Genomic DNA, 72,089 nt, shown 5'->3' with positions numbered 1-72,089 from the left:
ACCGATCAGAAGACAAGAAGAGGAAAGTGGCACTCTGTCTCAAAGTGTGCCAGCATGCGTGGTAGATCTTTCCATACCACGATGACACAATCATTCTCTAGGACAAATGGTATGCTGACAATGAGTCGAGGGCAATAAGAAGAGAGAATGGTGATCTCACCTATCTACACCATACTGAGCTACATACTCTATCTCAACTTGATATGAACTTTTTCAGAAGAACATCTGGTGAAGATTTTGGTGAAAAGAATCTCGGGGGATGGCTAAAGCGTTATTTTCATTGGGAATAGAAGCTAGACTACCCCAACTTCAAAGTCAACAAGGGTAGGTCTTATTTGCATCCAACCAAGGTAGATCCAGTCACATGGAAGGGGCGTAAAGAATGGAGATACAAGATGCTGAAAGAAGTAAAGGAGGGACGGGCAATTTATCATGGTGAACCATTCCAGCCCAACTTGGATTAGGACTCTCTTTGCTGGGACTTTATTAATGAGACCGATTAAGATATTATTTGGTGTCCTAGCAGGCATCCTCTGCATTTGTTTGATGAGCACGAGCTAATGAGTCTCGGCAAGGATGATTTGTTGAAGCTGTATATTCATCCTTTACATATGATCGAAGACATCAGCAAGCCCAACACTAACAAAATAGTTGAGAAGTTCAATAACTTTGTTCGTTACATTGTTGACAATCAACTATTTGACATCACGGATGACTTCGAGTACAAGACCGGCTGAAGACAAAGCTGCAACAAATATGACAAGACCACAGGGAGATTATAGAGCCCATATTTTCTTGTTTAAGTGTTATGTATTTTGTTATATTGTTCACAACGTATTCACTTAGCTTTCAGTGATGTAATAATGTTTTTGGCTTGACCCATATGTAAACAAAGCCCATTTGGACCCATGTAATGAAAGAAGTGCACGACATGCTCTCACCTATATAAGGTGCAGCATACTCATGCACAAACTAACTTTTGGCAAAACCTTATCCACTTTCTACCAACTCTCTCTCTCTCTCTCTACACACACACACACACACACACACATATATATATGGTTTTGGTTAGAATAAAAACCCACTTGAGTTGTGAAAACTCTAGAAGCTCATTCTCAACCACATGTTTTTAATTAAAGATTAAATCTTGTCGTCCACAATTAAAGTTAATAAAAAAATATAAAAGGTAATTTATATTTTCTCTCTCATGAAAACATATATAAAAATTAGTAATAAAATGTAAAAAATAGCAAAACATTTTTTTATGTTTTCGATGTTTTGTATTAAATGTAACAACATATATTACATGTAATAAAAAAACGATATTATATAGGGTTTTCACTATGGGGTGAGATCCAGTGAAAACTTCTCTTAAAAAGAAAATTAAAAACTCCTAAAAACCCTTAAAAAACTATTTTTAACTTTTTTTAAAAAAATTTTTGAAGTTTCATTTTTTTTCCATTATTCTTATATGTTGTTATTGGTTCAAAAAAAAAGAAAAAAATATATTGTCAATAACCTCGTCGGTGTAGTGCACATGTTTAATAGTATGCATTACATATATTCAAAAGTCTTTGTATTGCATAGAATACAATACTATTGCGCATATTTGATACGCACTATTGTATATATGCAATATAAGATTAATACGCACATCGAATACACATTAGTACGTATGTGTAATACAACATTAAGGCACATGTGCACTACATCGACTTTTATTTTATTATTATTATTTTTTTTCCATATAATACAACACTACTAGACATATACAATACATAAATATTGAATATATGCAATTAAACACTATTAAACTTAAAAATACATAGTAATACACATGTGTAATACCACGGTATTGAACAGTAATACGTATCTGCATTACAGCGGGTTTTTTTATTATTATTTTTTATTTTTTTCGAGCAATGGGTAAGGAAATATAAGAATAATGGCAAAAACAAAAATTTGAAAATAATTTTTTATTTTTAATTAAAAATAATTATTTATGAGTTTTTAAGTTTTCTCTTTAAAAATAAGTTTTCTCTTGATCCTCTCCCATAAATATATATATATATATATATTCCATAACCTGAAATAAACAAGCATCAAAGATCCAAGATTTCGGTTACCTACTAGTGATTTTTACTAGCTAGTAGTTGATATTGATTCAAGAATACGTTGTTAGATCCAATCTAGGGACCTACACACATGGTTGATACTTCATGTATATGGTTTTATTATTGATATCAAATATTGTGTAGCCATTGGCACCTCAAGTACGCGATGGATATGGATACTGTGTATGTTCGTGTCACATGTCTATTGCATTTTGTGATATGATAGTGGTTTGTTGACAAAAGAGCACTACCTTACGTACGACATGAATTTTAGCCCGAATGAATGAAAATAAAGTCTATTATTGTGGGAGGAAAACAAGACAACAAAATCACATGTTTGTAATAGTTTATGAAATAACGGAGAAAGTTAACATACAAATGAAATTAGCGTGTTAATTTTGAGAATTAAGTAGAGTAATTATATATATAAGCAGAGTAATTATGTATTATATAATTACGGGGAGGGATATATTGAGAACCATGTTGAGTTTTAAAAACTTAAGAACTCAATTCTAGGCCACATATTTAATTAAATGGATTGGAATATGTGGTTGAGATTAAATCTGGCAAAAAAGTAAAAGTAAGAGAGAGAATAAATATGTAAGTGGTTACACTAACTTTTACGTCCGTTATACATGTGTAAAAAGTTGACTCGGTGCGTAAAAAATTCTGTAATTTTTTTATTTTTTTACGTGCATGTAACTTACATATATTACGCATATGTAAAAAAAATTCGAAAAAAAAAATCGTTACACTGAGTTCTTTCGAGTTTTTAAAACTCAAAGGGGTTCTTAATTGAAATATCCCCATATATTACTTTGCTTATATATATAATTACTAAACTTAATTCACACAATTAGCATGTTAATTTCATTTGTATTTGATCTAAACCCATGAAATAACTATAGCGCCATATCCGTAAAATAGCTACTTTTTGATTTTCTAGGATAACTTTATGCTACGATAATTAACTAGATACAAAAGGTCACTTGACTAAGCCTCAAAACTTTTGTGCTTATTTTCTACGTTGTAAATAAGACCTCCATGAACACAAATACCTGATTTTATTCTTTATACAAAAATATTAGAATGTACTATTGATCATTAATTTCAAATGGGTCGTGTATGATCATCCCACATGCATTAAAATATACACCTGTTAATAAAGTGGCTGCATTAAAGTGGTGTACCATGTGCCTCGTGGATCATGAAGGTGATCTGCAGTGTTTGCAAGAATCTTGATACCAGTATTTAGTAATAATCCATGCATGTTCTAAAACCAGAAATTAGAGAAATTGAATGAAAACCTAGTGTTGTTAAATTACATGCATAACTCATAATTTCTACAGCTCAAAACCAAAAAAAAAAAAAATCTAAAAGAAAAACTTAAAACTCAAATCATCAACTTTTTTTTTTGTTGCTTCTGATCTTGATCTGTTATAATATATTTACTACCATGGTCCTCCTCCTAGCTCTCCAGTACCCCAATAGCCAGTTGAAGATTCTCCTTGCCCTTTATTAGTTGCCTCAAACAATTGATCACTATTTGAGGTTGGAATAGGCTTCAAATCTTGAAAAGGGAATAAAATCCTTGCATTTGCATTAGCATTTGCACTTGTACCAGCAGTTGTAGTTATAGTACTCATAGTGCTTTGATGATTGGCTGCTACCCCACCTCCAACTTGTATTGGATGATAACCATTTTCAAACCCATCAAGAGAAAAATTCAAACCTGGAGCTGCAGAATTATTCATGATCATGGTGTTGGTGGTGTTTGGATTGTAGGGCAAGTTACCTAATCCACTTTTCAAGAACTCCATGGCTGAGAACTGCAGCGATGAACTGGTGGTGGTGGTTGTGGTGTTTGGATTGTAGGGCAAGCTACCAGACTGAAGAGAGATGTTTGTGTAACCTAGGTTTAGGTCTTGACCCTGAACTTGACCTTGACCTTGAATGATTGTCTTGTTAGGGTTTTGTGTGATCAAGCTTGCTAATTGTGGAGCCATCATCTGGTACTGATTCTTGGATACGGCAGCTGCGGCTGCGGCTGCTGCTGGTACTGATGATGATGAAGAAGATGATGATCGTTTGTTCCGCCTCGAACCACCACCAACGGGAACATTTCGGAGAGAGCCGCCGTCGGTCCAATACCTTCTACAAGTCTTGCAGAAGTACCTTGGCTGAGAGAGGCTGTAGTTGTTGTAATAACAGAACTTTGTGTGAGCAGAATTGCATCTTGGACAGTTCAAAGCTTGTGGCTTTTGTGGTCTAATATTTTTCTTTTCTTCCATGGATTTCACTACTCCCAATCCCTGAAGAGTTGAAAAAGAAAAAGAGAGTTACATGACTCCATGCCATCAAATCCAACTCAGTTTGTCTAAAAAAGAAAGCTTTATTAGGTCAACTTTGTATCAGATGGTGGGAATTTAAAAGGGAAAGTAAAGAAAGTGAGATTACTACTTTCAAGAACAATATTATGAGACAAACTAAACAACTCAAAAGATTTGGGATTAGTGGTTATTAACAACATCATCATCATCATCTGTTTAAAAAGTGCAAAATTCTAAGCCTACCCATCATCAAAAACAAGAAACAAAACCCTAGAAAGAAAGTTAGAAAATCAAGAAAGACATGCATGGGATGGGCTTTATATATATAAATGAATTGAGATAAGGATTAGGTTACCTTCGACCACTGACCAGCATCCATTAGATTAGATGATCTCAAGAAAAGAAATAAAGGGAAAGTTTGTGGAGATGGTGAGAGAGAATGTGAAAAAGATGACTACATACACCCACCCACCCACTTTTGGAAGACTGGAGGTGGTCATAAAGCAAGAAAAACACTGGAGAAGGTGCGCTTTGGCTCACTCAACTCACTTATTATAATTTTATTATGTGGAATGGGCATCTTTGTTTTCGTGCCCACTGTTATATTATAAATAATATATCCATCCATATTTGCATAAATTAACTAAGTTAATGGGGGCATGATTTATGCTCCTAAATCAAGACTGAAATAGAAGTTTTCTACTTTCTTTAATAAAATATACAAACAAGTTTTAACACTAAAAAGTATTTGAACGACGTTGTCTAGATAACTTTTAGAGAAGTGTAAAGTTAGGAGACCAAAAACATGCATGTGACATGTTTTTAAATAAATATACCCTACTAAAAAGAAATTTTTGCTTCAAAAGTGTAAACAGAAATTAACACGTATATATGGTGTCTTAAATTATTAGGCATTACATTATACGGTAATATCATGTGAAAAAAAAAATCTAAAAAAAAAAAAGGTTTTAATTAGCACCATGCCTAAAAATTTGAAGACATCATATCCATTATGCATAATGTCGATGTTAATACGAGCATGTATATGTTGGCAGTTTATGTAGGAAGGGTGAAAAAAGCGTGAAGTGTAAGAAGCAACCTTAGCATGCAACACCACATCAGCATAAATGTCCATATATAATCACGTATCAGGTTATATAATCACGTAGACACGAATCTCATATATATATATAGGGGATATTTCAAATGAGAACCCTTTTGAGTTTTAAGAACTAGAAAGAACTCAGTGTAACGATTTTTTTTTCGAATTTTTTTTGACACATGCGTAATATATGTAAGTTACATACACGTAAAAAAATTACAGAATTTTTTACGCACCGAGTCGACTTTTTACACATGTGTAACAGACGTAAAAGTTAGCGTAACCACTTACATATTTATTCTCTCTCCTACTTTGACTTTTTTGTCATATTTAATCTCAACCACATATTCCAATCCATTTAATAACTGTGTGGCCTAGAATGAAGTTCTTAAGTTCTTACAATTCAACATGGTTCTTAAAAAATCTCTCCCCTATATATATATATTTATATATATATATGCTTTGTAATTAAGTATCACGTCCAATAATTTATAGGCATGAAATGTCCATATATAATTAATCATGTACCGGGTTATAATGTAATCACCTATCATTTACATAAGCACGTATCAAGTTATATAATCGCGTGCCACACTTGTATAACTATGTATTATTAAAAAAACTATAGCAATACTATACTTCTTTTATATATATATATAGAGAGAGAGAGAGTTAGGTTAGAATAAAAACTCATTTAAGTTGAGAAAACTCTAGAAACTCATTCTTAACCATATGTTTTTAATTAAAGATTAAATCTTATGGTCCACAATTAAAGTTAATAAAAAATATAGAAGCTTATTTATATTTTCTCTCTCATGAAAACATATATAAAAATTACTAAAAAATGTAAAAAAAAATAGCAAAACATTTTTTTTATGTTTTCGATGTTTTGTATTAAATGTAAAAAAAAAACGATGTTACATAAGATTTTCTCAACTCAAGAAAGTTTTCAAACTATATTTCTCCTATACATACAAACATACATATATAAATATATATATATATATACAAACATACATATATATATAATATATATATATACACACAACAGCTAACTTTTTTATCTATTTCGCCACATGTCTTAAGTGAGACTAAAGTCTGTAAGGCCAAAAATGTGACTTGCGATATCAAAGTACGAAACCCGTTATATATTCACGGTCAAGATAATAATTAATGTCGGCGAAAAATACGGACACGAGACGAGAGCTTCGACACGCATTTAACTTCAACGGGGAGAATGCTTCTAGATGAAATGATTTTAGCTATAAATATGTCATGTGTATTTTCATTTGTTTGTGTGTGTTTTGTATGGTGTTTTCACCCACCCAATGGAAGCTCAACTTGGGTGGGGTCAGTTCGTTTATTAATATATGTTTCATCTTTCAAAACCAACAACGGAGTCGTTCACTATTTATATTATCGTTATATTATTTTGTTCAGTCGTTTGTTTATATCGCACCCGTCTCGAGCACTTATTAAGAACAAAGCTGCTCGTTGTCGGATCCGGTTTCGAGACCTACAATTAGTATCAGAGCGGGTCGAATCTTATGATTCAACTTTGTTCTTGATATTCAGGTTCTGTTTCCGCGATTACCCGAACCGAGACGTTAAAGTTTTGGAAATAACTTAAGTTTGGTGTTTGGAAATAAAGTTTGAAGATATGAGAAAATAAAGGTGTTTGAAGCTCGTCTTGTTCGCAGTTCTAGATTCACCGTCACTTTTCGAGGTTCGTCTTAGGGTGGTGGTGCTAAACACGAAAGAGTCGATATTGGAAAAAGTCAAATCTGTTGGTTATCATTAAATTGGAAATCGGCTCATGTTTAGCAGTGTTTGTTATTCTTTAAATCGACAAGAAAAGGTATATTAGATGATGTTGGTTATTGGTGGCTGTGAATGGCTGAGGTTGGCCGGTGACCTCGTTAGTGAACGAGTTGGTCTCACCAGAACTGCTGAAATAAAGTTAGGAAATTAAGTGAGTGTGGTGGTGAAAGGATAAAGAAGGTGGAGGTTATGGTTGTGATTCTTGCTGGCCGGAGATGGTTCACCTGAATGGCGGCGCCAGAAGTGGTGCCGGAACCCTAATCAGTGACCGGAATTTTGAAAAAGAAAACTTCCCGATGAATTTTTGGATTCCAACCAGTAGCGTTTGGAGTTTGAAATGGCGCAGGTGACCAAAGAAATCACGATGATGTTGGGGTCACCGGTGACTGTTGACAGCAGTTCATGGTGGTGAATGGCATGGATTCCCACGTTGATGATGGCAACTTGTGAACTACCAAGATTGCTGGAGCAAATTCTTGTTGGCGGCTGTTGTGTTACACTTTCTGGGATCATGACCTAATTCCGTCTGCTGGTACACTTCACTCAATTTTAGCAAAGATTGGGCTATTTAAAAATAAAAGATATGGGCTGAATTTTTTTGTTGTCTAATGGGTATTTATATGGGCTGCTGGATTTTTTTTTTTGGGCCTGCTACATGTTCCCGATTTACTTTGGGATGTCATACAAAAACGAATTCGTTTATTTGTGCCGATTATGCGGAATTATTTCTAGTCAAGTAAGTCGTTTATTTTTCAAGTTGACCAAACTGAAGAAAGTCAAACTTGCTCGGTGTTTTGTCTTGTTTAACCGTGTTCAAAGCTTGTTATTTCTAAGGCGTTCAAAAGTTGGATCCGAAAGGCGAACTTCGAACGAAATAATAAGTTTTGTTCATTTGATCGTTGAATCTGGTAATTTGTTGATATTCGAGCTCATCTCATGCCTATATACAACTTAAGATCCGAGAGAGCGGACAAAGAAGCGAGAACTACTTCAACATTAAATATAAATGGGTCATACCTTAAGGGGGTGAATTGAAACAAAGATATAAGGCTTCAGTTTATCGGGTGATTTGTGAAGATGCGAGACACGGTTCGACAAAGTTTTGATATCGTAAGTCAAGGGGGTGATTATAAGGCCAAAAATGTGACTTGCGAAATCAAAGTACGAAACCCGTTATATATTCACGGTCAAGATAATAATTAATGTCAGCGAGAAATACAGACACGAGACGAGAGCTTCGACACGCGTTTAACTTCAACGGGGAGAATGCTTCTAGATGAAATGATTTTAGTTATAAATATGTCATGTGTATTTTCATTTGTTTGTGTGTGTTTTGTATGGTGTTTTCACCCTCCCAAGGGGAGCTCACCTTGGGTGGGGTCGGTTCGTTTATTAATATCTGTTTCATCTTTCGAAACCGACAATGGAGTTGTTCACTATTTATATTATCATTATATTATTTTGTTCGGTCGTTTGTTTATACCACATCCGTCTCGAGCATTTTTCAAGAACAAAGTCGTTCGTTGTCGGATCCGGTTTCAGGACCTACAAAGTCTACAATCATTTGGTTGTAAGTCATGCATCTTTGTAGTAGACTAAGCTATTGGTTGTAGTAATACTATGCTCAAGTTAAAGATAATAAAGCTGTATATTTTATGTTATAAAACTTTTTTAAATAAAAAAAACATATAAAAGTTATTTGATTTTTAAAAAAGTAGTGAAACTAAAGTTAATCACCAAAAGTCAATAATAATGGTTATTCTATTTCACCCTTACAGATTGCATAACTATAATTTAGATCAAATGGTTCAAAAACGCTAGACATCTCACGAAAAAAACAATGAAAAACACTTTCTTTAGATCATCTCTATTTTTGTTAAAAATATGAGATGGTTCTATGTAAGAAAAAAAAAATTCGAGACAGAAAGAACAAAGTGAATAAGTAAACTATAATACAATTTAAAATATGAGAAAAGGGTTAAAATCAATTTAATTCTCTTTTTAACATTTTAATTAAATAAGTAAACAGATTTTTTTTTAGATTTAAGTGCAGTTATAGTTCCTATACTAAAACTCAAAACGTAGCTTTCAGCACCTTGGTGGCACTTTCACAGATAAGGCCCCTGTGATGGTTCTTTTTTTACAATTTGGTCTACCATCAAGTCACAACGTTAGTTTTTCTGTGAAAAGACACTAATACCCTTGCAATTTGCAACCCTGTGATTTTTAAATAAATGCAATTTGGAACCTCGTTATGTTAAACGATTTTCCTCCAAAAATAATAACAAAACTATGCACTATGGGTTTCGAACCTGGGTCTAGCTAGACCAAGCACAATTCGCAACCAACTGGACTAAAATGATTATTGTTAAAAGTTTGATTATGTTTATTGAAATGAACACGTAACCACTACATCTGCTCTCTCCCATTTACAGTGTTGACTCAAAGATGATTTGTCACATATCTACAAACCAAAAGTTCATCTTAAGCGTTTGAAGTTCCAGGTAAAATATGCCCGGTGTCGCCTCTAACTTCATCAACAAAATCATCTTCATTTAAATCTTCTCTATCTCTTTTTACAAGCCACTTTGAAACTGAAGCCATAAATCTCAACAATTTACCGCGTATAGCATCAACTCTATCCAAATTCCCAACCCAAAAATCATAACAGAACCCAAAAGTAGAACAATGTTCAGTCGAACCCGAATCAGACATTTCATCAAACACCTAGCGGGTGTCAAAAAAAGTTCATCCTCACTATAACTACCCATCTTCAATTACTAAAAACTCAACAAAAACCTAACCCCCAATTATAATATCATAAGCTCAAATAACCAAAAGACGAGCAAGAGGAGCGGTGCAAGTTTTTCTAACGGCACCGATGACACCACCGGCGATGAGTTGACAAACCGCTCCGATTTGCGATCAGTGGTTTTGCAACGGCCGTTGGTGGTGCGCCACCAGCTATGAGCCGATTTCATCGATTAGCGTCGATTTCCTCTTCATGTTCTTCAATCTCATCATTAGCACCGATTTCGTTCCGCCTAATCTCATTATCGATATCCTAATTTCAATACACTCATCATGATCTTCAATAACCCGCATTGGCCCGTAACTTATAAAAACCCAAGATTCTTTAATTCAACCATCACACCTTCATCTTCCAATCTTCGTATCATCAATATCAAATAGATCCGTGAGACGATTACAAACCCTAACATCACATGACTTTCATCGCAGTTCATTTAGAATCTCACATTTCTCAACGGCGACGGATTCATTTGCTTAGTCGGAGCTCCGGTAGGGTAAAGGCATTGGCGTGGTGTATGGTTCTGTGACTTAACGGGAACGAGACAATGGTTTCATTTTTGGTTTGGATGTGATTTATGGAACGAGACAATGGTTGGATTATATTACTATGTTTATGTGTGAAAAGGAGATTTTGCCCTTTGTTTTAATGGTCAAACAAACGGAAAACCCAAATGGCAAAAAAAGAAAAAAAAAAAAAATAAGGACCACCACAGGGACCTTATCTGCGAAAGTGCCACCACAGGATTAAAAGCTGCGTTTTGGGTTTAACTCCAGATGAACGAAAACTGCAATTAAGTCCTTTCTTTTATTTGATAAAGCCAACACATGTATAGCTTATGTATATCATGTGCAGTTATATTGCGTACATATAACGAAAAATATTCACACATATGTAAGTAAACCTTTAAAAGTGTAAAAAGTGTACAGATAAGTTCATTTAATTAATTTTTTATATAAGTAAAGGCATTTATATGTAAGAACTAAAAGTTTGAAAATATATAAACTATTGGTGGAAAATATTATACGATTTAGATTTGTTTTTTTGTTTTCGCAATAGTTTAGTCTTCTATAATTAACTTTTCCTACAAGAAAATCGTGGGGCGGTTATGTAGTGACTAGAAGTAATATAACAAGGTGACTTCCATTTTTAAATTAGTACATAGAGATAGTTTATATTCCCCATCGTACTAATTTATATATTTTTAACACAATTTTTTGGTTTGTGTGCTATAAGCACTTGTAAGCCTATAATATAGGTTGCATTTGCTACGTGAATGTTTGTTGTAACATCCGACTTTTAAAATAATAAATAAAGAAACTTTTATTATTTAATTATGTGTTGTTATTTATTTATCATAATAATAATAGTAAAAATAAGTTGGGTGCTACGCTTAAATATAAAATATGGACCTACAAAATATGAATTAAGGAGTGTTATGGGCCTAAGGTCCAAGAGCTTAGGGTATTTAAACCCCTTAAGCATTTCCTAACCCTAGATCTCACACAATCAATATTTGCAAGGCACACTCAAAAGAACACACATCCTAGTTTCGGCTCCAAAATTTACAAGAACGAAACTCGTTTATGCTCTAAAAAATCCAAGAAACAAGAAAAACATTCAAGATCTAATCCAGTTCAATATCGTATTCAAGGTACGGTTTAAGATATAAAGCTCGTTTATTTATGCTTGGTTCGTTGGAGATCTTATGGTAGCTAAGATGGTTTTATAAATCGATAAAGGTTCAAACTTTCGTTTAAACGAGTTGAAAATCTTGATTGATAATACCTATTAATCTTCAACATAATTTTTAATTGTGTTTTAGGTATTGGGTACAGGGTTAATGTGTCAAACCCACAAGCTATATTTGTTCTACTTGATGCATCACTAATTTAACTCGTTTGTTGCAGTCATGGCTGATCAAGCGCCTTTAAAGTTGATTGACTCTCATAATGTTTTTGGATGCTCGGTTGATCCTCCTCCTAGTCACAAGGAGTTTAAATCCATGATTGTTGGACTGAACACCTGCAGGATTTCTCATGCCATACGAGAAAATCCTGTCATATGTAAGAAGATGGTGAATGATTTCTAGAAGCATGCCTCTATCAATCCAAGAGGTGCCGAAGGAATAACTGTAATTGAGTCAAATATTCAGAAAAGGCCAGTCATTGTTTCTGAATCCATCATTCGTGATGTGCTACTATTTGGGGATCAACCTCATTATCCCACAGAGTTTCCTATTGATGATGTTGTTGTGATTGTGAGAAGAATGAACTATGAGGGATTTTACCCCCTGCCATCAAGAAGCTCTTTCACCCGTACATGAGATTCTTGATTCACATGTTCTTTGCGTGTGTCTCAGGATGTAAAGGGGGTACTGACGAGATAAGCCATACTCAGATGTCAGTTGTTGTTGCTCTGATCATGGACTGGGACTACAACTATTCCAAGTTTTTGTTTAATGAAATGATGAGCAATCTTCAGGGGAAGAAGAAAGAGATGTTTCTGATGTACCTGAGGTTTCTACATATGATCTTTGATTCTCACTATCCTGATCTAATCAAATCTGTGGAGACGCTCGAGATGAAGGCGTTGGGACCAAACACTTTTGGCTTAATGAAACAATCAAGGAAATGAGCTAAACTGGTATATCAAGGCCTTCATCCGTTGGTTAAATACGGAAAATTTGCTGAGACTGAGATGAATGTAGGTATTTTTGGTGCAGCTGTTGCTGAGGAACACGTGGTTCCTGTTCAAAGGCATGTTACCGCCTTTGAGGTGCTATCTGATGATGATGATTTTGATAATTCTCTATCACAACCTATAGAGAATGAACACCAAGTACAGAAATCAATACCTACTGCCGAACAGGTTAAAGAGTTTGAAGCATTCAAGGAAAAACTCCAGTCGACTGCATTGAAACCTCGTTAATCAGTCACTACGACACGTGTTGAATATGATATTGAAGAAGAGCCAACCACCGATCTCATTCCACGTAAACAACGAAAGAAAGATCTGAGACCGGGTGTGCAGGCTAGTGATGTGATACCAACTACCCAACCAACTGTTGCTGAGCCCGTTACTGTTGAGGCTCAGACTGCTCAAGGCCCATCTACTGTTGCTCAGAAAACTCACGAACAGATTTTTGAAGATATTACACATGGGTTTGATTCTGAGACATATATTTAGTTTACCACTGAACCATCGGGATTGTCTGACCTGATTAGTCACGAAAGTTCAAGTACAGCTGATGTGTTGTAAAACACACTTATTCTCGCACCTTTTATCTAAGTTTTTATATTATAGTTAATGTATTTTGATTTATTTTATCTTGGTTTTACATAGTTATATTTATCTTGTAGGTTATGGGTTAAAGAAAGAAAAACCGGACTTCGTGAGAAGCTTAAAGGCCTTGTATGCATATGATTTCAAGAAGAAACACAAAGCCCGGCCCATTTTCATCTTCAACAAGCCCATGCCTTGCACTTATATTATTATATAAAAAAAATAAAACCCTAGCCCCCCCCCCATATACCTGTTCTGATCGGTAGAAAGAGGAGAGAAAGAAAGAGTTTTTTCGGCTAGGGTTTGGGTCTTGTGGCGGCTAAGGAAGAAGAAGGAGGTCAAGAACAAGCCTCGGGACATTTTTCATCAATTATATCAGCCAAGAGTAGCCCCAATTCATCCCATATCCTTTCTTTTAAAACTTTGTTCATCAATTCATTTTTTCTTGATCAATTGTTAAGTAGTTTTGCAATTGCTTTAAAGATTGAATTGTTCTTGATTATTGTTGATTGTTGAATGATTTTATGATGTTTGGAATGAGTTATTTGGTATGTTTATTGAGTAATAGCTGCTGTCCAAACATTATGTTCGGCTAATCTTGTCGGTTCTACCTAGGAATTATGATAATTGTTAGTGTTTGATGAGTTTTATGGATTGTTTGATTGATAAACTTGAATTGTTATTGATATAATGTTAAATATATATAAATCCCTTGTATATTTTAATTAATATTTTATTAGTTTTTGTTTGATTTTTATTAGAATTTGTATATTACTAACATATTTGAATAATGTAGATTCCGAGACTTATTCATGGTTAAAAAGGGCAAAAAAAAGAGCTAAAACAAGCCAAACCGGTGAACCGGAGCATCAGAATTGAACCGGACCGCATCAGAATTGAACCGGACCGCATCAGAAAATGAATCGGACTGGTCAGCCCCCCTTCACCCGGAGCGCCGCGCGACCGGGAGGCAAAATCCCGCCGCACGGTGCGACAGGGACCCGGATTCTCGAATTTTCTTCGTTTTTTATCAGTTTTGTGCCCAAGAAACCTATATAAACACCCCTAAACTTAATCCTGAGCATACCCTGCGAACCAGAGCCGAATTTGGAGTTTCCTGGAGCTTAGGATTGCAATATTTGGTGGGTTTGAAGGCTAGGAATCAGCCGGCGAAGTGCTTATCATCCAATAATGAAGACCACGGGTTTTATCGCCTTTAATCTTCCGTTCTTATTTATTTTCGCCATGATTTCCTTTATTATCGTTTTGTTTGCTTTTATGATGTTAGGCTAAACTTTATAGACTGCCTAGGCTTATGATGAACATTTGTTGACATTTGATTTTGACTTGGGATTTATTTATCGTTATGATTTTTATGAATTAGTTAAAAGGTTTAATTGTATTAAATTGATGCATATGTGTGCTTAGGATTGTTTAATTAAGTTTTATTATTCCATAGTTGTCTTGATTATTGTTTGTCATTTTGATAAGTTTCTATTAGGTCATCTACTTTATGTTTTTGACTATTTTATGATTGATTTCGCGATAAGATCATAGGAATAATATTAGTTAATCAAATAAACCTAAGTGTGCTGCTAATCTAAATAGCTGTAAGGTGCTAGGTTATTGATAGGTCTTTGTTGATCAGGATTGCTAGATTTAGTTCTTCATAAGGAGTCCGTCTAAGTTTGATTGATTAAATTTATCTATCGAGTCAATTGAATATATTAGACTGCCTTTGATTTCTGTGATGTAAGGTAGGATTTCGTATAAAGGAACTAGTTTGTAAGTGACCATAAGGAAACTTGATTTTTAATACTGGTGTGCATTAAAACTTATTAGAAATCCATAGGTGTCTCTTGAGAAGGGTCAGGGGTCCTGTTCAGGTTTTCTCTTAAGCGTCTATTTTACGATCCTAGTTCCATAACTAAATAGTCTCCCGGTTAATTGATAACTGAAACTTAGGGGATTCTAGCCTTGGTGGTTGTTCATCATCATCTGAATTAAGTCTTAGTTATAAGTTTAGTCGTCTTTAGTTTTCTTAATTAGTTAAAATTAGTTTATTAGTAAAACCCCCCTTAGGCAAATAATAAATAAATAGTCGTGTCTGTAGTTGAGTCTAATTTAGCTGGTTTACGTAATTTAAAGAGTCTCGTGGGTTCGATACCCGGACTTACTTAGCTGTACTAGAGTCGATTGATTCACTTGCCGGTTATTAGTTTAGTTAAGTTTAAGAGTCTAGAATTTATTACTTAGTGTCTAGATTAGCGTTTATTTAGTTATGTTAGGTTGTATTTTTGGTTTACGCTTGTAGTTGTTGGTTTTGGGCTGTTTTGGGCTCCTAAATGTAAACCGAGATCTGTTGTTCTCGATGGACTATTAGTTGGTTTGGGCTTAGTTGGTAGAATATATATAGAATATATGTGAACGATTTAGTGAGTTCGTTCATTATTATTATTTCTATCCGTGTAAGGTGTTAATGGCTTAAGCACCCAAGGTGTAATATACATGTGTTTTGAAGCTTCTTTATTGTGTTTGGTGTGTTCTTGATTGTTTTCACAGAATCAACTTAGTGGTTAGTTTCCGCCTAACTGTTAAGTATATTGATATCACATTGGAAGATACGTCACAGGACTTAAAATTGGTATCAGAGCCTATAGACCTATTCTAGGCTCAATTATTGGTGATATCAAGGATTCTGTCGTTGATCTAAGAAGGTTTGTTGTGTTGAAGGTTTCTGGATCTCGAAAAAGGGTGTTCTTCGTGTTCTTCGGCTGGTGAGAGCTGTGTTTGGAGTAGATTTTGGTATATCTCATATTTAATTTAAATCCCATCATTCTCGGGATTTAGTTAAATAGTCAAGATTTACCATATCTTGAACTATCTCTGGTTGATTTCGAAGTTCTCGGGAAGATTTCAAGATTCACAGTAGACATTCAAGGTTTTTGGGAAGATTTACAAGTTTTCGGGGTGATTTCATTGTTCTCGAGCAACTTCGTGTGTCTTCGGATACTGTTGATAGTTCTCGGTCAACATTCTGTGTTCTCGGACGAAATTTGTAGTTTTTGGTCCTTCCATTAAGTTTTCGGTCAAGGATACTATGGATCAATCAGGTGTCAGTACGTCCTCAAATGCAACGCTCCATCAAGAGCTTGATTCCATCTTGGTAACTACTATTCGTGTGCCTCGTTTACTAACATTAGACAGGTTTGCTGAGTGGAAATTTAGGTTTGAGAAGTATGTGAAAGCGATGGATTCGAAAATGTGGAGAAGCATAATCAGAGGTCCTCAGCTTATTACCTATCAAAGAGAAGGCTCCGAAGAAGTTGAGACAAAGCCAGTTGAGTTGTATACAAATGCTGACTTTGACCTTGTTGAGGAAGATGAGAAGGCTTTAGCTACCTTGACCATGGCAATTTCACCTGAAATTGCCTTGGGATTTAGAGAGTTGAATTCTGCCAAAGGACTTTGGGAGGCTCTCATTGAAGTGTTTGAGGGTAATGAGGACATGACGAGAAGTAGGCAAGAACTCCTAAGACAACAGTTTAACATGTTCAATAATGTGTTAGGAGATTCTTTGGAGAAACAGCTTCACCGGTTCATCTCGTTGATCACGGAGATTAGATCTGCAAATATAAATCTCACTTCTGCCGAGATCAACAACAAGCCGGTTAACTCACTGCCTTAGAGCCGGGACTTGAATGTGGCTGTCATTAAGAAGACCAAGGATCTGTCCAAATTGACTCTGTTGGAGGTTATGGCTATCATCAAGGCTTATGACATGGATGACAAGCAACGTGCCATTAATCATGCTAGTACTTACAACGCTGCAGGTTATGGCACTCCAGCAAATAATGCACTGGTCTCTCAAGAGAACTTCTCTCTATTCAAGAGTCAGCCACCTCAACCACAGCAGCCTCAACAGACCTTCTCCATGTTTAGATCTTCACAAAGTCAACCCACTCCTCATTCTACACCAGCTACTCCAATTTTCTTTCTGCAACAAACTACTACACCGAAATCACAAGCCTCTATGGCCACCTCCAGCCAGTCAACACTCAAACTCCCATTACTTCAAAGGAGACTCAAGAGAACATAGCCCTAGTGGCAGGTTTTATGAATTGCTATAATGCTTTTCTTGCTGGAGACTTGGTGCAACCAGTGGTAGCTGCTGAGCTGGATCAGATACATCCTGATGATGTGGAGGAGATGGATATTTCATGGCAAATAGCCATGGCTGTTTTCAGGCCAAGAAATTCACCAAAAAAACAAGCAGGAACAATTGGAATGTGCCTGCAAATCAGAAAGTGGGTTTCAACAAGAATTCTCTAAGGTGCTACAACTGTCATGAGCTAGGTTATTTTGCTCGTGAATGCACAAACCCGGCAAAAGAAGGAAATAGAGAAAGAGAAATGGTCCCCGTGAATGGTTAGAGAGAAGAGAATGTGACTAGTTCGAGTACGGGTGAGCGGGGTCTGGTGGTTCAGAACTTCTCCTGGGAGGATCAGATGGCAGCACTGAGATTGAGTAATGAAGTTGCAAATTTCATTGAGATGGATGCTGATGAAGAGGAGAATGAAGCTGAAGAGCGGGTGATGGAACTTCAGCATGCATTCATGGCCTTCACCTCCACCAAACCTACTGAGGTAAGTACTGTACTCTGTTCTCATTCTTGCAATGATAAGGAAGGCCTGTACAAAATACATAATAGTAATCTAATAAGAGAAATTGAAAATACCAAACATGAAAACTAAACACTAAAGAAACTAGAAAAAACTTTAAATGATAAACTAGAGGCACAAAAACAAGAATTTTCTAAACTTCAATCAGATTTTAGCATAAAGTGCTGTCACCATCTAGATGCCAAAAATAAAATAGCTAAACTAACCACCGAGTTAGAAGCATCTAGACTGGAGATGGTCAACTTGACAAATAAATTCGAAAATGCTGAATTCAATTTTAGAAAATTTGATGTCTTTAGTGTTGTTGTTGAGTCGATGATAGAGAAGCAGTTAAAATGGAAAGAACATAAAGGTGTAGGTCTAGGCTATAACATGGTACCAGCCCCGTAAAATAATAACTACTCAAGTCTTCCCCTTACCAAGGAAGAGGAAGAAAAGGAGAAATGTATGTAGTAGGGTAAGCCAACTGCAACTGGTAAGGTTGATACAGATTCCGCAACTGAATCAACCTCAAGGGTGAACGATTCTAATGTGTCTAGTTCGTGTGCAGATGAAGTCATAATTGAGGACTGGATTGAGGAAGATGATGAAGTCTTTTTGAATTTGCCTGTTTTGAATAACAATGCCACTAATGTGTGTGTGGGCTCTGTTTTCAAGAGCAAAAAAAATCGTTTGGTTTCTTTTTCTAGAACTTCAGAAGGCAGTGATCTGTCCTTAAATAAAAGTGGTGAAATTAAAAACAAAAATAAACATTTGTCACCAAAATTTGGGAAGGAAAAAGGGTCTTGTGATGTTAAATGTGAAGTTCTTAATGATAAATCCAGAAATGGAAAAACAAGCTCACACAACAGAGCGAGACCAGGAATCGGCCACAATGATTTTTATGTTAAGAAACAAACTTGTTTCAACTGTGCATTCCCGGTCACATTGCTAGAAATTGCTCTCGTCTCCCGTACATTCCATATTATAAAAGCAATCAGAGAACCATGTCTCATAATGCTTACAAAAGTTTCCATTCAAATAATTCAAGGCATTATGAGACAAGGGACTCTGAAGGTAATGGGAGAAGAGTCAAGGCTGACAGGTCAAGCCTTCATCAGACCAAACCCATTGTGACCCAGAAGCGGAAAGAAAACACGGTCTCGGTTCCTAGACCAAAATGGGTGTATGAGCCGAGAAAATCAAACAGGGTAAAGTCAAATGTGTCTTCTATCCGCAAACCAGAGACCAAGTCAACCACCCGCATAAATCAAAAAGTTTTAAAGCCAAAACAAATATGGTTGCCAAAGTCCCCGGTAATAAAGTCCGTATCATCACACAACTCCATGTTTGATAACAATTAGGACTGTTCAAAGGGTAAGACCCTACCCTTTTACCTAATACCCTACCCGGACCTTTACCCTTTTAGGAAGAAAAATGGACCCGAGACCCTACCCTCTAAACAATAAAAGGGTTGGGTATAAATAAGGGTTTCAAGGGTCCAACCCTTTACCCTTTAAAGCAGTAACCGCAGCTCATCTTCTGCATTTACTAGTTGCATATATCATATATGACTTTAATATATAAATCCTAGAACCATTATACCTTCATTTAATAACACAGTAAATTCTAACTTCGAAAGTTTATCAACCATTTGAACCGATGCAAATAATATTCACATTCACAAATTTCATGTAGAGAACAATTCAGTGATTTTCAAATATACATTATATGTTACCAATCAGTAGTATGGCCTTTTATTTTTAGTAGTTGGAAAATTTATGATGAATCATAAATAAAATATAAACCTCTCATACATTTCAGATTAATCACGAATCTGATGTATATAGAAACTAGTAAACGGGTAAAAGGTCTGAAAAAGGGTCGGACCCTTGAAACCCTTTTACCCTTTAAGGAGAAATTTAAATACCCTTTACCCGACCCTTATTATATATTCGGGTCTAATTAAGGGTTTTACGAGTCGGGTAGTCGGGTAAAAGGGTTTCAAGGGTCTGACCCTTATCTTGCTCACCCCTAATAACAATGATGATATGACATGGCAGCCCATAACACGTCTAACTAATTCAAGCTTACCCAGAATTATTATGGACTGGGTACCCAAAACTAACTGATCTCGCACTTTGTGCAGGAACAGCTATGGAAGAATATTATCAAACCATGGTTTGTTGATAGTGGCTGTTCCAGGCACATGACAGGAGACATATCTCAGCTGAGTGACATTCAAATCTTTAATGGCGGATATGTTTCTTTTGCGGGAGGGGAAAGGGAAAGAGTACTCAAAAGGGTACCATGAGTAATGGTGTTCTGAAGTTCTAAAACGTTAACTATGTTCCAGAGTTAAAGCACAGTCTGCTCAGTGTGTCGCAGATTTGTGATAAGGGATTTTCCACTCATTTCATCAACAAGGAATGCTTAATTCTAAAGCCTGGTATTGTCATACCAGAGGAGTGGATACTGGTCAGATCTCAGAGGAAAGATAATGCCTACTTGATTGATATAAACAACAACATTCCTGAAGAAATTACATGCCTATTCTCTAAAGTGTCGGAACATAATGCCATGTTGTGGCATCGTCGTCTTGGCCATGCAAATGTGAAAAACCTGAACCGTCTTGCGAAGAACAACATTGTGCGAGGGTTACCTATTAAAGACTTCGTGACTATAGAGAAGTTTGTGGCTTGCACGTTAGGAAAGCATCATCGGAAATCACACAAGCCAAAACCGATAAACTCCATTTCCAGTGTCTTTCAGTTGCTTCACATGGATATGTTCGGTCCAGTTCATCTATCCTGTAGTAATCATTGTCTGGTCATTACCGATGACTATTCCTGCTTCACTTGGGTATTTTTCTTATCAAATAAGGGTGAGACAGCTGACTTGATCAAGAAGTTCGTTGTGCTTATGGAAAATCAATTAAACTTAAAGCTCAAGGGAATTCGCTTGACAATGGCACGGAATTCAAGAATTCCACACTGAACTATTTTTGTGCCGAAAAGGGAATTCTTCGTTAGTACAGTTCTGCTCGCACTCCTCAGCAAAATGGTGTCGCTGAAAGACGAAATTGCACTCTGATCGAAGCAGCTAGAACAATGTTGTGTGACTCAAAGTTACCACTCTTCTTCTGGGCTGAAGCGATCAACACCGCCTGTTACGTGCAAAATCAGGTGTTGATCAACAAATCTCAAATGAAAACTCCCTATGAAATAGTTTATGGTCACAAGCCCACCGTCGCACGCTTTCGAGCTTTTGGGTGTCCGTGTACTTTCCTGAATCTTGAAACAGCTCCAAAATTCGAAGCCAAGGCTGATGATTGTTACTTTGTTGGGTATGCCAGTAGGACCGCCTATAGAGTTTACAACAAGGCATCTAAACAAATTGTCGAGTCGTATGATGTTCGTTGGTTAAAAGAAAATGTAACAGATGCCCGCGTGGGGCCTGATTGATTATTTGACTACAACAAGCTCTTCAAGCCATTCAATTTGTTTCCGGTGACTGATTTAGATGACTCAAGAGAAGGAAATACTACTGTGATCGATGATGAACAGGATTCTTTCTCCAATGTTCAAGAGTTCCTATGTTGAGTGTGGAACCGTATGAACCCTCGGAAACCACTCAGTCGTCATCAGAAAACTTAGAAGAAAACGTGATTGATACTATGTCGCCACAAGAATCCTCTACTGAAGAGACCTTACCGGTTGAGGGGGAAAGTGCCATTCGACAGATTTTTGGTAGCACTCTATTCCCCGATGTCATTCCAAATGAGTACATCGCCAGTACTACGTACTCACACAGCACCACTGCATCGGGATGGAGAAACCCTCTCACTAAGGCTTTAGAATAACCAACTAATTTTCCAGCAGACTGCTCTATTCCTGATCATTCTGTTCCCTCAAGAATCCAACGGGATCACCCAATTGACAGTATCATTGGTCCTCTTGAGGCTGGCGTCACATCCAAAAGTCAGACTGGAACAATAACAACTGCTTGTATTCTTGCTTCATTTCACAAATTGAGCCTAATTTGATCAACATGGCTCTACAAGAACCAAGATGGGTTGAAGCCTTGCACGAGAACTCAATCAGTTTGAAAAACTGGAGGTATGGAAGTTGGTCGAACTACCTCAAGGAAAGAATTCACTCGAAACCAGATGGGTCTATCAAAACAAATAGGATGACACTGGGGTTATTGTTAGAAATAAAGCAAGGCTTGTGGTTCGTGGATTTAAGCAAATTAAGGGTCTGGATTATACTGAAGTGTATGCTCCGGTGGCTCGTCTTGAGGCCATTCGAATCTTTTTGGCATATGCTTTGTACATGGGCTTCACAGTTTATCAGATGGATGTCAAGACAACATTTTTATACGGGGAGGTCAAGGAAGAAATCTATGTGGATCAACCACCGGCTTTTGTGGATCCAATACGTCCGTCATATGTCTACAAGCTGGACAAGACTCTGTACGGTCTTCATCAGGCTCCTCGAGCCTGGTATGCAACATTGACAGCACATCTTCTGGAGCACGGGTATAAACGTGGAACCATCGATCAGACACTGTTCATAAAGATCATTGGATAGGATTTGATCCTGGTTCAGATTTATGTGGATGACATCATCTTCGGTTCTACGAGCACTGCTCTCTGTTCTGAGTTTGAGGAGGTGATGAAGAAAAGGTTTGAGATGAGCTCACTGGGGGAGATGACAATGTTTCTGGGTTTGCAGGTTCGTCAAAGCTCGACAAGCATTCTACTACATCAAGGGAAATACATGGAGGATATGTAGGCAAAGTTTGAGTTTCAGGACTCCAAAAGTGCGGCAAATCATATGGCCGAAATACCTCTTCTTTCTTCAGATCCTGATAGGAAACCCGTAAATCAAACATACTATCAATCGATGATCGAGTCCCTAATATATCTTACTGCCAGTCGCCCTGACATTATGTTCGCAGTGTGTCAGTGTGCTTGTTTCCAGGCTAATCCTAAACTTTCTCATCTAGTTGCTGTTAAACAAATTTTTAGATATCTGAAGGGGCAACCAAAGCTTAGTCTTTGGTATCCCAAGAATTTAGAATTTGATTTTTATGCTTTTTCTAACAACAATTATGGAGGTGATGACATTGACAGGAAATCGACATCTGCGGGGTGTCAATTTTTGGGGGATCGGCTTATTTCGTGGAAATGCAAGAAACAACAAACAGTGTCCACAAGTACTGCTAAAGCTGAATATGTTGCTGCTTCCGCCAGCTGGTCTCAGGTCATATGTATGCAACATCAATTGCTGGACTACGGTTTGGACTTTCTTGATACTCCTATTTTTTGTGATAATGACGCTACAATTGCCATTGTTAAAAACCCGGTCCAACACTCTAAAACCAAGCACATAGATATCAAAATTCATTTTATTCGTGACTGTTACGACCGGAAGCTAATTCATCTTTAACAGGTCCACACTGACAATAATGTGGCGGACCTATTTACGAAACCGGTCGGAACAGCCAGATTCAATGTGCTTGTGGGGTTTCTTAAGATGTTACGTATTGAAGACCGAGTATTTTTGAGGTTAAATTTGTACATAAATATTTTTTTAGGATAAGTTTGTACAAATTTAGGGGGAGAAAAACACAAAAATACAAGTGTGTGTGTGCGTGCTTAATTAAAAAAATGCTTTGTTTTGTTTCCTAAAATTACGTCGATTACTCAAGTTCAACGGACATATCTCATATGTTTGGTCCCGTAATCTACTTTTGAATCACGGGATAGCCATTAACCTTAGAACTAAAAATGACCGGGGCAACTGAACTTAAAAAAATTTTCTATTTTGATTCATTCACTGAATATTATTGTTGGGCTATATTTTGTGGTTTATGCTTGTATTTTTGGGCTTAGGTTAGGTGTATTAAGTAAACTGAGAATCTTATGGTTCTTGGTGGGCTTTGGGCTTTTGTTGGGCTGGTATGTTGGCTACCCTATTTATAGATATCTTGTATAGGGTTTAAGGTGGTTGACGTGTGTGATTTTGGCCGTCTAGTATCATAGATACATTAGACGAGTATTGAAAACATTGTGCTTAAGCACCCGACGTTAATCATAACGTGTGTTTTGAAGCAATCTTTTGACTTCTTTATACTTATTCTTGTATAATCTTGTGTTGGATTTCCGCACCAACATTAAGATTAGTTGATTATGTCGGTCACCAAGGTTTGAGGGACATATACTCCTATATGTTTGGTCCTATCGTCTACTTGTAGACACATGGGATAGCCATTTACCTGAAAACCTATGGAGATTGGGGTGATTGAATTTAAATTTTCTTTCAGTGTTATAATCTGGGAAGTGATATTACTATTCAGCAAATGCTTACTAGAAGCTTAAAAAATATTTTCAAATGAAAATTGATCCAACCTTTGAGAAATGATAGATAAATTGATTATGTGTGCCTAACATGTGAAGTTATTAAGCTAAAAAGGCTTTTGATTAGTCATTGATTTGTATGGTAGTTTTCCATGATAAGTAAAAGTTTAAAGTGATATAAACTAAATCTGCTAAACTTATTGTGGAGATTCATCTTGAAGATGTCTGCATGTCCCTAGATATATCTCTCCAAATGATAGGCAGAAAAGTAATTACTCAGTCATACACGAGCCCGCTAGTGTCTTGATCGCAAAAAAATAAAAATAAAAAATAAAAAAATTGTGCATTTATAAATGTAAACTACTTTAAAGTAATTTTATTTTAAAAAGCTTAAAGGGGTACCCGGGTACTACAGGGTGGGGCATACAAATAAGTCCTAAACACCCTGAATGTAAGGCAAGTAAGTCCGGATGGCATGTAAGTCCAACGTTCAACCTTAAAGCTTAAAATTTTTTGTTCATAAAGAAATTATTTTGATCAAGCATTAGGGGGTTGGACTCAAATTGGGGTGATCTGGGGAAAGCCAAATAAGCTTTGAGAAGAGAAGGGGGCGTTAGAGGTCCATAAGTGATGTCCATGTAAGTCTTATGCCTAATTGAACCTAAGCATATCACTGGCGCGATGGAAATCATGCTAAGTTCTAATTACCTGCCATCAACCTTTTCACTATGTCATAATAATGCTGAAAATGAATCATTGTGAAAGTATCCTAATCAATATGATCTCATGTTCGGATTTTTTCTTAGAAAGACCGTTTGTTTTTTTTAAACTACAGAAATTTGATCCCAAATATATGCAAATCTTCTGAAGGTTATTTACTTTATTTTATTTTATTTTCACTTTAATTTTTTTTACCTCATATTAAAACAAGTGTCTTCAAGAAATCGATTTTTGATCGGGGTTATTTTTCTGAATGAGTGGGTCCGTTTTTTTCTTTTGTTCAACTGGTGTTTTGGTTCTCGGGATGGTTAGTTTGGTCCAATGGATTTTCTAGTTCTCTGCCAGATCATATTGGCCCAGCGAATTCAGTCTTGTGAATTCTCGGCTTTCAGTAAATAGTTCTCGGCCAGGTGTTCTCGGTCAGTAAATGTTTTCGGCCAAGTTTGATGTGACCAGGTAGCTTAAAAGGCACTCATTACCACTTATTGATCATTCTTGAAACTCACAACTTCCATTATCTTCCAAAATCTTCTCTCATTACAACCATCAAATCCTTCATCGACTCCCCGCCATACATCCATTCTTGTCTCCTTTGTACTCTCAAGTAGATTTCTTGGAAGGTAAAGAAATCTTACATGATTGAAGGGTTTTCGGTGATCATTGGATTTACTTGATTCATTATTCGGAAGGTTTGTTTATTTTCTATTGAAGTTACTGATTATCGGTTTAGTTATTGATTGTAGTTACAGGTTTGGTCATCAATGTGATTGTTGGTGTGATGATTATGATGAATAGTGCTCTGAGTTTCTCGGCGATGGACTGACCAGATTCTTTTGATCAATCAGAGAGATCTTCGTTTTGAAGATGTTTTAAAGCATTCTCGGTCTTACCTTGACCGAGGACTTATTGGTTCTACCAAAGATACATCGTGTTTGACTTTTCTGAGTCAATCAAGCCTAACACTTGCTGTTGTTCATGATAACAGAGGTCATGTTCATCTACTTCTTTTAGGGAGTAGCATGACCTGTGCTGGATTACTATCCAGGTTTAATATTATCGGAATAAAGGCACTAAATAAGACACTCAACTTCCAAGTGTCTCTTTAAACGCCACAGTATATACACCGAAAGGTCTTGATGACAATATAGAGGCACGCCCAATGTCTACGGCTGAAACGTTTATAAGTAAGCAATAAACAAGGGGGAGAATGTTAGGCTGTATTTTTGGTTTATGCTTGTAGTTTTTGGTTTTGGGCTGTTTTGGGCTTCTACATGTAAACCGAGATCAAGGTGAGCTTTTAGTTGGTTTGGGCTTAGTTGGTAGAATATATATAGAATATATGTTAACGGTTTAGCGAGTTCGATCATTATTATTATTTCTATCCGTGTAAGTTGTTAAGGGCTTAAGCACCCAACGTGTAATATACGTGTGTTTTGAAGCTTCTTTATTGTGTTTGGTGTGTTCTTGGTTGTTTTCACAGAATCAACTTAGTGGTTAGTTTCCGCCTAACTGTTAAGTATATTGATATCACATTGGAAGATCCGTCAAGGGACTTACAAGTTAATAAATTAATAACTACTTTTAGCACATCAGTTATTGTAAAGATTGATTTAGACATGAAATAGGTTGTGTTTGATGGCTGGAAATTTTAATAATTTATTGCTTAAACACCTTACGTTGGTTAATTAATTTTGTATTGATTGATCGATGCTTGTTTGATTCTAGACTTTGTGTTTAGGGTTTGTTTGCGGTAGGTACAACTGTAGTGTTTTGTTGCATGAATTATTGGTTAAAGTACAGCGGTTAAACACCTTCTTAGACACCGAGAGGTGATAAGAAGTTAGGGTTATCTCATTACCTTTGCATGCTAGAATTAGAATTGCGCGAGAGCGACTAGTTGATCTATTTTGGTTTAAATTAAATTGTTCCTCTATCCTTGGTTGTATAGTATTCATTACCATTAGGGTCGAGTGTTAGTGAGACCGAGAGGTGAGTCAACTTTAGAACACGTTAACATTTGTTTTCCGGTTTGGTTGTTTTAGCTGATTAAGAGTAGTTAAGGTTTGTTGAGTGACACCGAGAGGTGATCCAGTGAGCCTGAGCGATCCTTAGTCATGTCATTTTTAGCAACCGGTGTCTTGATATCATCCAGTCCATTTGCTTGTTATACTTAAAATTTGATTCATGCCTATGTAGACGTTTTTCTCCATCCGAAGTCAACATAGTTAATTTTCATTAAGTTTTCTATTTTTGGTAACTTTTGTCAGTTAGTATAGTTAGTCCAGTTAAATTATTTTATAAAAAGAAAAACTAAAATCAAAAATCAATTAAATATTATTCTTGGGTAGGTCTTGTCTAGGGTTAGTGATCATTAGCGTTTATACGTGTCCTCATATTCGATACTCGGACTTCCTAGGTCAATACTACTTGCGATCGATACACTTGCCAGTTGTGTGTGGTCTTGTTAGGATTTTCGTTTTAAATTTAAAGCTTAGTTGTGAGGGTCATTCATTGTTATAGACATATCATCCGAAGCACACCAGCAGCTGACAAGATTGCTCATATTCTGGCCATGCAAGATAAATTCTTACAAGACAAGGGCAAGGGGATTGCTCTAGAAGCGAACCTGTTGATGTTCAGGCATTGCAACGCTGAGTCTTTGAGCTTGAACAAGACTCGGTAGTGAAGGACGAACGTATTAAAGAGCTTGAAGATAGCAACACTGACAAAGACTCAAAGATTTAAGAGCTTCAAGCTAGCATGGGTGGCCTTACTGCAATGTATTTAGACCTCAAACAAAAGCTTATTCAGAAGTTTGGAGAAGAATTTAAGAGTGGTGATGACAGTGATCCCGATATGCGCCCTGCTTTGAATATTAATACTTCTGTAGCAATGGAGAAATATATGGCCACTCCACCAAAGTCGGATGAGAATGAGTGGTTGATGAGGAAGATGCTGATCAGAAAAAACTCATATCAGAATGTTGTATCCTCTGATCATCTCGAGAAATTCGTTATGAAACTGAAAAAGAGCTTCTCTGATAAATATGTTGATCGTTCTGGGTTGTCTCGTGGGAATACGATGTGGATAAGGAGTATACTACAATGGTGGGATCAATCATCCGAACAGGGTTGTGGGCCAGTGCATACAAGGAAGCAGATGATGACACACTAGAGCATGAGTGATGATGAATCAATAAACCAAGGGGGAGAATGTTGGGCTATATTTTATCGTTTTTGCTTCTTGTTTGGGCTTGGTGATTGGGCTACACTATGTAAACCGAAATCAAGGGATTTCGGTGGGCTTTGTATGTACTTGGGCTTAGGTATTACATGTAACTATATACATGATGTATGTAGCTCATGCTAGGGTTGACCGTCATTGGTTGTGGGTTGGTTGTTCGTCTGAGTTGGTTGATCACCCATGTAAGTTTGTAAAGGGCTTAAGCACCCGACGTATCAATATACGTGTGTTTTTAAGTTTGTTCATCGTGTTTTATTGTTATTGTGTTGGTGTTCGGGAATCGGCTTATTGATTAGTTTCCACCTAATCGTTGAGTTATTTGATATCACACTGAAAGATCCTTTCTCGGGACTTACAAGTCGGGCATTGACTACTATGACTAGCATATACAAATGTGGGTGTTAGTTGACCATCACCATGTGAATCGGGCTTTGGCTACTAAGACGGCATATGATCATACTTTATGTGATTATGATGGACCTCTCCGAATGCGATAAAGTAAACAGTTAAGCAAATAACAATTAGCATTTAATTGATAGCACACAAGATTTACGTTTGCAAGTTGAATATCTATAATATAAAATTATGAGATAATACGCATACGCCCCCAAAGTCATTGAAAAATAGTAAAATATGAGGAGAATGATCTCTCACCTTATTATTTAGGTGAGTTTGTGATATAACAAGAATAAAATGTGATTAAACGAGTGAACCGTCCTTTAACGCACTGATTGATAAATCCAAAAAAACCTGAAACTTAGTGACAATAAACTATGATTAAAACCAAGAATATAGCTGCTGGAATCGATCCAAACGGATGTCTAGAACTCCTTTAATGAGATATTTAACGAATAAGCGAGCCGGTACTAACCAGAATCCGGACAGCGAATCAGAAATCGGGTTTTGGTCAGTACACTCAAAATATCGAGATAAAACTAAAATTCTTGTAGCCCAAATGCTAATTTTGACCAGAGGATAGAGATATCGGGTAGTCAAATATTTTGACTATTTTGACCTATAACGGGCCGGGGAGCAATTGACCGACAAAACCTCATCAATCAGTAAAATTGATTGAGTTTTTTTGTGAGCTAGATAAAAATAAATGTTTTTCATGAAGATAACTTACCCTAGAAGATAAAGGAGAGATGGGAAAAGACTAGTCAACGAGTCTTGAACACCAAAGTCAAACCGTAGATAAAAGAACTTGAACAATCTTTATGAAATTGATAAAGGATAAAGGGGATTTCATGGGATATGGGGAGGATGGATGGAAATCAGTAGTTTTTAGGGTTTAGAGATGTGTTTTGAAAAAGTATAATAGGTTATAACTTGTTTATGAAGTAATCCGCTCGATTAGGAAACGAATTAAGCTATTAATGAGAAAATCGGGTATCGTAACTAACAAAATTCGGCTTGGACAACAAGAAAATGAGTTTGGTCCTGCAATAATATTTCTTGGAGTTTATGTTTCGTTAATTTAATCGAAAAGAGGAAAGAATTGGCAAAATTAGTCAGTATACTTCCATAAACGCGATTTTTGTTCGTTTTAAGCGATTTTAGTGGTTTCTAAGGACTATCTAGCATGATTATGATTAAACCAAGTTAAATACCAATAAATACAAGATTTAAATAATTCGAAAGATCCGAATTACATTCCCAAATCGGTTTAAACATAAACGAATGCAAATACGAAAAATTCGAGATGTTACAATTTTGTTATTTGCGAATCACAAAATTTCACGGTCATCCACTCTATGCACATAAGTTTGACCAAACTACATTATCTAATAGATATAAATGACAAGTTATGTGCCGCTAAGCCACCACTGGACCACTTGGTGGCACCTAACTTATCCATAGTATTTTGTTTTTTTCTTTTGGTTTTTTTTTCCGTTTTGTATTGACGTGTGCGAATATATATATATAAAAATTTAAAGGAAAGTTTCACACAAATTGGGTTTAAAAATTGGGTTTTACCAACAACCAAACCACACACGAAAGGCAAGTGTACCTATCGTTTGTAGCAAAGTATCGGTAAGAACCGAGTGTCAATCCATGAACACGGCTAACTTTTGATACTAAAGCTTTGTAATTAATTAAACCAAACAAACAATCTAATTGGGTTTTTAAACTAACAAACTAACATATAACAATAACAAAGCAAGTAAAATATGACTAACAATCAATCCAAACAAGGCTACTTAGACTATGCATCCACTCAAACTTAGTGACAAAATAACAATGATAATGACAAACATCGTGTATTAAGCACCAATATCAAATTCCAATCAAGACAACCTAATACTAGCAACAAAACATCATGATGGGTTTTCAACAAGTTAATAACAATAGATTAGTAAGTTTGTCAAAACTACCTAATCTCATAATCAAAGAAAAGCTATCATGAAAACAACAAACTAACCACCTAAAATCAAGTAAAATAGACAACTTCAAGAACACTAGTTAAACACATGAGTCTTTTAAATTAGCAAAATATAAACTAAGGATTATGACCTTAATCTCTAGCAAACATCAACCAACTCAAAGAATCATGTTATCACCATACAATTTTCCAATATCAAGTGATAGGTTTCATGCTTGTTAAAATTCATAACCAAGTTAGTTTCCACTAGTCATTCCTAACTTAATGATATAAACAAAGTATGCATACACAAACTAAGTTCATAAACAAATGCTCAACACGTAGTTTTCCAACATATTATGGTTAAACATCTATCAAACTAACAAGACTAGGAATTAAAACAAGCATTCAACCATCAAACTCTATTCAAGAACATGTCATAAACTTGAAGAACACCAACTTGTCAAAATCATGCATAGATAAATATCACATAAGCAAAAGCTTCAACATAATCTAAGTAACAAGAGTATTTAGCCCATAAGGCTTAATACAACAACCAAAATCAAAGTAATCTTACAAAACATTTTCAAGAACAAAGGATTTCAAACTAAGATGAATGATGATTGCTACTTGAAAGGATGATCACACAAGATGGAAGCCTTGAATTCTCTCTAGCAAACACACAATAAATTTCCAGCAATTTCAGAGAATTCCCCTAAGGCTCCACACTTGAAATGGAGGTAATGGAGGTGTATTTATGCATTCTGGATGTCTGGCATGGACAGGTGCACGGGCATGCACGGTCTTGCCCTGATGTGGAAAGTCAACCCATTGCTTTAGTCTAACCAAAAAGTCATATTTCTCTATTCGGTCACGGGCGTGCACGGGCTGATTATTTTGACTTTTCTCAGCATTATATCATGCACTGGCACATTTCTAGGTTGACACGGTCAGGTGCACGGGTTGGCATGGGCGTGCACGTCTGGCAGATTGTTGCATTTTTCTTCCGAAACGCCCTCTTTTCATGTTTTCTTTAACGGGCGGGCGCCCGGACCTGCAAATTCACAATAACTCAAATAAGTACCAAAAATAAAGAATTTGCATGGTGTTCGGCATAAATATGAGGATAATTCGACGCAATAAGATGTACACTTTCTGTTACATCAAACATCCCCACACTTGAACTTGCTTGTCCTCAAGCAAATAAAACAAACTCCATAATAGCAATAATAACCCGCAAGCAATAATCATTTGAATCTTTAATAGATCAAGCAAGCATTGTATATATATCCAAACGAGCCTAATAAGAATTAAGACATAGTCTAGAGAACATCACAAGTTGTTATCACATTCCCACCTTGAAAACCTCACAATGTTCACTCATACACTCGGCTATATTTAGTAATCATGCGTGTAATGGTGCATGTTGAGAACACTCGATGCCAAGACAATGACTAAGCAAGGCATAGGCTTGTTTAAGGGTCAAATCAAACCGACAAATATATGGCATAAAACACGAGTACTTGAGGGTTGTAACTTGACTTAGGGTTAGGGTGAGGAATTTTTGGGAAAAGTGGCTAAACGGCTAGAAAATCCGGAACTAAATTAGCTATAAAACAAAATCTAACTAACGAAACCAAATGGTTTAAACGGGCCGACAGCTAACAAACCAAAAATTGCTCTTTGAAATCAAGTTTCACCTAATATGTGATGAACTAACTTCTTATTTTTTTTCTCTTCTTGTCTTATAAGGAGTTTTTTTTTTTTTTTTTTTTGCCAACTTATAAACTTTACATACAAACTTAGAAGATAGCATTGTGCTTTTCCAAGTGAACAAAATATAACATGAAATAAACACAAAAATAAACTAACTAACTTAGCCGAACCGGATTTCTAACCAAAAATGGGTGAAAATATAAAAGGCTATATGGCTAAGTGGTGATAAAAATAGGGTGAAATAGAAAAAACACGGGAAAAGGCTAAACATGGGCTACTAAGTAGATAATGTGTGTAAGGAAAATATAAGTGGAAAAATGGCTTGACAAAGGGTTTATCCTAAATTCCTCAATGGTTTATGCCATGTATACGTATATGGTTTTAAAATGCAATCCCAAAAAAAGTTCTACACTACAATAATCACCCGGCTCACTCAATTGCCCGCAAAAACATGAGCAAAAATAACTGACGAGGCAAACTCAAGGAAACAGGCGAAATGAGTAACTTTTGCAAGGTAAGAATGTGAATCTTTTGTTTGTCATGTTTAAAGGTATGTCTTTTTAAGGATTTTCGGCTTGAATGTCTTAAAGATTTGTGCTTTGACAAAACAATTAAATTTGAATTAAAATTGCTTAGTGGTTATTATTTGTTACAAAAAAATTTTAGGAGTTTTGCAAAAAATCTAAGTTTGGACAAACAAAGTTCATAAAATTCCCTCCCCACACTTGAATTGTGCAACGCCCTTGTTGCACAACAAAAAACTATAAAAGTAAATGCAAAAGAGAGAACAGAAAAATCCCCTGAAAAATCGCGAGGCTACCAGACGAGAGACCTGGAAGGGGTCAAAAAAGACCCGGCAACGCCAACTGCGCAAATAAACATCCACAACATCCACCAGCAAGGATAAAGCGATACAAAACAAACCACGCGAAACAACATAATACACAAACACAATCCGTACCATCAACCCAAATGACATCCATAAAAAAAACAAAGTCATCAAACAACAGTTTACACAAATCAAGCATAAATAAAATCAAAAAAGTCTAACACGAAGATCACTGAAATAACATGCTAATTACCCTCCGGATTATCAAATGCTGAACCAGACGACTCCGGGTCCCGGTTCACGAACCGGTCGGAGCCATACGGATCCACCATGGTAAAGGGGTCGCGAATAACAAACTAGCCTGGCTACACTAGGGGGCTCGGAGGGTGGTCAAAGAACGGTCCAGAGGAAGGACCAGGAGGGGAGAACTGCACTAGGGGGCTCGGAGGGTGGTCAAAGAACGGTCGAAGGGGGGCGGCTGCATGCCCGAAGGGTGACTCGATGAAACGCCGTAGGACCATGAAGGTGCATCGGGAACCGTTGTGTAGCATGGGCCTGACCGTATGCGTACATCCACTCGAAGCCTCGCGTGTGTAATCGCCGGTATAGTCAATCAAGCCCTGCTGATCGATCTGCTCGGCCCGGATCTGCTCCTGAATGACCCAAAACTACTCCTGATTGAGGCTGAACTAATCAAACCTCTCCCATAAACACTCGTAGTCAAGCGGCTCCGGGTCCTCGGCCAGTGGTGGCTGGTCCGACATGTGCTTGTAGTGGATCCCAAACGCGACCCCGCCTATCAATCAGTCAAGACTAGTTCCTGACTTGCCTCACGATCCTCATCGAACGCAGCTGATCAATACCCACTACAAGTCCCTCACCCATCAGTGTCATTCAGCGCGCAACCGGCATATCCATCACTCCTATCTGGTGGGCCAGCTCAGTGATGAGCATACCCGCGCAGATAGAGCTCCCCAGAGTCGAACGACCAGCCCACTTGAGACACTCTGCCACACTATACCCTAGGTTACAATCGTGATCATCGATGATACAGTAAAAATGAAAAAGGTCTCGGGTCACGACGTTACCTACGCTATCACCGTGCCCTCCTATGCAGTATAATATGTAGTGGTGTAGGAGGCGGTGAAGCAGGTCTAGTAGGAGGGTAGCCTTCGAGGACCGACCGTCGTGCTGCCAGCCAGTAACCTGTCTCCAGAATGCATGCCTAACCTCAGAACTCGGGAAATCCCGTAAACCATCAAATAGCTCTGTCTCAATCTCCTCATCCGTATACAACCCAGAGTGCTGGCGAGGGTGGCGAGGGACCAGTTATACCACTTACCCCTAGCCTCAAACGAACCCCGCAGCTTCTGTCGGGTGGGTCGCGAATCAACGGATACATGAAAAAGGAAGCTAGAAACTCGAGGGTGATCTCGAGGTAGACTGGCCGGTGGATGGCGAAAAGACGCCGCCACGGCTCCGTGAGTAAAGCCTGGAAACGCTCGCGCTGATTGATGTGCGCGAGGGTTTCATAGCAAGGAACACGGCCCAAAGTGAACTTGTCTCTTCTGGGCCACAACTCACCGACCTTGCGATGAGCATCGCGGCTCTTGCCGCTGCTGCCGGTGAACTGAAGAAACGTGTGACCGCGACCTGTCGACATCTGACAAAAAGGAGAACAATCAACACAACAACTAAATGAAAAACAGGTCGATTGACTATTTGGCATAGCCATGCTGGAAACAGTGCAAGGCAGTGCGGACCGACAGGACCATGCAGGGGCTTCAGAAAACAATCGACCAAAATCAACGTAATCAAGCCCAAAATAGTCAAATGCAACCCTACAACTAACCAATACAACAAGAAATTGGGGAAAATCCGACCCAAAAGTGATAGGATTGAAAAAGCCCCAAATTCCTTAAGAACAAACCCCAAAATCTATAAAAACAAGGAAAAGGAAGATGGAAAGGAAGATTAAACATACCTTTGGTGTGAAAATCCGGTAAAGAACAAGAGATTCGTGGGTTAGGGGGTCGGAATCGGCTGTTTGGGGGAGTGAATGGATGAGAATGGTGGTAGGTATGCACAAGATAAGTTTAAAAACCCGTCTACACGGTTTCCAAGGTGGTTCGCACGGTCGTGCGGGCCAGTGCAGTTGACCGTGCAAGGTCGATTTGACCTACCAGTTCTCATTCTGCCAATTTGGTAGCATTCCACTCAATTCCAAATAAAAATGGTTCCCGATTCTGACCATTATGAGCCCTAACCCATAATCTCTAGCTCAAAGAACGAAACCGGAAAGAAACAAAGGTAGCTTAACTCTTCGAAAACAAACACGCAAAAATCTACAAAGTTCCTAAACATGTAAAATTTTAACGGAGTCGATAGCTAGAATCATATTCCCCACACTTAAGTCATGGGGTGGAGGTCAACAACCTCCAACACAGTCTCGACCGGCTCACCCAAATAGTGTTTCAAAAGGTGACCGTTCACCTTGAAGATGCGTCCATCCTCATGGCCAATCTCAACGGTACCGTACTCGAACACTTGTCTCACACTAAAGGGGCCGGACCATCGGGATTTCAACTTCCCGGGGAATAAACGAATGCGAGAATTGTAAAGCAAAACACGATCGCTCGCTTGGAATTGTTTGTGGTCCTTCAACAGGGCGTCATGAAGCTTCTGGATCCTCTCCTTGTAAATCCGTGAATTCTCATAAGCTTGGCCTCTCAACTCCTCAAGCTTATGCAACTGACCCATCCTGTTTTTACCCGCGCATGCAAGATCAAGATTCGCACCTTTCAATGCCCAATATGCCTTATGCTCGAGCTCAACAGGGAGATGATACCCTTTCCTGTACACCAATTAGAACGGTGTCGTACCAATCGGTGTCTTGTAGGCTATACAGAAAGCCCACAGTGCGTCATCTAATTTTTCGGACCAATCTTTACGGTTCTGACTAACTGTCTTCTCCAAAATCCTCTTGATGCCCCGATTCGTGACCTCAACCTGCCCACTAGTCTGCAGGTGATATGGTGTAGAGAAGCGATGATGGACACCATACCGGGAAAATTCTTTTTCCAACTGGGCATTACAAAAATGTGTCCCTCGGTCACTAATCAGTGCTTTGGGGGCACCAAAGCGGGAGAACAACTTCTTCAAGAATTTCACCACCAACCTAGCATCATTTGTGGGCAAGGCTTGCGCCTCGGCCCATTTCGAAATGTAATCAACGGCTACTAGGATGTAACGAAGGCTAAAAGAAGTCGGGAAAGGTCCCACGAAGTTGATGCCCAAGACATCAAAAACCTCGCAGACCTGAATCGGTCACTGGGGCATCTCATCTCGTGATGAGATGTTGCTCACCCTCTGGCAAGCATCACAAGACTGCACCATGTCATGAGCATCACGGAAGATGGTTGGCCAGAAGAAACTGCGGTCAAAGACCTTCTTCGCCATGGATGTGGCTCCATGGTATCCTCCGGTCGGGCCCTCGTGGCAGTGTTTCAAGATCTTTCGAACCTCATCACCATACACACACCTACGAACGAGTTGATCGGCACCAACACGACACAAGTAAGGATCCTCCCAAAAATAATGCTTAACATCAGAAAAGAATTTCTTCTTATTCTGGTGAGTAAGACCCTTAAGCACGATCCCACTATCAAGAAAATTCTCAATATCAGCGAACCAAGGGTGATCCTCATCCCGTGCCTCGATATGCATAAGGAACTCGTGGGGGAAATTGTCATTTATGTGAACCCCCACTTGTTCCGATGAAGCTGAGCACTCAAGACGGGAGAGATGGTCGGCCGCAACATTTTCAGCACCCTTTTTGTCACGAATCTCAATGTCAAACTCCTGCAGCAGTAAAATCCAACGAATAAGTCTCGGCTTCGCATCTTGTTTGCTGAAAAGATAGCGAAGGCCTGAATGATCCGTGAACACAATGGTCTTAGAAAGGACAAGATAAGACCGAAATTTATCGAATGCGAAGACAACAGCAAGGAGCTCCTTTTCAGTGGTCGTGTAGTGCTCCTGCACATCATTCAGTGTCCTACTCGCATAATAAATCGGGTGAAAGTGCTTATCCCGCCTTTCACCTAAGACCGCCCCGACTGCAAAGTCACTCGCATCACAGATCAACTCGAAAGGTAAGGACCAGTCGGGGGCAACCATGATAGGGGCATTCACCAATTTCTCCTTCAAGAACCCGAACGCCCGAAGACATTCGGAGGAGAAAACAAATGGGGCATCTTTCTCAAGGAGTTTCGTTATCGGGCGGCCGATTTGGGAAAAGTCCTTTATGAATCGCCGATTGAATCCCATGTGACCAAGAAAACTCCTAATAGACTTCACCGAATTGGGAGGTGGAAACTTCGAAATGGTATCAATTTTGGCTCGATCAACCTCAAGCCCAGCCTGTGAAATCTTATGCCCTAACACAATGCCCTCCTCACCATGAAGTGGCATTTCTCCCAATTAAGAACAAGGTTGGCCTTCTCACAACGGGCAACATTCTCTCTAAATTTCTCAAACAACGATCAAAAGAACTCCCGAAAACAGAAAAATCATCCATGAAAACCTCCATGGAGTCCTCGATCATATCATGAAAAATCGCCACCATACATCTCTGAAACATGGCTGGGGCATTACACAGTCCAAAGGGCATCCGCCGGTAGGCGAATGTGCCATAGGGACATGTGAATGTCGTCTTCTCCTGATCCTCATGAGAGATGGGGATCTGAAAGTATATTGAGAAACCGTCAAGAAAGCAATAGTACATCTTTCCCGACAGTTGCTCCAACATCTGGTCAATGAAGGGGAGTGGAAAATGGTCTTTCCTCGTGGCATCGTTGAGTTTGCGGTAGTTAATGCAAACTCTCCATCCCGTGACGGTACGCGTAGGAATCAACTCGTTTTTCTCATTCACAACAACCGTCACACCGCCCTTTTTTGGGACGACCTACACCAGGCTCACCCATGGGGAATCAGAGATTGGATAAATCAATCCAGCATCGAGAAGCTTGATGACCTCTTTCTTCACAACGTCTTGCATATTAGGGTTGAGACGCCGTTGGTGCTGCACCGCGGGTTTGTACTCCTCCTCCATCAAGATCTTATGGGTACAAAAGGATGGACTGATCCCTTTTATATCCATGATCTTCCAGGCGATCGCATGCTTATGCCTCTTCAGAACCGTGAGCAACTTCACCTTCTCCTCACTCGACAAACTAGCATAAATGATAACAGGCAAGTGGGACCCATCCTCCAAAAAGACCTACTCCAAATGGGACGGGAGTTCCTTTAGCTCGATAGATGGTGGGTCCACAACAGAAGGTTTTGCCTTAGGCTCGGCAACGCGATCAACATCCTCAATCCTCTCTAAACACTCAGGAGGCTCGTGGTCCACACCACAGACTAACTCCTCAATCAGAGGCCCACTGACCAAGTCAGAAACCTCTCTAAAACACAACTGAGTATCCAAAGAGTACTCCTCACACGTGTCCTGTATGTGCTCACAAACGCAAGAATCGTTGGTGTCAATGTAGAGCACGTCATCATGATCATGTGGGTGGCGCATGGATCTCCTAATATCGAAGGTCACCTCCTCGTCTCCAACTCTAAGAGTGATTCTGCCGGTGCAGACATCGATGAGAGCTCTAGCAGTGGCTAGGAAAGGATGACGTAAGATGAATGGTACATTTTTATCCTCATCCATGTCCAAAATCACAAAGTCAACAGGAAACACAAATTTGTCGATTTTCACAAGCATATTCTCAACTATACCTCTCGGGTATTTCACCAAGCGGTCGGCAAGCTAGATGCTCATGCGAGTAGGCTTAGGCTCACCCAGGTCTAGCTTTGCAAAAACAGAATAAGGCATCAAGTTAATGCTAGCACCTAGGTCGGCTAAAGCGTTACTATCCGACAAACTACCGATCAAACATGGAATGGTAAACCTGCCCGGATCGGTCATTTTTTTGGGCAGTTTATTCTGAAGAACCGCTGAACACTCCTCATTCAAAGTCACACAAGAAAGCTCCTCTAATTTCTTCTTGTTCGAGAGGACCTCTTTCAGAAACTTAGCATACTTAGGCATTTCTTTCAATGCATCGAGAAAAGGAAGATTAATGTGAAGCTGCTTAAAAAGCTCTAAGAATTTCCCGTACTGTTCTTCCATCTTCTGCTTCTTCAAACGGCATGGGTATGGAATGGGAGAAACATAAGTCCTGACTGGCTCACTGGTTTGTGCGGTACTTTCAGGGGTTACCCTCGGGTGCACCTTACCAGGAGTCTCAGTCTCGATCTCATCGGCAATCGGTTTTGGTGTGGAAACCGATGCATCAATAGGAATGGTGGATCTACCACTCCTCAGGGTAATTGCCTTAGCCTCGGCATTCGGATTAATCTCAGTGTTACTCGGAAGGCTACCCTGTGGTCTCGCAGAGAGGAGCTGAGCGATCTGTCCAACCTGATTCTCGATGGTCTGAATGGACGCTTTCTGATTCCTTAACTCGAGATTGTGTCTCTGGAGAGTCTCATCAATCTTCAGGTTTCTCTATTCAGCCAGTTTGTTTGAGGTCTCGGTTTTAGCCTAAAGCTGAGTCAAAAGATTTTCAACACTAGACTAACCACTACTACTGGAACCTTGAAATTGAGGCTTTTGCTGGTAAGACTAGTTCTAGGGTTGATTATGGTAATTTGGATTTCAGTCAAACCCCGGTGGCTTTTGATTCTGATTTTGACTGCCACCACCATCTTTCCAGCTGAAATTTGGGTGGTTTCTCCATCCCAGGTTATGGGAGTTACTATAGGCATTGTTTTGGCGGCCCACAAAGTCAACATCCTCCACCACCATGGCCTGCTGGCACTGACTGGGCTGGTGTTTCCCGTCACACACCCCACAATGAGAGCTAGACTTAGCCAGATCGGATTGCATCTGGTCAAATCTTTTGGTCAAGGCTTCCAACTGAGCAGAAGCAAGGGTATTAGAATCGACATGAAGAACACCCTTAGTGGAAGGAATACTACGAGGCGGATTATATGCAAAACTCTTCTTAGCAGCTCGCTCCAAGACATCCAACACCTCATTAGGAGTACACCTACCGAAATCTCCTCCCGCAACCTAATCAACGGCCTGCTTCTGTACTCCGGATAAAGCATCAAAGAACGTACGACACTGAAGACCGCGACTCAAACCGTGATGAGGGCATTTTCTTAACAAGCCCTTAAACCTCTCCCATGCAGCATGCAGTGACTCATCATCTTCCACACGGAAACTAGTGATTTTTGACCGATATCTTGCAGTTTTATCAGGTGGAAAGTACTGAAGAAGAAACTGATCAACCAATTTATCCCAAGTGGTGATGGAACCGGAAGGGAGTACCTCTAACCACTCCAAGGCAGCCCTACGAAGTGAGAACGGAAAAAGTCGGAGACTCAGGGCATCGTCCGTACACCCCTGAATTTTGAATGTCGCACATAATTGAAGGAAATGCGCAACATGAGAATGAGGTCCTTGTTCGAGAGGCCATGGAAAGAAACGGAATTTTCGACCATATGAATAATACTCGACTTGATCTCGTAACTCACGGGTAATCTCGGGCTCCCTAACACCGCTGCCATAGCCATTGAGAGACGGCTTGGCGAAGTCGTCCATGTGACCTTGATTGTTCGGGTCCGCCATTTCTTCAACCTCAGGATTCGCGTCGTCCTCCACAACTTTGTTTTCAATGACCTCGGCAATCTCGCGTGCTCTCCTCCTCAAAGCTTCTCGAAGATGTCGCTTGGGTTCAGAAAGGGGGGAAACAAGATCAGGACCGGGTGTGGTGTACATGCATCACCCGAAAGAAACGCGAAAGGGAAACAAACAAGACACGGAAAACTACCTAAAAATATAACTAATAAAATAAAATAAAACAAGATGAATAAAAATGAAATAGACTAAAATAACATAGAGCAAAAATATCAACAAGGAAAATCAATTACTCGTATCGTTTTAAAAAGTAAAACACCGTGTCCTCGGCAACGGCGCTAAAAACTTGACGTGTGCGAATATATATATATATATATATATATATATAAATTTAAAGGAAAGTTTCACACAAATCAGGTTTTAAAATTGGTTTTTACCAACAACCAAACCACACACGAAAGGCAAGTGTACCTATCGTTTGTAGCAAAGTATCGGTAAGAACCGAGTGTCAATCCATGGACACGGCTAACTTTTGATACCAAATCTTTGTAATTAATTAAACCGAATGAACAATCTATTTGGCTTTTTAAACTAACATATAACAATAACAAAGCAAGTAAAATATGACTAACAATCAATCCAAACAAGGCTACTTAGACTATGCATCCACTCAAACTTAGTGACAAACTAACAATGATAATGACAAACATCATGTATTAAGCACCAATATCAAATTCCAATCAAGGCAACCTAATACTAGCAACAAAACATCATGATGGGTTTTCAACAAGTTAATAACCATAGATTAGTAAGTTTGTCAAAACTACCTAATCTCATAATCAAAGGAAAGCTATCATGAAAACAACAAACTAACCACCTAAAATCATGTAAAATAGACAAGTTCAAGAACACTAGTTAAAAACATGAGTCTTTTAAATTAGCAAAATATAAACTAAGGATTATGGCCTTAATCTCTAGCAAACATCAACCAACTCAAAGAATCATGTTATCACCATACAATTTTCCAATATCAAGTGATAGGTTTCATGCATGTTAAAATTCATAACCAAGTTAGTTTCCACTAGTCATTCCTATCTTAATGATATAAACAAAGTATGCATACACAAACTAAGTTCATAAACAAATGTTCAACACGTAGTTTTCCAACATATTATGGTTAAACATCTATCAAACTAACAAGACAAGGAATTAAAACAAGCATTCAACCATCAAACTCTATTCAAGAACATGTCATAAACTTGAAGAACACCAACTTGTCAAAATCATGCATAGATAAATATCACATAAGCAAAAGCTTCAACATAATCTAAGTAACAAGAGTATTTAGCCCATAAGGCTTAATACAACAACCAAAATCAAAGTAATCTTACAAAACATTTTCAAGAACAAAGGAATTCAAACTAAGATGAATGATGATTGCTACTTGAAAGGATGATCACACAAGATGGAAGCCTTGAATTCTCTCTAGCAAACACACAATAATTTTCCAGCAATTTCAGAGAATTCCCCTAAGGCTCCACACTTGAAATGGAGGTAATGAAGTGTATTTATGCATTCTGGACGTCTGGCACAGGCAAGTGCACGAGCATGCATGGTCGTGCCCTGATGTGAAAAGTCAACCCATTGCTTTAGTCTGACCAAAAAGTCGGATTTCTCTATTCGTGCACGGGCTAGTTATTTTGACTTTTCTCAGCATTAGATCATGCACTGGCTTGCACTGGCACATTTCTAGGTTGGCACGGTCAAGTGCACGGGCTGGCATTAGCATGCACGTCTAGCAGATTGTTGCATTTTTCTTCCAAAACGCCCTCTTTTCATGTTTTCTTTAACGGGTGGGTGCCCGGACCTGCAAATTCACAAATAACTCAAATAAGTACCTAAAACAATGAATTTGCATGGAGTTCGGCATAAATACAAGGATAATTCGACGCAATAAGATGTACACTTTGTGTTACATCATGTACCGTAACGAAATAACGGAAGCTGACCGAATGATAATTTTGTTTTTTTCTTTTGTTTGTTTTAATTCCGATATCATAACGAACGTGACAAAAACCGATCAAATTCGCGTAGACTCAACGTCTCAACTCTCGATTTTACCAATGCCTAAGTTTGCCGATCGACACAACCCCATTAGTTCACCCAATTTTTTATATCCCCCCCCCTTTTAGCTCTGGTACCGTAACAAACGCAGTTGAAACCGACTGAATTCGTTTTCAATTACTGCCTCAATGCCCGGGACTGACAACTCATGGGTTTTATCGCCGCCCGGGTTTATCGACCAAACAAACGTCATTTTAACTTATTTATTTTTTATATGTTAATTTGACGATCATATTTTTTAGACGCTAATGTTTTACCAATGGTGTCCATACCGTAAAGAACGTAAACAATACTAACTGAATTCGTTTCAACTCACTGACGTAACGCTGTAGCTATACCGACGCTCGGGTTTTACCAACACCAAGGTTCAACGTTGAGGTTTTATCGCGCCGGGTGAAAATCTAGTTATTTCTAATATTAGTTCATGTTTCATATCAGTGGGAAAGGTAAATTAACATTTATTTATTTACTTATTAGATTCTTGAACATGTAGAGGCCTATTTGTTGGTGAATATGTGCAAATATGTTTCCATCAACCCGTATGTACACATATGCATATTAGAGTTATATATTTAACCAACAAGCTACGAGAGTAATTTTCCGTAATACCATACCCATGTCTTAAATTTTTTATTTAAAATTTCAGTATTGAAATAGGCCTAAAAAAGCTCCAGACTTCAGCTTCAAATATCGAGTTTGACCAGCTTAGTGAATTTAGACGACTCTAACCAATCTCATTTATATAAGTTCGGTTCATTTTACATTTATATGATATTATAATTTATAAAGTTTTGATAAACTGTTTTTAAATTTTGACCAATAATTATATCTTAAATGAAACTTTAATTATATAATATTTTCTTCTGCCAAAAATTAGACTTTCTATATTATAATTTGATGTTTACTAAATCAATTGAAAAATGGGTAACTTTGTAAAATAGTAACCAAGTTTAAAAATGTTTCAATTAGGCCACTTAAGTTTAAAAAATGTTTCGATCAAGTCACTCATTAAGCCTGTAAATGAACCGAACGTTCGGTGAACTATTCGTGAACCTTTCGGTGGGAAGTTCGTTTATTTAATAAACGAACGAACATAAACAAAAAAAATTTGTGTTCGTTTAATTAAACGAACGAACATGAACACATGTTTCGTTCGTTCATTTATGTTCATGAACGTTTGTATATTTCTGTTTATTTATGTTTGTTTATGTATTAATAGAACATAATTAAATATTATCTGGATAAGTCATCTGTATTTGTTAATTTGTGTTCATTTAAATGTTTTCATATAAGTTCGTTTATATTTGTGTTCATTTACATTTGTTCATACATGCTCGTTTATCTTTGTTCAGTTATGTTCATTTAGATTTTAAACAAACGAACGCAAATGTACATTTTTAAACAAACGATCATGAACATAAATATTTATTCGATTAAGTGTCCGTGTTCTTTTAAAGTTAAATGAATGAACGCGAGCACGCTCTTGTTTGCTTTCATTTGATTCGTTTACATATTTTCATTATTCACATGGATGAATACATCAATCTCAATCGCTAGGCTCTACCAATTTTATTTGTGTTCGTGAATCATTCGTGAACACATTAGTTTCCTTAATGAACGAACATGAACATAAAATCTCGTTCGATAGGTGTTCGTGAACCGTTCGTGAACACATTATTTGCTTAACGAACGAACATGAACAAGGCCTTGTTCGTGTTCGTTCGATTCATTTACAGCCCTATCACTCATCATTCATATTTTATTGCATTAAAAGTTTTAATATGTTTTTTTAGCATATTTTTTTTTTAGTTTCAATGAGTAAATCTATTAAACTTTTTTTTTATTGATGTGGAGTGATGACGTAGATTTTATATTGTATTTTTGACTTTTAATATAATTAATGTTTTATTTAATTTTTAAAATATAAGTACATATATTACAAATCCCAACCCTCATATCTTCTCCTCTATTGTTTTCTTGATGCACAAAAAATCCGATGACACTCGATTTATATGTTTAGTGATCCGATTTGAAAAAAATATTGTATAAGTGACATAATTATAACACTTTTGAAATTTGGTTACTATTCTGTGACATATTCCCTTTTTTTCAAAAATATTTTTCATTTAAAACTTAGACGCCTTACCTTTCCACGATTCTTAACACATAATTGTTTCAAACACTTTTTTAAAACAATTTATATGTTTCGTTTATTTATCAAAATCAAATATTTATTTTGTATTAATTATATTTAATTAGATTTTGACATTTCCTTATAATAGTTAATCAAGTTGTTTGTATTTCATTTTTTGTTTTAGGATAAGTAGTTAGTGAGTAACATCCATTAATTTTAATCTTTCCTCTCCAAATAACTACTTTGTAAATTTTGGCATGTAAAGAATGTTTATATGCTTTGTTTATTCTTGCAGGTTGCTGTATGGTTGCCGAGTATAGACTGTTTTTTTTATTCAATTCAGTATTGTATTTTAATATATATGATGATTAGGTGAATTTTAGTAATGATTTGGTAAATCATACCTATAACCAAATCTAAATAAGTACTTTGCAAACTTTAATATGTAAAGAATGTTTGTTTGCTTAGTTTATTCTTACTCTTTAAGTCTATTGAGTGATCATAACAAAAACATAAAAATGATGGCTGGTCAATTCTTTTATTTCCGTCGAGACATTGGTTGAATGTTTACTTTTGTTTAGCCTGCTCCATGTTTGATACATTAATGATTTTATGAACTTGAACTAATTATGCTTATGGTTAGGCTGCATCGCACGCTTCATGACATAACTTTTCTTCTATGGGCTATTTTTTTCATTTCGACAAATTTATGTAAAATAATCTGTTGCATTTCTTCAAATATAAATGTATATGTATGTTTAATTAACTATTTTTATATTTCTACTCGTGTAGTCTAACAAACTAGTGTGTGTGTGTGTGTATAAAAGAATAACATAAAAGGGTTTAGATCAAATACAAATGAAATTAACGTGCTAATGGTGATAATCAAGTAGAGTAATTATGTTAATTACTCTATAATGTAATTCCATAATTACTATACTTGATTCTTACAATTAGCACGTTAATTTCATAAATACGTTAACTTTCCCCGACATAAAAAATTCTCTTGAATAAATGATAGAAAAGAATCCAAATATACATACACCCTTGAAGAAGCAAGGTCAAAACAAAGCAACAGTCCTATAACATAAACATAAAGCGAAACCGTATTTAAAAAGACTTTGTTCGTTTGTATTTTAACTATATCTAATATATATAACAAAACATATTTAATACTAAATAATGAAAGAAACTAAAATGCATTCAACATTTGCAGTCTAGTATGGTTTCATATGGCTGGTTTTCAATATAAGCCGCGAACCAAACCATTGACTACGGTTTGAAAATTTTGAAACTGACAAACCGACCAAAAGTAAAAATATCAAATGTGAAACAACACCGATATTCGGTTTAAACTATTTCACGGTTTTAAACAAAACCATAATCATAAACACTGATAAATGTTGCATGATTAATAGGATATGCGTTCAAACATCTGCCACATCACATATCCGCCACATCACATGGACACCCACCTACATTATATATAACAGAAAAACATAAAAAAATTATCTTTGAATAAAAGATAGATAAGAATCTGAATATACATACACCCTTGAAGGTCAAAACAAAGCAACAGCTCTAAAACATTAACATACAGCGAAAGAAAGCGTGCCGCCAAGCCAAGAGATCCTGGAAGCAGCCTTACTAGTAAGAGTTGTTGGTTATTGTCGCCATCTGAATCCCAAAGCATGTCCGATCCTTACTGGAAGTACGCTGCCGCTGACGGAAGGCCACAACAGCAGCCGCCACCGCTTATCGGAAAACGCCAACGCTCAGATTACGGTAACACTAACACCCGTCGTTTATTATTATTATTATTCACTCCATTCTTGATTTTAGCTAGATCAAGTTTTAGGGTTTTAGTTTTTTAATCCTTCTCGCTGCAATTGGAAGATTCAAATGTTTCTGGTCTTTTATACCCTTTTATCTTTATTTTACTATATGCTTATTGTTCTCTGCAATTTAGAAATTTTCTTTTTTTGATTCTTATTAATTAACTCGTAGCAAACTCTTTGCATTGCACTGAAAAATGCTTTCTTCACTGATAGTTGTTTTTAAATCTTTTGGAGGCTTAGAATTAAATTTTTATCTAGTAGTGTGCTAGGTTTCAAAGGAAGAGTGTAGAATCGAAAAATAGGTGCGTAAGTACTAAGTAGATGTTAGTGAGGGTTTGATTTTAAAATGCTTGACTCGCAAAGAGGTGATAAGGTCCTGAGGCGCAAACGTGTATCGCTTCACGTGCGTGTGGTGCAATTTTTTTTATATATCACATACGTTTCTATCATTATGTACCCAATACTTAGATTTAAGTAAGCTTTACACATGACTTAATCTATAAATAACCTATATGTCCGACCTAAAAAGCACACAATCTCTATGATACGCTCAAAGCAGAACTAACCAAAACTATAGAGATGATAAATAAAACTTAAGATATATTGGACTAGTTATGGAGTTATGGACTAGAGGGTATCTATGTGTAATTACCTATAGAAACCAAAAATAAACAAATTAGAAAAAGTTTACCGTCAAATTTTTAATAAAAGTTATAACATTTAGGTTGAAAATGTAATTTGGTTAAAAGAAAAAAGGGATGAATTGTGGTCTAAGCTTGTAAACCCTGAAGTCCTAACTATCACCACTTTCATTTCTTTCTAGTCTCTGGAAATCAACACGTACAAAAAGTCCTTAAGCGATCGTCTTTCGCCTCCCCGAAATTTGCTATTTTAAATCAAGATCGCGGGTGAAAGTGCTTTTTCTGTGTTCTTTTTATCAAATAGAAAATCTTTACAATGATCGAAATAGATCTCATAAGGTATAAGCCATTTCTGCATTCTCACTAGACATTTATCTCTAAATCAACATAGTCATTTGAGGAAAATAGAACTACTATTTTTTTTTGTGAGCAACCATTGTCATTATTGTGCTAGTCTCCTGGAGATTGACTACGTCTAACTTAAAAACAGGACAATGTTTCTAAAGAAACAAAAATATCATTGTTCTACGGGCTGCTAGTAACTGTAGAAACCGACATGGAGAAAGTAGGGAATATTTTGACAACAGCTTCGGCGTTGGTCAATGTTGCCCTTAGCTTCGTTTTCTAAAGAGAGAATTAGCATGCATAATATGTTAAGCTACTGAATTTAACTTAACCATGGTAGTTCATATTGGTCATTATTAGACTTACTTTCAGGGAATAGATAAGATTTTTGAAGAAATGTATAATGGCAACAAGCATTTGAAACTGAGTGGTATCTTGTTTGGAAAGTCTCTGACAAATCAGGAAGATATAATAAACCAACGAAAACTTCTGTTAGATGTACTGATATAGTTTCTAGAACATGTTTTGATTATTGCAAGTATTAGATCCAAAACCAATTATAAGTTTCATACCGTTGTGTATTTAGTTCGGTTTTATAAATCATCAAGGTGTATTGCTCTTATCTAGGAAAGAGTTACACACGCTTTTATAAAAAATAACTAAATAAGTGAAACTCATAAGTAATAACTGCTCTAATACTAACAAACTCCAAAACATGGTTCAGAAACCATAACACTACATTAAAATGAGTTTTTCGTAGTTTATTGTTTGTTTACAATCTGTTGTAGACTTTCCAAACAAGATAACATCTCAATTTAAAATCTTTGTAGCCACTGTTTACTTTTTCAGAGCTGGTATCTTTTCCCTAAAAGTGAGTCCCATAAGAGGTAAATATGAACTACCATAGTTAGTTTGTTTTTAGTAGCTTCAAATTTTGTGGTAAACGATATTATCTTTAAATGTCCTCTTTGCAAGACAGCTGATGATAACATAGACTAACACCAATTTGATGCAAGACATCGCCCACTTTCTCCATGCTTATCACCACTAAACGTAAAAACTTTGTGGGCGCTATAAGTGTTTTTATTTTCTAATAAAAAATCAATTTTTTATATTTGTACATTAGATGGTCATCATGGTTTAGCCTCACATGAAAGGCTCAAGCATATAGCGAGACTGCATTTCTTTTTTAACACAAATAGAGCATTCATCTGTTCATCATTTCATTTTTATAGAAATTGTTGCTAGTTGTATTCTGACAAAACCACTATAAAAGATTCAGATAGACAATATATGCAACAAGTGAGCATATGATCAAATCAAAGGGTTTTTGAAGTCTCCACTTAACTTACATATTAAGAGTGTGTGCGGTTTGCCTTTTAGAATTTTTGTTCTAGCTTATAAGGGGCATGTATCTATGGATTTTATTCTTGGCTAATAATTCATTATATGCTTCAATTATATCTGTGGATCATATATCTTGTCATTGTTTTTGCTGATTTGGTTTGTATGATAGATGTTCCTGGTGGTCACGACTTGCCGGGCTATGCTGCTCATCAGGACACGAGAGGAACTTTGCTGGTGGTTAAAGATTCTGACACAATCGGTGCATCATATGACCGTTACCTACGTGGCGCAGTACATCTTTATGCACTACCAACTGTATTTCATCACGATAGTTACATATAATATATATTCTTACATGATAATCTGTTACACCAGCAGCAGCAGCAGCAACTTCCACCATACAGTGGGGGCACCGAGCCTGCTAGACTCATGGGCCCGGGCCTTGGTGTCGGCGGTTATCATGAAGATCCTCGCATGATGGGTATGGGCCTGTTGGGGAGTATGGATCCTGCAATTGCAAAAGTTCGGGAACCCGGGTTGTTAGGTGTAAGACCTGAAATTGCTTTGCCTCCTGATGCTAGCAATACTCTTTTTGTAGAGGGTCTGCCTAAAGATTGTTCACGACGAGAAGTGGCTCGTATCCTTCTGGTTTTATTTTTTATTGGGTTGCAAGGCGGCATTTTGTGTATTTTGGTTCCTTCACTTGAGTTTGACAGATATATTCCGTCCTTTTGTGGGCTACAAAGAAGTGCGACTTGTGACCAAGGAATCCAGACATGTAAGAACAGATCTCTAAAGAAGTGTTAAGTCAATTTATTTTAGTATACTAAAATATAGTGTTTTCGGTTTACAGTCGACTGGGGATCCTTTGGTGCTTTGCTTTGTTGATTTCGAGAGTCCAGCTGAGGCGGCTACTGCTAAAGATGCATTACAAGGTACATGTGTGTTTTTTGTAATGGCAAGTATAATTTTTTTTGCTTTGCAAGGGTTGGCTGGTTTTTACATTATTAAAGTAATGCAAAAATTATACATAAATGAGTTTACTTGCTCAGAGTTATGGGGGGTTTATTTGAATATGGTTTTTTGCATTTTGCAATCAGTAATTTTTAATTTCTAGTGTATTGTTTTTTTATTCATCTTAAATGCTCCTAACCCTCGAAAAGGGTTCCTGTCTGTTGTGCGCTACTCACTATTTCTTCTAGCTAAGAGGCAATACTACATCGAGGATGATGCAATTATAAAATATTTTATTTAATTAAGGTTGGGTTTGGTTCAGAGAATGACGGCATTGGATTTTAAGATTCCTTTCCAAGGTGTGTTTGGTTGGAAAAGAGTGTGGAATTCAGTTTGAATGGAATTTGTAGCATCCGTTAGATGAAGTATTTCAACTTCTCTTGCAAACTTGCGTGAATCTCTAGGATTTGAGTGAAACGTTGCGCTATCCTTTGATGAATATACCCTTTGCTTCTAAGCAATCAAATCTGATTCTGATGTCAAACGCTCAATCTTCTTCTGCTGTATTCAGTCATCAATATTGTGAGGTTCGGGTGTTTGATTTATATTCAATTTAAAAGTGTCATAAATCCATAAAGTCTACTTTGAAAAGTTAATGGCGAGTTCATAGCATGTTGCCTCTTTCTTCGAGGGAAAGGGATTTAGTAGAGCGAACCGCTAAATTCATTTAGATCAGTACCTCAAAATTATGGTTGAGCTTACTAATATGAATGCCAGCTTTAATCTTTAAAACCATGCTTTTTGCATATTCGCGACCTCCGTCTTTAAAATGGCTGACAGAGAACTTCAGGTTTAGTTGTGTAGTGTAAAATAGTCAAACTCGATTTTGCAGGTTATAAGTTTGATGAGCATGACCGTGACTCGGTCACCTTAAGGATGCAATTTGCTCGCTATCCTGGTGCGAGGACAGGTGGCGCAGCAAGACCAGGCGGCAGTATGCGTGGAAGACGTTAAATGCGCGACTTTACAGATTACAGGTGATAAAATCTATATAACCATGCGATCGAACAACCTCTGCTATTAATAAACGCCACGTATGCTTAATATAAATACTATCGATATACAATCGGACCTAATTGTGGGACCACGCTTGTATGTAGGATCAATGCGTTTCGAAAAATATCTGAATCGGGTGCGTTACGACGTTGCGGTTGCCAGTTTCTTTAGGATCAGTCGAGTCGGTTGGGTTTCAGTTTCCAACCGATGATTGCAAACATTCGATGCTTTGTTATGTGCTACCAAATATCGTTTCGTTTCGTTTCGTTCTGAGAGCAATGTTTTATTATACTTTATTAAAAACGTAGCTTTGTGCGTTGTAGATTGTGGTACTATGTTTTGGGTTTTACCTATGATTCTTCAGAATTGACCGTCTTTCACTTATTTGGGGTTTGCTAGCTATTCTATTGTACTGTGAGGGTTCAGTTTTGATGCATGTGTGTCGAATGTCTATACAATGTAGTTTATGCAACTGTTGTATGGTTAAGTGAAGTGATTATAACCCTAGCCTTATTTTCAAGAGGGAGAAGCGGCTTCAGCTACTCATGACTTGTGTTCTTATTGGCTTTCATTTAGTTTACCGGGTTGTGCCTTTACCTATCGATGGGCCAGGTCTTGGTTCAGATCCTGTCTGTCTGCTTATACAATCCATTGGATCAAAAACATGAACCACTGATTCAATAGATCTACCCATTTTGAATAGTTAAGTACTGGGATGATTGGTCGGTCAGTCCATTTAAATATGAACTATTATTTTCTTATGTAACTATTGTTTGATATTTACTGAACCTACCAGTACACTGGCGAATTTGGTCATACCTTTATGCTGCAAATGAAGGATAAAGTAAGTTAAGTACATACCTTGATGCTGCAACTGGGCAAAGAAACATGCAAGAGTGATATTGGTTCGGCTCATGTGCCGCTGTTGGTAGAAAAGCGAGAAGTCGAGCATAGGAGCCACGCCAGTATCACGCTTGCTTGTTTCTTTGTTTTATGGCAGTTAGAGAGATGGTCTACAAGTGGTCCTTCCTCCCACTCTATATAGTTGGTTAGCTTGAATAGTGTCATAGATAAACATACAAACTTTTGCCAGTTATAAATTTATAATGTTTGGCTACCAATTGATCATCTAGAAGCACATAAATTATATATTATATCTGGATATTGTTTGATCATGTACAAGATTACATTAATGGATACACACACATATATATATATATATAGAGAGAGAGAGATGGTTACTGATTTTAAGTATAGAATTGTGAGAACTATATAAACAACTGTATCTAATATTATAGCTATGATAATCGTCTCTTGTTGTCCCTCTCAAACATTTGTGATTGTTGCTCTATGCATAAAATTTTATGCGTTGAACGGGGTGCATACACGTATATACGTGTGTATGTATGCGTATTAGAATATACAAAGAGAGGGAATGAAGTTGTACGTAATGTTTTGAATGTGATACACGAGACAAGAGACATAAATACATTTAGAATTTGGAAAAGATAATAGGATTCTAATAGGTGCAGCAGGTATTTGGGGGGCATTTGTCATGTTGTGTGGAATTGGTCTTTAAAGATACATATAATTTTGGACGGTTAAGTTTATAATATATGTGTAGGTATCCTATGAAGGGGTGCCCACAGATTCCCTCATTGTTGAGTTTTGTACGTGTGTGTGTATATTATAATACCATAAGGAACACGTTATATGGTCTAGCTGATGCTTACGTTATAAGAGATTAGAGAATGGAAAAGATCTTGTTGGTTTGTTTGTTTTCTTCAATAAAAAACTAAGTAAATCACACCTAAAGTATTGTGTACGCGATTGATCACCTACTTTGCGATTTTGAAGTCATCTTATTAGAGCGTGACATTTCCGTGTTTCACTTAGTTTGGAGGCTGATAGAAAGCCTTTTTTCACGTTGCCTTGTCACTCCTACTGTCGTAGTCTTGAGCGTGTGTTGCGTTAGTAAACTAACTGAACTAGCTTAGAAAGTCACGTATCGTCTTACATAAGGCAAAATGGATGTACTCTTTGTAAATGTGAAAATATATAACGTATAAGCTTGACAAGAATATATATATATATATACACACCCAAGAACGTGCATTATATAGAATTGAATTATAATGTATATAAAAGTGTATTGTATAATTTGTATTACCTGAAAGTGATTTTTTAAAAAAAAATTAAGGTAATTAGTTGTGCAACAAATTGGAAACAATTGTCACTAGGATAAGTGTTGTTAATATAAGAGAGAGATTAAAATATCTAGTTCATTGATTGGGTCAAGTTGTAAATTACAAGCATTAGACTTCTAGTTCTGACTACATTTGCTAATTAACCAATCATATCCACTTTTTACATTAAAAAAAAAGGTTGATTTGTATTAACTTAAAATATGTAATGGGCCACTCCTAAATCCAAATAATTAACACTATCCAATTTAAAACTTCAATTTTCTTTCTAAAAGGACTTGTTCACATGAACCTCGCCAAAACTGTTTTGATCCGTTAGCTAGTCTGATAATAACGGGCATTTATGCAGGGTGGAATTAATTGGTTGGACATAATAGCGTCAATAATTTTGTGGTAATTCAACACGACTTTTTTAATATTATTGAGAACGAAAACCATTCAAAATACAATAACCAAACATCTTTATTTATATTAACCTTAACTTGTTTCCTACTCCAATACTAATTCCTAATAATACTCAAATTCATAATAAACAAACTCTTAACTCCCAACGATTTTTATCTTCTAAACTCTTAAGATTTCAAAATTTTCCCCGTAATTTTTCTTAGTTTTCATCATGGTTTTTATCATCAAGTTTTTTTTTTTTTTACTTGTGTTCACCCTTCAAGCTTATGATATTTAGGCAAATGTAGATATCGTTGTTTTTTTTATTATACAATAGATCATACTGTATTGAATAAAAAAGTGATTAACTATTGTAAGCATGTAGTTTTATAATTATATTCAATAAGTACCCGTGTGCTCATTTAAAATTGTTTAAAAACAATGTACCTAAGATTTAAGAATGTAGAAAAGCTTATTTATCATTTTCTGTTACCCATGAAGAATTTAGTTCGCTCTTCAGACTATTCACTTTTTAAAGTGCTTGGTATATTGAGCAATTGATAGGGCATAATGAATTAGTGGCTTATTATATCAATTGTCGTATGGTAATTAATAATTTCATGATCTTAAGGTACTTTTCATATGGTATGGAATAAAAATGACGATAGTACATAATATATAACACGTTACGTAGTTTGACTTAAAGTAATGCCAATATAGTTTTTTTTAATCCAAAATAATACATCATTATACAAAATTTATCATGTAGAATTTACGAAACTAGGATAAAGTTTTAATGCATACGACAATAGAATAATATTACTAAATAACAATATAATTTTCTTTGATACAACAGTCTTATGATGTTATAAACATCACATAGATTGTCTTAAATCAGTTGACCCCTATCAAGTTAACCCTATGTTTACAATTATCTGATCGGTTGGCGATAAATAAATCTCAAATCGAGTTGTTTGATTTTAAAGACTTAAATAAAGGTGAAGTCAAGATTGGGACTTGAGATCTCAAGTTCCAATCCAATTCCATCTAGGTTTTACAGCAGTGGGTCTTCGGCAGCAGATTTTCCTAAACAAGAGATGGTATGCTTGGGCTACCAAGCGCTATCTGCGATCGCTGACATGTGGGTCGCTTTTGCCATTAAGATAAGACGGACTTTATTCCTTGGTCATCAAATAAAGGTGTATTGATTTTATTAATGTCACGTATCATCTTTTTTTTGTCGCTGCTAGTCCCAACTCACAAGTTTGTTGCGGACGGTCCCATCTTTATTGTATTTGTTCCCAAAGTTCATCGACTAGCATAGCCCTGATGTCTAGGTTGCCAGAAAAACGCTTTTGCTGGTAAAAGTCATATTTTTTTTGCTAGAAAACTCAACCTGAACACCACTATCACCAACTGCATGATTGACCAACCACCACCACTTGAGCATCACCAACCGATTTTGACGATGGTTCAAGAGTTCCGACAACCTCAACAATTTAGAGCTTTTACTATAATGTGACAATCGTCAATTTCAGGTTAACTCCGTTAACTCAACTCCGTCAATTCAAACTTAAGATCACTGAATCTATAACGCACACCTCATTACATTTAAACTAGGGTTTAAATGACGCTTAACACTTACTACATGTGTAGTCTTTCGGGAATTGCACCGAAACGCAAACGAGTTGACGCAAACAATTGGTGAATAAACGAAAAACGTCAAAACAGTAATTATGTGATAATTATGTGTTAGACTTATGTGTTGTGTGATAACATCGTTATAAACACTAACTCAAGATGTAAACAAGTTAGTTAAGCTAGATAAGTAATACTTAGAAGTGGAGGGGCCAAAGTGTAACATAGTATTCTATAAATAATAATAATAATAAACCCTAACTATTATTATTATTCCCCACACACATCCCGATCGGAAACCCCTCTCCCCTTGGCTCCTTGGCTGCCATCACCTATACACACACATACAACCATCAATTTCAACTTTTGATCGAAGATTAAGGTGCTAGGAAGGTATAAACGACTATCCTATGCATCCTTTATACTTGATTTTGATGTTTAATGGGTTAATTGAAAACCCTAGATGGCCGATTTCATGTGTGTATGTATCTAATATGATTGTTGTTGATGTGATAATGATTTGATAACTAGAATGAATATTGTTACATGTTAATTGTTGTGTCTTTGATTTGAGTTCAAACAAAAACCCTAATCATGTATGTAATGCATAATTGATGTGCATGGATAGTGATTATGGAGTCTAGAGTGTTATATGAATGCATGATGGTCCATAGATAGTTAATATGTTGAGTTTGGATGCAAACAGTTTCTGGACAGATTGTGTTATTGATGTTTAACTGACTGTAACGAGGTGTAAATGTGAAAATTGGTTGGGATTATTGATACTGCAGTAAACTAGGTTGAGTCTAGTTTCTAAAGAATATAAATTTGTAATTTTTGGACAAGTAAAGGTTAACTTTTATGATTTTACAAAAACGTTGTGCAAAGCTGAGCTGTTAGACCTGCTGTTAGGTTGTTTTGTAAATGTTATATCTCATGAACTACGAGACCAATTGGGTTGGTTCCACTTCTGGAAGTTGACTTATTGAGTTAGGAACCTAACCCAAGTGGTCTTGCATTTATTGGATTTTTCGTTTAACGGGAATTTCAAATAACATTCTGTTGCGCATGAATTTGACTGTTATGAGTTTGCTGTAATGATTTGATGATTGTGTGAAACCTATGTGGAATAAAAATATAATAAAATATGTTCTGGAAACCAAAGACATATGTGATTCTGTGATGATTTTTGGTAAATTAATTGTGATGCTATGATCAGTGATATAGACTAGTTTTTCAAGTAGAATTCTGTCGTTAAGAAACTAGTTGCTGAGTTTTGTGAAAGTTGCATGAAACAACGTAATTGCCAATTTATTATCGTGTTTTGACCAAATTGCCCTTGAGGGGAATGATTGCTAATTGATTGTCATGATTTGACCAAATTGCCCTCATGGGGAATAATTGCTAGTTAATTGTAATGTGTTGACCAAATTGCCCTTACGGGGAGTAATTGCTAGTGATGTACTTTATGAATACATGACACGTAAATAATTGCTTACACATGTAACGTATCACAAATACATTTGTTAAAGTCACACACGATTCACAAACGAAACACGAAACATGTTATGTGCATAGGTATTATGTGCCGGGTCTAGAGACTCGATAATATTCCGACACTTAGAAAAATCTCTTTGTTGTTTTAGAACGCTAGAGAGAGTTTTTTTTTCTGTGACGCGCATCTTGGTGAAATAATTTGGGAATTTCTTCGCAAACAGTGAGTTTCACTTCCCCCTTTTAAACTTTTTAAACGCTTTTCTCTTGGGGGAGATAACATACTCCGAAAACGCATTTAGGATTTTGTTAATATAGATTATATATCACTTGTAAAGACTAAGTGGCAAACGCAATAACTAAAGTCCTTCATAACATCGAACCGGTTAATATTTGGATAATAGCGAGTCACTGTTGAGTAGTACTACTGGGTTTGACAAACCCCACCCAACGCTAAACTCGACTGGAGGTCGAGTGGGTGTAATCTTGGCTAAACACATACCATGGTCTGGATGACCTGGTGGCAAGGCAAATGATAAACAGTCAGCTTCGGTGTCGAACACTTAGTGATACTTGTTTTATAGGCTAGCTACCTATAGATATATAATTGACATAACACTATCTGGTAACGCAAAACGCTGTAACGCAAAACGCTTAACGCAAAACGCTTAACGCAAACGCTAAACATTTATTTTTATATAAACTTGTGAACTCACCAACCTTGTGTTGACACTTTTAGTATGTTATTCTCAGGTAGCCGAGGCGGGCGCGCGGTTTAGGAACATGCATTGCTTGAAACATTTTTAATTATGCAAACTTATTTTAAACTGTTAACATTGGGTTTTAAGTCGTCCTGCGTGACGCAACATTGGTTTCTATGGTTTTACGCTTCCGCATTTAATTACTCGTAAACGTTTTCACGGTTTTGAAACTTTGTTTTATGGTTTGATTATAACTAATGATTCCGATCCTGTTAGTTCACACCCTCTGACGGTAAAACTCCGTTAGTGGATTTTGAGGGTGTGACATATTAAAAGGTTCTAAAGGTCCAAAATGTGAGTTTTCCAGCGACCTGCAACTAAAGACGTTAGCATTTTGTTAGTCACGGATCGTTGGGAACAAATATGATAAAATGTGGGATTGTTATTAGCCAATTCGATCATCGAAACCAACAAAGAGCAAAAGATGATAATCACACTTAAATAAATTGATAAAATTACATGCCAAAAGTTGAGATGGCAATTGGTCACCCTAGGGATGAAACAAGATCTTAAATAAATGCACCACCACCACAAACTCAGATTGTGAGGGGAGCCAAAATATCCACATGAGCTCAACCATACCCCACCAACAATTATCCTCTTCCCACTTCATTTAAAATCTCACTTGTCATCTTTAATGGCAACTCCACTACTGATTAAAAAAAGATTAAACAAAATCATAACTTAGGAAAATGGTTGCTCTCACTTTAATCACTCCACACTCATCTCTGCAATCAAAACTTTATCCTCCTCAGATTGCATCTTATTCAAATTCTGTAACTGAAAACACTACCTGCACCATTTCACTTAAGTCTTCTAGAAGAAGAACAAGGTTTACAATCCAAAGTGCAGCAACCAAACCTGCTAAATCACCTGGTAATTTCTTTCTTTTATTTATGTATGAGTATACCCAAATCTCAATTATTTTGGATTTGGATTGTTCAGCTGAAGAAGAGTGGAAGATAAAAAGAGAGCTCCTACTTGAGAAAAAGGTAACACCTTTATCATAATTCATTAATTTCTAACAACACAAACAAATTAAATAATACAAATTGCAGGTCCGAAGTGTGGATGTAAAAGAAGCGTTACGACTTCAGCAAGAAAATAACTTTGTGATTCTTGATGTGAGACCAGAAGCAGAGTTTAAAGAGGTTAGTTCAATGGATAACTAAAAGTAAAAACAAAAATGTACAGATTGTGAATAATGTGTATCGGTGCAGGCTCATCCTCCGGGTGCAATAAACGTGCAAATATATAGGCTGATTAAGGAATGGACAGCATGGGATATTGCTAGACGAGTTGCATTCGCGTTTTTCGGGATCTTTGCTGGCACAGAAGAAAATCCTGAATTTTTACAAAGTATGGCATGAAACTTGAAGCAAATGAAGTCTTCAATTCATTTAGGATAAGTTATTTATTTCTTCACATGAATTGAACAGGTGTTGAATCAAAGTTAGATAAAACATCGAAGATTATAGTGGCTTGCTCATCTGGAGGTACAATGAAACCTACACAAAACCTTCCTGAAGGCCAACAATCAAGGTTGCTTATAATTTCTATAAACTTTATAAAGCTACAAATAATTGGATTAGATAAATAGCTTAATACTTAGTAATGCTTGTTGCAACCTACACAAAATCTTCTTGCAGGTCTCTTATAGCTGCCTACTTGCTAGTTCTAAATGGTTATAAAAATGTCTTCCACTTGGAGGGAGGATTGTATCAGTGGTTCAAAGAAGACCTACCAATAGAGTCAGAAGAGTAGAGTTTTTTTTTATAGGAACTTTCTTGTGATTTGGCATAGCTTTAGTTCAAAACTTTTCAATTTAACAGTGTTATGATTTCATTGTATTACATTGTGTTCTTATCATCTTTCAATTTAACAGTGTTATGATTTCATGCTTCTATGGCCTTGAATCCTATGAAACTTCTAGCTGACTACCACACCTAATAATATTTGTTATGATTTCACTATAGCTTTAAGTCAATAAAGAAGCTCTTGCCATCGCGAGTGCACCTTCGTAAGTCTTGTTTGCACCAATAAAACCACTTGAATGAACAAAAACACAACCAGGTATTCCTGCCACGTCAGGCAGGTGATCATCTGTCAAACCTCTCCAATGAGACGGTAGCGGCTTTCTACTTTCAAATTTATCTGGTGACAATGCTACTGCCTGCACACGCCATCTATTATTCCTATCATCCTACACAAGATAAACAACGAAAAAAAACGCCAAAGTTATAAATTTATAACATATAAATATTGCAAAATTTAAGTGGCTTAAACTAGCACCTGATAAATAACATATTTCAAGACCGGATCAATCTTCATTTCCACCTCAAGCTCACATATGTGAAGCTTCCACTGTTGAACAAAAATTGAAGTGAGATTATGCTATATGTAACATAAATGACAGTTTAGTAACTCTAAGCAGTTGTTACTTACAGGGCAAGATCTAGTCAATAACATGATTTCTCCACTCGGGTCAATGTTCTTTCTTGCTGCAAGACATTCCATTACAACCGCTCTAGCTGGCAACCATGATTTTGCATGAAAGTGGATACACTGGTGCATAAATATGTCAAACAAACTCATTACTGCAAGATACCAGATGCATACAAATTCCTAAACAAAAGTTAAAACTTAACTCACATCCATGAATTCACTCCCGGCTAGTGTCATTGCATGTTGAAAGGCTTGATCTTCTTTCTCAGATGATTGATCATCATCATACCAGTTCAAATTTAATCTGGAGATTCTTGAAGACAGAGTCGTATTGTTCACATATTTGGGAGACTGATCTGTCTCATACTGATAGATTCCATTGTCAATTGCATCAACCGCCTAGAACAATATACGGTAAGATTTTGTAACAAATTACAGTAGTATTTACTATAGTGACAAAGAGGTATCCATTAAAGTTTTCAAAGTACCTCTATGAAATTCTTGTAAACAGCTAAAAACAGTCTTTTTACATCAGGATGCTCTTCATCTAGCTGCATTGTTTTTGCAATTATCTCAACTCCATAATGCTACACAAGGTTGTAAAGCTTGGTATTAGTTGCCGATTAGTTGGTAATCGATGAGTGACCGACACAATTTCGGCAGTCAAAGCCTGTCCAAATTGGCCTAAATCGTTCAAATTTCGGTTAAAATCTGTCACAATTGGCCAATATCGTCAAATTTCAATCTGAGCAACTTAGTATTGGTCATTGAGCGATATTCGATTTTTGAGTGCATAGTTTATTAGAAAGTAAATTCACAAGTGAAGGCTAAAAGCAGTTTAGTATGGAAAAACAAGTAATAATAATAATAATAATAATAATAATAATAATAATAATAATAATAAATACCTTATAGACAAGGCCTGCACTACTTAATTTATTGGCAAATCCATTCCCAAGAGTTTGATTAAATCCTTTCTGGTGATGATCAAACCGGTGGCTGGTGGGATCATATACTCCCCCAACATCAAGCACCGCATCAAGTGTATCCAAAACCTAATCTCCCAAATACCAAATATTAAATAATTAGCATAATAAGAATAAGAAGAAGAAGAAGAAGAAAGTAGTAGCTACCTGAGGGTTTCTGGTTCGGATGATTTGAGCATTATAAAAGTCTGAGGTGAGGCGAATGAGATACAATCGTCGCAGTGGAAGGTGCCGTTGTGAGTGCCGACTCGCTTTAATGGTGAAGCGGAAGCAGTGGAGAAAGGTAGTCGAGAGGAGGTGGTGATTGGGAGACAGTGGCGTGCAATGGAGGTTCGGAAGCCTACAACAGATGCCACCGCCATTGTTAAATGGCGTGCAATGCTGTTCATTCTTGGTCTAATCTATTTTCTCATTCATTCTACATATGCATAGGTTATAGACAAAACAATTTTGTTAAATGGGTTATAAATTCATTTCTAATCTTTCATCTCATTCATCTTATCTATCCATGGGTCATTGGTCAAAATAATTTTGACAAAAGGGTTATAATTTTCTAATTCCTCATCTTATTTATCCTACATATCCATGGGTCAAAACAATTTTGACAAATGGGTTAAAATTTTCCTTCTAATTTTCTAATCTCTCATCTCATTCATTATAGTTATCCATGGGTAATGAGTCAAATATTATTGTAAACTTGTAATGGTTCATCTCATTCTAATTTCAAAATTTGAGATTATAGACTTCTTATTATTTGTAGTATATATTTTATTTTCTTCTTACTTTTAATTTTGTTCATTTCTTTCAAAAAAAGTACCTTATTTGTTATATATATAAATATATATATATATATATATAAGGTTAGTATCATCCAGAACTCCAAAAAAGTTAAGAACTTCTAAGAACTCATAACAATCAAACATATTTTTAATTAAATTTTTTTTCATGTATTAACATTATTTGAGACTAGTTTTACCATATTTTATATACAAATTTTTATTACATATATAAATCACAAGTTCACATATGTGTAAAATTTATATAATAACAAATTTACATATGTGTAAATAAAAATTTAGATATGGATAAAAAACTAATTTTCATAATTGTAATCGTAAGCATAAATATAAAAAGTGATAAAACTACACTCATATAACATTAACATACAAATTTTTTTATAAAAAAACGTTTATTATTAAGAGTTCCTTCAAGTTTATTAAATAATTTAAAAGTTCTGTAATGATACTCATCATATATGTGTGTGTGTGTGTGATGGGTCAGACAAAACTATAAATTAATAATTAATAAAAGATTTCAAATTCTAAGACTATCTAGTAAAAATCGTATCCATAGTCACTTTTCTTTCTGTTGAACTTCAAATTTATCTTCCTTTTAATTTAGGAGCCATAGTTGATGTGATTTTAAAAATTTTCAATGGGCATTTTGCACTGATCCATTTCTAACCATCTTTAATGTACATGGAGAAGAAACGTGTTTTGAAACTTCTTTTTGTAATTTATTTCTTTTATCATGAACTAACTTTTTACTCATTCAAAAATAATGAACTTTGCAAATTCAATTAATTTGTGAATATACATTGTACTTGAATTTTTTAAAGATCATACATAAAACTTATTTAAATTAACAAATTATAAATTTATTGATATAATAACATCTAACTAAATTAATAAAATATTTCAGTCCCAACATTATCAATTTATAGAGGTTTTACTGTATATTATATACAGCTCATATAAAGATACAATTAATTGTAATTTAACGTAAAATCTTTCTCACTAACATTTTTTCAACAAATTTGTGATACTAAATTGATCTTAAAACTTAAGTAGTGTTTGGTATACGAAAATAGCAGGCAGAATGAAGTGGATGTTTATGAAGGAATGAAAAAAAGATGTGTCAGCATGGTTGATCAATGGAATAGATATAGCGATTTACATAAGGAATCTCATTCATCACCGTCCTTGTCACCGCTACCACCACCCGCCGCCGCCTAACCAACACTCTGCCATTGCCATTTTCTGTATTTTGCTAAGTTTCCTTTATTTTGAGGTAGGGTATTTTTGTCTTTTAAATTCCATTCATACGTCTTTTGTGTCTATCAACAACATAAAGTAATAATTAATTCTATTCTCATAAGTTAACAGACAAGACAATGGTAATGATCCATTTTAAGCAAGCGTTCCCTCACCGATTACATTTTCTCTCGAGCCCATTATTCCATATCGAATGTTGGAACCTATTCCCACGAGGGGGTAAGGTTCCTAACAAAATGTAGAGAGAATGGTGATCAATGTTGTATTTGTAAGTATTAGTGAGTGTGTATAATGTGTCCTTACATGATTCTTTCCTCCCCTTATACAGAGGAGAGGTATTAAATAATATAACTAGTGGTCACATCCATGTCTCATATATCCACCGGCCTATACCGTCTTCCTTCGGTTCCATGGTTTCCCTCCAAATCCATTTCCCTTCAAGTGGCTTTCTAGAATGTCCTCCTTGTTGGGTCAGAGCCTATTTATGAGGGCCCTCTCATGGGTAGGCTCTTCAAGTCCCCCCCTCAGTCTATTGCCCTTGTTATTTATGATAAGGGTAATAGACTCAATAACTATTGTCGCTAGTGTCTTTCTTTACTTTCTTTTTTTTGGGCTTTTGGTACCTGGACCGTTGTGTATTCCTCAATTTTTTGGTTTGTTTTCTTAGGGCTTGTATTCCTTTTCTCCCTTCAGCCTTGGACCTTCTTTCTTACTTAATGGGCTTTAGCCTACCTCAGGAGCCCAATTCCGAGGTAGGCTCTTCAAGTCCCCCAGTCTATTTTGCTCGTTAATTATGATGAGTACAATGGACTCACAACAAGTCTATATTCTTCCTTCGTCTTGACCTCTTGTGTGATCCTCCTTATTCTCCGATTGACCTTTATATGGGGGGGGGGGGGGTATCTTTGATACAAAAAGAATATTCATAGAACTATTATATGTTGGTTCTTATACTACGATCTTTCCCCTGGGCTATTGTTTTCTTCTACTTAGGCCCTATCCATTCTAGCAACATGTGTTATTCTAATCCTTTCTTTCGGGTAAATACCACCATTTGTTTAGATTGATTGCAATCCTTCTGGAACCTTTGATTTCATTTAGTTACTTTAGGAGGTCTTTTGGTTACTCTCTTTTGGGCTTCCTTTCTTTAGCCACCCTTACTTTGAGCATGTGTTAGGCCTATTTCTCTTATCGCTTGAAGAGCCCGTTTCAAGGATAATCTCTTCAAGTCTCCCCAGTCCATTGTGCTCGTTATTTATGACGAGTATAATGGACTTATATCAGTTCTACGCTATACTTTTATCCTGAAGCTTTCATTATCCTCCGGAAGTGTCTGCTTATGTTATTTCTTCTGTTGACCCGATTTTCGTGCTATCTTAAACGGCTCAACACTTCTCTATATATTTTCTAAATACATTGCCCATCTTCGCACTTTCTTCATAAGGTTAGTGATGGTATCCTTTATCGACACCACCATCACCTTACCGGTTGTTAAAGTAAGAATGATATTGTTGGGTTCCTTTCTAGGGTAGCTTTATCAAGTTTTCCCCGTCTGTGGTAAGGGTGATGAACCAACTCGGACTTTTCCTTGACTTAAATTATCCAATCCCCCTTTTATCTTTTCAGCCCATCGCCAGGCCCATACCTAAAATGGCGATAGTTCTGAAAAAGCTTCTCACGCTCCCCTAAAGATGTGATGACACCTTTTGACTCGCCAGCCTTTCTCATAACTGCTTTTTCCCTTTTCTTACTTCCAAAGTTACATTTCCTATCTCCTTCTTACCTGGTTGGTAGGATGTTTGGTTAGAGTAACTAGAACTCCCCAAGTATTTTGGTTTCATCTGGGCTTTCCTGACTTGGACCTCATCATGGGACAGAGACCCATTTTCACAGCAAGCTTTGCAAGTCCTCCTTATCCTTATTCTGATATGGACAAGAGACTAATGTAGTCCTAGCTCATCTATCACATACGGGATAGGTTCATCTCTTTTAAACCCACTTATTGGACTAGTTTCGGACAAGATTCTCTTTTGATATTTTGGCTGAGGTAGATGATACTTAGTTCGCATGATCTTGATCCAATTCTCTTGATAATTTAAATCTACCTCGATAAAAATACGCGGTCCTTCTTCTATTTTGACTTATCAAATTTGGACCCAGTATAGTCGAGATGAAGAAGTCATGGATGAGACAAAGATTACACATATCTGAACTCATCCCCATAAAATGGGCCCAATCCTGGAATTACCTCTTCAAGTCTCCCAGTCCCTTATGCTAATTATTTATGATTGGGATAAGGGACTTTTAAGCCCAAGTTTCTTTATCATAACAAAGACAATGTTAAGCTTTCTTTCTTTCTTAGGTAACTATGTTGGTTACACGTAATCTCTTTCTTCTTGCTGAGTAGCCCTACCAAAGTTGTTAGGAACTGATTAACAGACTCTAATTATGATCATGCTATTCTTGCTTTACTAGTTTTGGATATAGAAACTAAAGCGTAGACAATTTCCAATGTGATACTAAATGATGATAATGTATCAAACCACTAGCATTAATCATGGTGATTTTAATTCTTTCTATATGTTTCTCTTGCAAGTTCTTGTCGGTTAAGATGAATAAATCACGTTAAAGATGTGAGTAGGTGTTGCATTTCGACTCAACGGTTGATTTGAGCACATTTTAGGCTATACCTCCTGCTTGGGGGAGGGGGTGTAAGTTCCAAACGTTTTAGAAGGAGCTATTTTCCTCTGGGAAAATTATAATTACCGAGCCTCGTGCATAGGGCTATTTTCCACGAGGGAAATTACAAGTATTGAGCCTCATAGATGGGGCTATTTTCTGCTGGGGAAATTGTAGGTTCCCAGCCGGATCTACACGGAATATCTCGTTCTACGTAGGTGCGGAATCCCTACGTAAGACGTTACGAGCGTAGAAGACGATACAATCGAACACACGTTACAATAAACAAACACACGTTATATTGCAACCGTAAACACGTGATACGATGATCACACAATACACAAACTCGTTACAACTCTAAACTTGCAGAATACACATATGAATAAACTTATGCCGTAACCTAGCTGATTATATATGCGACAACTTCGCCTGGCAAGTTCAGGCGAAGTTGTTCCTAACTTCGCTTGTTCCACAAGTTCGCCTATAACAAGCAAACTTGTGAGAACTTCGCTTACATACAAAACACAAATCTAACTAACTCGATTACAGACACTTGACACTGAACTACTGACATCATGCACCAACAGAAATTATAAGTATTGAGTCTCATAGATTGGACTATTTTTGTATATGGATCCAAGCCCCTCAGTCGGGCCTTCCTTTCACACTCATGAAGGAGAATTTATGTCATTTTTCTTTAGGAGGAATTATATGTGTTTTTCTTCTTAAAAATGGCTTTATCCCACATAGGGTAATTATAAGTATTGCGCCTCTTAAAGAGGGCTTTATCCCATTTTCATGGAATTATAAGTATTGTGCCTCTTAAAGAGGGCTTTATCCCACATGGGGGAATTATAAGTATTGTGCCTCTTAAAAAGGGCTTTACCCCACTTGGGAGAATTATAAGCGATGATCGACCAATTATATTTGTTAGTCATAAATATAAGAGCATATTTTTAATACATGTTAGAAGTCATACACATGAAGGATGATGAAAGGGGCTAATGGAATGGGCTAATGGGAGGGCCCATTCCCTTATGTTAAAAGTTAATATGGATATGGAGGTTTCTTCCCCTTGAAAAATTCTTGGAATGCAAAGTGCTGCTACAGGAGGCTTTTTTCCTTCCATAGAGACTTTGTCACTCTTTAGAATGGGACTCTTCTTCTTTAAAAGGACAACTCTAGAAACATGAGGTGTTGCTGTAGAAGGCTTTTATTCTTCTTGGAAGGGACTTTCCAATACCTCCTTCATTAGGCAGGGACTATTTTTCTTGGAAGTCTTTTTAAGATGGCGATTTCTTTATGAGAAACGTCTTCATGCATAAAAGCTGATGAATGGGTCCCCCTTCTTTATGAGATACGTCTTCATGCATAAAAGCTGATGAATGGGGTCCTCCTTGTCTTAGTAAAGAGACTTTAATGAAGAAAACCCACGACACAATGGTGCAATGTTAAATTATTTCTCCAGCTCCATGTTTGTGCAGGGAGGGGATTTCTTCTGAATGGATTGACCTTTTCACGTGTGTCATTCCCTGGACGGGGATTTCTCTTCTTTCTAGAAAACTCTTGTAGTTTGGGATGTTGTGATGTAGCAAGGATATTTGACGAAAAGAAGTACCTTTGAACATTCCATCCCTTGGAGGGGGATTCTTCTACTTCAGATAAAATTCTTGTAATGCAAAATGTTGTTATAGAAGTCTCTTTTTCCTCATGGAAGGAACTTTTCAAATACTTCCTTCATTGGAAAGAGATTATTTATTTTGAAAAAGAAAATCTGAAAGACGTTGTTTTCCTTTGCAGATAACTCTTGCCCAAATGATATTTTTTCTTTGTGGAAGGAAATTTTAAACACCTCATCCCTTGGAAAGGGAGTCTCCTTCTTTGAAAAAGATTCTTGTAATATGGAAAGGGCTTCGGTACGAATTATCTGGGAAGAGTGTTTGTAATGAAGGGATTGTTTTGGAAGGGGCATCGTTATGAACAGATTGTCTTGAAAGGAGACTTCCTTCTTAGAAGGAGCTCCGTTATGACTTGCTTTTCTTGGAAGGGGCTTTATTATGAAGGAATGTTTAGTAAGGGACCTCGTTTTGAAGGAATTATTTTGTAAGAGGCTTTATTTTAAAAGTATTTTTCAGTAAGGGGCTTCGTTCTAAGGAGATTTTTAGTGAATTAACTCGTTCTAAATGAATTAATTTTTTAAAGGGGTTTGCTCCAAAGAGACGGTTTAGTAGGGGGGTGTTCAGGAAAGATTGTTCAGTAAGGGGCTTCATTCTGAAGGATTTGTTTAGCAGGAGGCTTCATTCTGAAGGAATTGTTAAGTAGGGAACTTCTTTCTGAATCAATTGTTTATCAGGGGGCTTCATTCTAAAGGGATTGTTAAGTAGGGAACTTCTTTCTGAAGCAATTTTTTTAGCAGAGGGTCTCATTCTGAAGGAATTGTTAAGTAGGGAACTTCCTTCTGAAGCAATTGCTTAGCAGGGGATTTTGTTCTAAGGGGATTATTTAGTAAAGGACTTCATTATCCAAGGATTCATCAATAAGGAACTCGTTGTTGACTTGACCAGGAAGAGACTCCTTAAGAGATGTGTCACCTTAAAGACTTTCTTTATAATATGTAGTACAAAAGCAACATTTAATTAATATAGAACACATGCAAGAGTTAACCCATAGGGTTAAAGAATGGTGCATATGGGTATGTATGGTTACATCACCTTTTTTAAAAGCAAAACTTTACATCCTCTTTTCAATTAGACCATGTCTCCCTTTTTTTGTAACAAATCAATTCTTTTACCAAGATTCTTTTTAAACCATTTTTTTATGCATCGAAAAGATTGTGACCTTAAAATAAGAGTAGGGTAATGTAGGGTTTGACCATGATTCTCCCTTATTCTATTTCATTTACCTTTTATTTTTATATTTAGTTTATTTTCAATATAACCTGATACTTTGATGTGTTTTCTGGAACTTCAAACCTCAATGGTGATGTAAAATAATTCTTATAACCCATATGGTGTGCTAAAGTAATGTAAACATGACGAAGAGAACAAACCGACTATTTTCCTTAAGAATGAAGGTACCGTCGAGATCTCCGGAGTTAACCGTAATATATCGACAAGATTTTGTTGTTCTGCTGGACGTAATCCCACTAGAAGACTCCCTGTCTTGAACTAAATGGGCTTGAACGTGAGTGGTAGAGGACTCCACACTGAGTTTAAATGGTGCAAATTTGGGTAGAACGGGCTCCAAACCGAGCCTCTTTGCTTCCATATTTTTACTAAACTTATGTAGATCTAAATTTTCTGTAGACACTTGAAGTTTTCTTCCCACTCTTGCTCTTCGATGCTTGATCTTAAAGCGTCTATGTGAGTTTGTATGAACTCCGAGGTTATCTTGGGCCTTTCGGCCTTAATGTCTTCAACCTCCATATCGTCTTCATTTACGAACAAACTGGTCCACCAGTGTTCTTTACATCTTCCCGGTATGGATGTGCACTTGTGGGCACTTTGGACTTAGTGACGCTGCTATTTCTTATGGAACCGGGGGCGGTGGTTGTAGTGGCATGTCGCCGGAATGGGTGAAATTAGTAAAAGAAAACGAGTATGCGTCTTGTTGGCTGAAAGCAATCGTTGTGTCCGACTTTTCAAGACTCGCCAGAGAATATTTCAAGATCCTTGACTTCACGGAATATTCCGAAGAGTCGGGAAAAAGATTCTGGCGACGGAAATAACGCCGAAGAACTAGGTTGCTGCTTTTTTACCGGAACAGTGGATGGACAAAACCAAGGCCTTTTGATGGTGAGACAGCGGTGGCGACGGTGGTTTTGATCGACCATTCTTTTAGAGGTTTAAATGAGACTCGTGATCAAGAGGTCCCACGGATGGCGCCAATGTTGGAACCTATTCTCACGGGGGGGTAAGGTTCCTAACAAAATATAGAGAGAATGGTGATCAATGTTGTATTTATAAGTATTAGTGAGTGTATATAATGTGTCCTTACATGATTCTTTCCTCCCCTTATATAGAGGAGAGGTATTACATAATATAACTAGTGGTCACATCCATATCTCATATGTCCACCGGCCTATCCCGTCTTCCTCCGGTTCCATTTTTCCCTCCAAATCCATTTTCCTTCAAGTGGCTTTCTAGAATGCCCTCCTTGTTAGGTCTTCTGTATTGGGCTCTTATTGTCTTGTTGGGTCAGAGCTTATTTATGAGGCCCGTCTCATGGGTAGGCTCTTCACCAAACAAACCTTAGTGTTTAGTAGCAAAAGTGTATTTATGAAATGGATACTAATGCTACTTTTTGATTTTATTTCAAATCCACAATTGTATTTCAACGTTTAAGAATAAAAGTGTCTTTCTGAAATGGTACCATGCTACTTTGTGATCTTATAATTGAAACAGATATGCTTTAATATGAATTGTTAAGTGTGTCTTTCACTTTCTTGGCGTGTATATTTGGGAATTTGCCACTAAACATGTGAAAAGGATGAAAACATTTTGATATATAAACGGATATTTTCTTCGTTACATGTACACTCCTTTCGAATGACCACTAATTATTAGAACAGTCTGGTTATTCTAATAAAAACTTTGATACGTTTATTATGTTATGGAACAAGAAAAAGTGATATAAATAAAATATATTGAAGAAGATATATCATATATGCACGCCACAATTGAAAACAACTTGTGCGTGACTGTCGGCCCCCTCGTTTCTCTAGTTTGGAGCTTGTAACCTTATGCAACGCTAGACTTAGCATCCCTGGGCTGACTTGCATAAGCGTTTAGCTACCTCTGTAATAGAGAGCAAATAATAAGAATTTTGTGAGTGAAATAAGATCACAAAATTCAAATTACAACTTTATGAAAGGGAGCAACTCATGATCAAAGGAAACGGTTGGTTATGGGAGCAGTGTCTATGGATATTGTTTCAGTCAAGAATTGTCGACTAGATTCATGATCGAATCAACTAAGGCGCATTGGCTTCTTGTACTTAGTTGGAACTTAATGCCTAATTCTCTAAGATTAAGCAGCATTTGGATGAGCTCAAGTTCATTTAGTGATTTATCTTGTCATCTAAAACCAGTCCCAGTCCTTTGAGTGTTGCACGAGTTAAAGAGCTGCTGATAAGTGGAATGGTGAGACGAATGTTGTTCATATTGAAATGATGAAGATGTTGGAGCTCACAAATAGAGCTTGGTAGACTGCTTATATTAGGTGTTGTTTGTTTTTTAAGACAAAAACTGTCTGTAATATGATTTCATCTGATTTCATGTCTGCAACTGAAGATATGGTCTTAAGGTCTGCAATTTGAAAATATGATATTGTTTGTTTTATAAACTGGATATCGTTCACATAAACTGATCTGTCCTCACCCAGGCCCGGTTAATGGTATTCTCAAGATCATGGAACCGACCCTACTTTAATATAACCTGGTTTATGTGAACACTAGTGGAACCATACCTCTATTTACACCTAAATTAAATACTAGCTAGAAAACAAATAAGATAAATATAAGGAAGTGAAAGAAGAGTATATGCTATAATTCTTCAACCTATTACTAGATAGTCAGAAGAGTACTTGCAGATTAAAATACGTGTAAACTTAATTTGCATAATAATATCATAATTGTAATAAGCAAGGTAGTGATTACACCAAAACAAAAGGCAGACAAGCAAGCAACAAGCTGCACCACTAGCCCCCTTTTTGAATTGCAAAACCCAATATTTTAAAAACTACATTCGCTGATCTTGGAGTCATAACATTACTATGCATGACCTGTTGAACTCGGGTAAGTAACTCCATAACTTCAGACGCGAGGAAACCAAAAGTGTCAAAATCAAAAGGAGTAAATACATGTTGGTTGTCAAGACATGCATTCTCATGTTTAGTCACCTTGCCTGAAGCATCTTTTAAAGCAGCTTGACTGACTGTGAAACCACTACTCC

General features: G+C 36.8%; 4 protein-coding genes, 1 non-coding gene and 1 pseudogene across 7 annotated transcripts; 3 read left to right on the top strand and 3 right to left on the bottom strand.

Moving 5' to 3' along the window:
• Positions 1-3,385: 3,385 nt before the first annotated feature.
• LOC143572480 (dof zinc finger protein DOF4.6-like) lies at positions 3,386-4,987 on the bottom strand. Its single transcript, XM_077057635.1, has 2 exons — positions 4,800-4,987; positions 3,386-4,426 (listed from the first exon to the last, which is right to left on the bottom strand). The coding sequence occupies exons 1-2, from the start codon at positions 4,821-4,823 to the stop codon at positions 3,566-3,568; spliced, it is 885 nt and encodes a 294-aa protein (XP_076913750.1). The 5' UTR covers positions 4,824-4,987; the 3' UTR covers positions 3,386-3,565.
• Positions 4,988-39,177: 34,190 nt separating this feature from the next.
• LOC143572485 (uncharacterized) lies at positions 39,178-40,178 on the bottom strand. Its single transcript, XM_077057641.1, has 2 exons — positions 39,993-40,178; positions 39,178-39,918 (listed from the first exon to the last, which is right to left on the bottom strand). The coding sequence occupies exons 1-2, from the start codon at positions 40,176-40,178 to the stop codon at positions 39,178-39,180; spliced, it is 927 nt and encodes a 308-aa protein (XP_076913756.1).
• A 377-nt stretch (positions 40,179-40,555) lies between these two features.
• LOC143572487 (small nucleolar RNA R71) lies at positions 40,556-40,661 on the top strand. Its single transcript, XR_013142266.1, has one exon. It is a non-coding gene; the product is annotated as a small nucleolar RNA R71 (small nucleolar RNA).
• Positions 40,662-47,004: 6,343 nt separating this feature from the next.
• On the top strand, positions 47,005-51,949 carry LOC143572478 (nuclear speckle RNA-binding protein A-like). Of its 2 annotated transcripts, none has more exons than XM_077057634.1 (7): positions 47,005-47,098; positions 49,654-49,775; positions 49,866-50,121; positions 50,201-50,262; positions 50,338-50,419; positions 51,331-51,475; positions 51,599-51,949. In XM_077057634.1, the coding sequence occupies exons 1-6, from the start codon at positions 47,005-47,007 to the stop codon at positions 51,450-51,452; spliced, it is 738 nt and encodes a 245-aa protein (XP_076913749.1). In that variant the 3' UTR covers positions 51,453-51,475; positions 51,599-51,949. The 2 variants fall into 2 exon arrangements, with proteins under 2 accessions (XP_076913749.1, XP_076913748.1); XM_077057633.1 differs by having other exon boundaries at positions 49,863-50,121.
• Positions 51,950-58,613: 6,664 nt separating this feature from the next.
• On the top strand, positions 58,614-59,749 carry LOC143572477 (rhodanese-like domain-containing protein 14, chloroplastic). The gene is made up of 6 exons (XM_077057632.1): positions 58,614-58,851; positions 58,921-58,967; positions 59,034-59,126; positions 59,196-59,334; positions 59,415-59,517; positions 59,625-59,749. Exons 1-6 carry the CDS (start codon positions 58,668-58,670, stop codon positions 59,737-59,739), a joined length of 681 nt encoding a protein of 226 aa, XP_076913747.1. The 5' UTR covers positions 58,614-58,667; the 3' UTR covers positions 59,740-59,749.
• Positions 59,750-59,949: 200 nt separating this feature from the next.
• Positions 59,950-61,768, bottom strand: LOC143572484 (uncharacterized; annotated as a pseudogene). The gene is made up of 7 exons (XR_013142265.1): positions 61,554-61,768; positions 61,329-61,475; positions 60,909-61,007; positions 60,628-60,819; positions 60,421-60,540; positions 60,268-60,339; positions 59,950-60,178 (listed from the first exon to the last, which is right to left on the bottom strand). The product of XR_013142265.1 is annotated as an uncharacterized LOC143572484 (transcript).
• Between the last annotated feature and the right edge of the window lie 10,321 nt (positions 61,769-72,089).

The sequence above is a fragment of the Bidens hawaiensis genome, unplaced genomic scaffold (genome assembly GCF_021521415.1).
Source record: "Bidens hawaiensis isolate Kalapana, Puna unplaced genomic scaffold, B.hawaiensis_p1.1 tig00025880_1, whole genome shotgun sequence".
Classification (NCBI taxonomy): Eukaryota; Viridiplantae; Streptophyta; class Magnoliopsida; order Asterales; family Asteraceae; genus Bidens; species Bidens hawaiensis.
This window is presented reverse-complemented; position numbering and strand designations above follow the sequence as displayed.

Excerpts from the sequence above, each read along its gene's own strand:
- LOC143572478 (XM_077057633.1), top strand. The coding sequence starts at position 47,005 with ATGTCCGATCCTTACTGGAAGTACGCTGCCGCTGACGGAAGGCCACAA. Across the intron at positions 50,263-50,337 it reads TGACCAAGGAATCCAGACAT|TCGACTGGGGATCCTTTGGT; the intron begins GTAAGAACAGAT and ends TTCGGTTTACAG. Across the intron at positions 50,420-51,330 it reads TGCTAAAGATGCATTACAAG|GTTATAAGTTTGATGAGCAT; the intron begins GTACATGTGTGT and ends TCGATTTTGCAG.
- LOC143572480 (XM_077057635.1), bottom strand. The coding sequence starts at position 4,823 with ATGGATGCTGGTCAGTGGTCGAAG. Across the intron at positions 4,427-4,799 it reads ATGCTGGTCAGTGGTCGAAG|GGATTGGGAGTAGTGAAATC; the intron begins GTAACCTAATCC and ends TCAACTCTTCAG.
- LOC143572485 (XM_077057641.1), bottom strand. The coding sequence starts at position 40,178 with ATGCCTATAGTAACTCCCATAACCTGGGATGGAGAAACCACCCAAATT. Across the intron at positions 39,919-39,992 it reads TCAAGGTTCCAGTAGTAGTG|AGAAACCTGAAGATTGATGA; the intron begins GTTAGTCTAGTG and ends CTGGCTGAATAG.
- LOC143572477 (XM_077057632.1), top strand. The coding sequence starts at position 58,668 with ATGGTTGCTCTCACTTTAATCACTCCACACTCATCTCTGCAATCAAAA. Across the intron at positions 58,968-59,033 it reads AGCTCCTACTTGAGAAAAAG|GTCCGAAGTGTGGATGTAAA; the intron begins GTAACACCTTTA and ends TACAAATTGCAG. Across the intron at positions 59,518-59,624 it reads CCTGAAGGCCAACAATCAAG|GTCTCTTATAGCTGCCTACT; the intron begins GTTGCTTATAAT and ends ATCTTCTTGCAG.